General features: G+C 41.7%; 1 protein-coding gene and 1 non-coding gene across 2 annotated transcripts; one reads left to right on the top strand and one right to left on the bottom strand.

Annotated features, from left to right (window-relative positions):
• Nucleotides 1–2731: 2731 nt before the first annotated feature.
• LOC114371522 lies at nt 2732–30239 on the top strand (the record flags this gene model as incomplete). Its single annotated transcript, XM_028328936.1, has 6 exons — nt 2732–3622; nt 3839–4055; nt 4129–4841; nt 28687–28728; nt 28858–29291; nt 29534–30239. Coding segments are annotated over 6 exons (3003 nt in total), but the record flags the coding sequence as incomplete, so codon positions are not given.
• Nucleotides 2996–3102, bottom strand: LOC114372772. Its single transcript, XR_003658336.1, has one exon. It is a non-coding gene; the product is annotated as a small nucleolar RNA R71 (small nucleolar RNA).
• Nucleotides 30240–72089: the final 41850 nt, after the last annotated feature.

A 72089-nucleotide genomic window follows, 5' to 3' on the forward strand; every position in this document is an offset into this window, starting at 1 on the left:
GGTTAGGTTTAATTTTAAAATAAGCGTTTGGGGGCACCCCCATACACCGAGCGAAGAGGGCTCATGCTTATGACAAAACTAAAACACAAAGCTTGAAACATCAAAGGGGGGACTAAAACCCCGCCCATCTTTCCTTTTCAAAGAAACGAGACAAATACAGTGAATGGGAATCCCTAGAGGAAACCAAAAGGAACGAGAAAAACTCAGAAAAAAAACGTGCGACGGTTCTCTCGATTGCCCCAGACTTTAAGCGTCATATCGCTTAACTACATCGGAGTTCACGGGCGAAGGCAATTCCTCGCCATCCATGTGGGTGAGTATCAGAGCACCCCCAGAAAAAGCTCTTTTCACAACGAAAGGTCCTTCATAATTCGGGGCTGATGTGCCATCATTTTCTTCTATTTTCTAAACCCTTTTTGCACCATTTTAATTATTGATTGGTCTTAATTGTCAATTAATTAGGCAGTTTTATTATTTGGGCTCAATTAGCTAATTTGATGTTTTTAATCTAATTTCAGGAATTAATGAAACATTGGGCTTAATCCGGATTTTGGTTGTGGACTTGAAGAGGGCAAATAAAGCAGCGCTTACCTTAGTTAATTTCTAATTAGGAAATTTCGCAATTTTATTTTATGTTGTTCAGTGTTTATTTCGTTTTGGGCCAGAGTATTGTAACAGGGCCCAGTGACTTTGAGTGACTCTTTTTAAATAGCTGCCTTGGGATTCATGCAGGGCATTCTATTCTGTTATGCTATTCATTATTCAGAGCTTTGTTTTAGGGTTTTCGTTTTTCTGTTTTGACGTTTCTGAGTTCGTAATGCAATTTTACGTTTTCTGCTTCTAATTACAATTTCGTTCTTGCTTCTTCTTCTACTCTCATTTACGTTTCTGTTCCATTTTACATTTCTGTTCGTTTACGTTTCTGTTCATTTACGTTTCCGTTCATTTACGTTTCTGCTTCAATTGCGTTTTCTATTTGAATCCATGGAAGGCTAGATTTTCTGGTGTTGTTTCCTCTTGAGGACGAAGCCCAACTCTCTTTGAGGTTTCGCTTGTAATGTGGTTTCCTGGCAGTTCTCCCTTCACCAGTATCCCAAATTCGTGAATATTAATCAGTGCACGCTTCGTGTTCGATTAATTGCCTCTGAGTCTAACTTGCGTTCATGCTTAATGGACGAAGGGCTAACTGGTGTATGTGGTGCCTAATCACGTATTGAAAACCCTAAGTTGATTTTCGCTTAGTAAATTGAAATAGGGTTGGATTAAGTGGTTGACTGTTAGGGACGAATTCTCTAACCCAGGATAAGAGAATGGCTTCTGAATCAGAGGAAACAACCCGTTTTTAATATTAGTAGTTTCGAATTTCAGTTTACTTGTTCTGCTCTTTAATCACAAAACAAACAAACCCCCCCCCCCAATCGTTACTGTTACTGCAAGTATATTATGAACATTTGGTTTGTCACTGCTCGTTGGGAAACGACCTAGGATCACTTCCTAGTTACTGCATTTTCATGTTTATTTGATTCGGGTACGGCTTCGATCAAATTTGGCACCGTTGCCGGGGAGCAGTGTCCAAAGGTTCATAATAGCTAGCTAGTGTTGTGTGTTTAATCCTTTCGTGTTTTATGTTTAATTTTTAGTATTGTGTTAGTATGTGTGTTAGTGTTGTTTAGTGTCCTGGTATTTTGTTTAATGTGTGTTATGTTTCAGTTTTTCCATTAAGCGTTTCCCCTGTTTCAATCTTGGTTGTTTTGCTGTGAAGATTGTGCTTGAAAACAGAGTAGTAGTAGAAATCAGCTTGCGGAAAAACAGAGTAGTAGTAGAAATCAATTAGAGACGGATTTTAGCGACCACCCATGCTGAATTATTTGAGATTTTTTGTTTTAGTAGCTAGGGTTGTTATTTTTGGCTGAATTTTTTTGTGGTAACTTCTTTTAATCCATATTGTGTGGGAAAAATAGCTAGAGCCTTTAGTTTGGTCAGATTTGAAAGTTCCAAAAAACTAGCAAATTTTGTGTTTGTCAAAACTTCAAACGGCCATAACTTTTGCTCCGGTTATCAGAATCGCAATTATTATATATGCATTTGGGGTAGAAAAAACTTTCCTACGCCATGGCAGCCCGCCATAGGCCGACTGAGGTCTCCATCGTCCAAAAAAAGCGATTCTGTCAAAAGTTTTTTATTTTTCAAGTTTTATTCACTTATTTTTCTTAACCTACCATTTTTAGCTTTCATAGTTAGACTTTGAATTTTTGTCTGAAATTTTTGTGCTATCTTCTCATCATTTTATAGGGTTGCTCACAAAATTTCAAGTCATTTGGATATCATTTGAGGGTAGCTGTAGTTCAAACCTACACCTTTATTTACATGACAAGGCAACTAGTTGTGTGCATGCTGAATGTAGTGTATGACTAGAGGCAATCCATCTGACTTACAACCCTTTGATCCTGAGATAGATAGGACATTTCATAGATTAGTTAGGCATCATTTTATACCTTTTGATCATTCTGAGCATTCCATAACTGGTGAATCTGTGCATTATGTTATTGGTGATTTTGAACATCCTGATCTTGAGCATTATAATTTTGAGCATTCTGATTTTGCACATTCTGAGAACATGGCACAACCTCCACCTCGTCAGAGGACTCTAAGGGAAATGGCTGCACCTGATTTCACCTACGAAAGCTTGTGCATCCAATACCCTGATGAGGATGTCCCATATGTTCTTAAAACTGGACTAATTCATTTGCTTCCAAAGTTTCATGGCCTTGCAGGTGAAGACCCGCACAAACATTTGAAGGAATTTCATATTGTCTGCTCCACCATGAAACCCCCAGATGTCCAAGAGGATCACATATTTCTGAAGGCTTTTCCTCATTCATTAGAGGGAGTGGCAAAGGACTGGTTGTATTACCTTGCTCCAAGGTCCATCACGAGCTGGGATGACCTTAAGAGAGTATTCTTAGAAAAATTTTTCCCTGCTTCCAGGACCACAGCCATCAGGAAAGATATCTCAGGTATTAGACAGCTCAGTGGAGAGAGCCTGTATGAGTACTGGGAGCGATTTAAGAAACTATGTGCCAGTTGCCCTCACCATCAGATTTCAGAACAGCTTCTTCTCCAATATTTTTATGAAGGACTCAGTAATATGGAGAGAAGTATGATAGATGCTGCCAGTGGTGGAGCCCTTGGAGACATGACTCCTGCTGAAGCCAGAAATTTAATTGAGAAGATGGCCTCCAACTCTCAGCAGTTTAGCGCCAGAAATGATGCCATAGTCATTAGAGGAGTGCATGAGGTAGCTACAAACCCATCTGCATCATCTGAAACTAAGAAGCTTGAAGGCAAACTGGATGCATTGGTTAACTTGGTAACCCAGCTGGCCTTGAATCAGAAATTTGTACCTGTCGCAAGGGTTTGTGGTTTGTGCTCCTCTGCTGACCACCATACAGACCTTTGCCCTTCCATGCAGCAACCTGGAGCAATTGAGCAGCCTGAAGCTTATGCTGCAAATATTTACAATAGACCTCCTCAACCTCAGCAGCAAAATCAACCACAGCAGAACAATTATGACCTTTCCAGCAACAGATACAACAATGGATGGAGGAATCACCCTAACCTCAGATGGTCCAGCCCTCAGCAACAACAGCAGCCTGCTCCTTCCTTCCAAAATGCTGCTGGCCCAAGCAGACCATACATTCCTCCACCAATCCAACAACAGCAACAACCCCAGAAACAGCCAACAGTTGAGGCCCCTCCACAACCTTCCCTCGAAGAACTTGTGAGGCAAATGACTATGCAGAACATGCAGTTTCAGCAAGAGACCAGAGCCTCCATTCAGAGCTTAACCAATCAGATGGGACAATTGGCTACCCAATTGAATCAACAACAGTCCCAGAATTCTGACAAGCTGCCTTCTCAAGCTGTCCAAAATCCCAAAAATGTCAGTGCCATTTCATTGAGGTCGGGAAAGCAATGTCAAGGACCTCAACCCGTAGCACCTTCCTCATCTGCAAATGAACCTGCCAAACTTCACTCTATTCCAGAAAAAGGTGATGACAAAAATTTACCTAACAATTTCTGTGCAGGTGAATCTTCTTCCACAGGTAATTCTGATTTGCAGAAGCAGCACATTCCCCCTCTTCCATTCCCTCCAACCTCTTCCATTCCCTCCAAGAGCAGTTTCCAACAAAAAAATGGAAGAGGCAGAGAAAGAGATCTTGGAAACGTTTAGAAAGGTAGAGGTAAACATACCTCTGTTGGATGCAATAAAGCAAATTCCAAGATATGCCAAATTCTTGAAGGAGCTGTGCACTAATAAGCGGAAGCTTAAAGGAAGTGAACGGATTAGCATGGGCAGAAATGTCTCCGCATTGATTGGTAAATCTGTTCCTCAAATTCCTGAAAAATGCAAAGATCCAGGTACATTCAGCATACCTTGTATCATAGGGAATAGTAAGTTTGACAATGCCATGCTAGATTTAGGAGCTTCTGTTAGTGTTATGCCTCTGTCTATTTTTAATTCTCTATCTCTAGGTCCCTTGCAGTCAACTGATGTGGTAATTCATTTAGCTAACAGAAGTGTTGCCTATCCTGTTGGTTTCATAGAAGATGTCTTAGTTAGAGTTGGTGAACTGATTTTCCCTGTTGATTTTTATATCTTGAATATGGAAGATGGATTTTCTCAAGGATCAGTTCCCATCATTCTAGGCAGACCCTTTATGAAAACTGCTAGAACTAAGATAGATGTTTATGCAGGCACACTGTCCATGGAGTTTGGTGATATAACTGTTCATTTTAATATTCTGGATGCTATGAAATACCCATCTGAAGATCTTTCTGTATTTCGTGCTGAAATAATTGACCATGTTGTTGATGAATACATGACTGATCTTTATTCTAATCTGCATGCCTCTCACTCTTCATGCATTGAGTCTGAAATTGTACTTGATCATATGTCTGAATTTGATGCTGAGAGTGAATCTGAGAGTGATATTGATTGCATGCCTGGTGGTGGTGTTTTACCTCTTGAGATTGATTTTATAGAGTCAGATAGGACTAACCATGTTTCAGGAAGTACACATACCTCTGACTTTCTTTATGAGGTAAAGATCTCCTTCTACCACTGTCCAGCCGACCACACCAGAATTGAAGCCTCTGCCATCAAATTTAAAATACGCTTACTTGGATGATAGCAAGAGTTTTCCAGTGATTATATCTGCCTCCCTTGCTGATGAGCAAGAGGAGAAGTTGTTGTCAGTTCTCAAGAAGCATAAGAAGGCTATAGGCTGGACCCTGGCGGACATTCCTGGTATTAGCCCATCCACATGTATGCATCGAATAAATTTAGAAGATGGAGCTAAACCAGTAAGACAGCCACAGAGAAGACTCAACCCGGTGATTCTTGATGTAGTGAAGAAGGAGATAACCAAGCTTTTGCAAGCTGGAATCATTTATCCTATCTCCGACAGCCAATGGGTTAGTCCCGTCCAGGTAGTCCCAAAAAAGACTGGCCTCATAGTGATCAGAAATGAGAAGGAGGAGCTGATTCCTACTCGGGTGCAGAACAGTTGGAGAGTCTGCATTGACTATAGGAGGCTGAACCAGGTTACCAAAAAGGACCATTTTCCCTGCCATTCATTGACCAGATGCTTGAACGCCTGGCAGGTAAATCCCACTACTGTTTCCTTGATGGTTTTTCTGGTTATATGCAAATTACTATTGCTCCTGAGGATCAGGAAAAGACCACATTCACCTGCCCCTTCGGCACTTTTGCTTATAGGAGGATGCCTTTCGGCCTGTGCAATGCCCCTGGTACCTTCCAGTGGTGCATGATTAGTATTTTCAGTGATTTTTTAGAAAATTGCATAGAGGTGTTTATGGATGATTTCACTGTATATGGATCCTCTTTTGATGGTTGTTTGAATAGTTTGGAAAAAGTTTTGAATAGATGCATTGAAACTAACCTTGTTCTAAATTTTGAAAAATGTCATTTTATGGTTGAGCAAGGTATAGTTTTAGGCCACATTATTTCCAATAAGGGTATTGAAGTAGATCCTGCAAAAATTTCTGTTATTTCACAATTGCCTTACCCCTCTTGTGTGCGAGAGGTGCGATCTTTTCTTGGTCATGCAGGATTCTACAGGCGCTTTATAAGGGATTTTAGCAAAGTAGCCCTTCCACTGTCCAACTTGTTGCAAAAGGAGGTGGAGTTTGACTTTAATGACAGATGCAAAGAGGCTTTTGATTGCCTCAAAAGAGCGTTGACTACCACCCCCATCATCCAGGCACCCGATTGGACAGCCCCTTTTGAGCTTATGTGTGATGCATCAAATTATGCATTGGGGGCTGTCCTTGCTCAGAAAATTGATAAATTGCCCAGGGTGATATATTATGCTTCTAGGACTTTAGATGCTGCCCAAGCAAATTATACTACTACTGAGAAAGAGCTTCTAGCCATAGTTTTTGCTCTTGAAAAATTTCGATCTTATTTGCTTGGTACTCGCATTATTGTTTATACTGACCATGCAGCTCTAAAGTACTTGTTGAAGAAGGCTGATTCTAAGCCTAGGTTGATCCGATGGATGCACTGGCTCCAAGAGTTTGACTTGGAGATCCGTGATAGGAGCGGAGCACAAAATCTAGTTGCTGATCATTTGAGTCGGATCGAACGTGTCTCTGATGCAGATTCACCTATTCGGGATGATTTCCCGGATGATCATTTGTATATATTGTATAATATTTCTGACTCTCTTTCTACTCCCTGGTTTGCTAACATTGTCAATTATTTAGTTGCCTCTGTTTTTCCTCCCTTAGCATCTAAGGCCCAAAAAGATAAGATTAAAAGTGATGCTAAGCATTTTATTTGGGATGACCCCTACTTGTGGAAATTGTGCAGTGATCAGGTCACTAGACGGTGCATTCCAGATCATGAGACTGACTCAGTCCTGCAGTTCTATCATTCTTCCGCACCGGGAGGTCATCTGGGTGTTCAAAGGACAGCTCGCAAAGTGCTTGATTGTGGTTTTTATTGGCCCACCATCTTTAAAGATGCGTGGAAGATCTGCAGCACTTGTGAGTAGTGTCAGAGAGCAGGAAATACACTTACATGGCAACAACAAATGCCTCAGCAACCTATGCTATTCTGTGAGGTGTTTGATGTCTGGGGTATAGATTTCATGGGTCCTTTTCCTGTCTCTTTTGGTTATGTTTACATTCTCCTTGCAGTTGACTATGTTTCAAAATGGGTGGAAGCCAAGCCCACTAGAACTAATGATGCTAAAGTTGTCGCAGACTTTGTCAGGTCTAATCTGTTTTGCAGGTTTGGAGTACCTAAAGCAATTGTTAGTGATCAAGGAACCCATTTTTGCAACAGGACAATACATGCCCTGCTTAAAAAGTACGGGGTGGTACACAGGGTATCCACACCATACCACCCCCAGACTAATGGACAGGCAGAAATTTCTAACAGGGAAATCAAGAGAATTCTAGAGAAGATTATGCAGCCAAGCAGGAAAGATTGGAGTACCAGGCTTGATGATGCTCTCTGGGCACATCGGACTGCCTACAAAGCACCCATAGGAATGTCTCCTTATCGGGTTGTCTTTGGAAAGGCATGTCATCTTCCAGTGGAAATTGAGCACAAAGCATACTGGGTAGTGAAGACTTGCAACTTCTCTATGGATCAAGCTGGCGAGGAAAGGAAGTTGCAACTGAGTGAGTTAGATGAAATCTGCCTAGACGCCTACGAGAATGCCAAGTTCTACAAAGAAAAGACCAAGAAGTTCCATGATAGCATGATAGTTAAAAAAGACTTTGTGGTTGGGCAAAAAGTGTTATTGTATAACTCTAGGCTTGGACTCATGAGTGGTAAGTTGAGGCCTAAGTGGATTGGTCCTTTTGTTGTTACTAATGTTTTTCCTTATGGTACAGTTGAGATCAAAAGCGACTCCACAAACAAGAGCTTCAAGGTCAACGGACATCGACTTAAGCCATTCCTCACGAACCCTTCTTTAGTGGACGTAGTGGTGGAAGAGACTTCCTTACTCCACCCTACTCTTCCTCCACCATGACTTAGGGAGTTTTTCTTTTCCTATCTCCTTCTTTGCTTTTATTACACTTGTCCGATTCTCTTTGATGATTTAATTGTTTTTAATCTTTTAATTGTGCTACATTGAGGACAATGTGTTGTTTAAGTATGGGGGGGGAGTGTTCTTTGGTTTTGCTAGTTTTGTTGGTTTTGTTAATTTGTTAGTTGTGTTAATTTGTTAATGTTGTTAGTTTCGTCGGATTTTCAGTTTAATATTTTGGGTCAATTTCGTGTGCACGTACGACTTTGCATGTTTTTCTTTGAATTATAGGATATGTTCAAAAAATGGGTAATTGTTTTGAAAATAAAAGTTCTTGACAGCGATTCGGCCTCGATTATCTTTAACAGCGTGGGACATCTTCTTTAGCACGAGGTCCCCCTCGTTGAACTTGCGCGGGCGTACTTTCTTGTCGAATGCGTTCTTTATCCTTCGTTGATACAAACGCCCATGGCTCATGGTGACCAAACGCTTACCTTCAATAAGGTTAAGTTGGTCGTAGCGTGCTTGAGCCCACTCTGACTCTTCTAGGCCTGACTCAGCCTTTATCCTCTGAGAAGGAACTTCTACCTCAAATGGGAGTACTGCCTCCATCCCATAAACCAAGGAATACGGCGTTGCCCCAGTAGAAGTTCGTACCGAGGTTCTGTATCCGTGTAGGGCGAAAGGCAACATCTCATGCCAATCCTTGTATGACACCGTCATCTTTTGAACAATCTTCTTAATGTTCTTATTCGCAGCCTCTACGGCCCCATTCATCTTTGGCCGATAAGGGGTAGAGTTATGATGCTGGATCTTGAAGTCTTCGCACATCTCCTGCATCATCTTATTGTTCAGATTGGTGCCATTGTCGGTAATGATCTTCCTGGGGAGTCCGTATCGACAAATCAACTCCTTCTTTATGAACCTAACTACCACATTCCTTGTGACGTTAGTATAGGAGGCTGCTTCGACCCATTTGTTGAAGTAATCTATCGCCACAAGAATGAATCGGTGACCATTTGACGCTTTGGGTTCTATGGCCCCAATGACATCTATTCCCCACATAGAAAAAGGCCAAGGGGAGGACATAACATTCAGAGGATGTGGCGGAACATTGACGTTGTCCGTGTATGCCTGACATTTATGACACTTCCTTACATGAGCGCAACAATCACTTTCCATGGTGAGCCAATAATAACCGGCCCTAAGGATTTTTCTGGCCATAGCATGCCCATTGGCATGTGTCCCAAAGGAACCCTCGTGGATCTCCTCAATCATGAAGTTCACCTCCTTGGCATCTACGCATCGTAGGAGGGTCATGTCGTGGTTTCGTTTGTACAGGATGGTACCACTTACAAAGAAACCAGTAGCCAATCTCCTCAACGTCCTTTTGTCATTGTCAGAAATCCCTGGTGGGTATTCCTTGTTCTCGACATACTGCTTGATGTCGAAATACCACGGTTTCCCATCCCGCTCTTCCTCTATTGCATAACAATATGCCGGCTTGCCTTGAGATTTGAATTCGATGTATGGTAGATCCCCGTGTGGGGCAAGCTGAAACATGGATGCCAGGGTGGCTAGCGCGTCAGCCATCTGATTCTTTTCCCGAGGTATGTGGTGGAAGGAAACGTCGTCAAAGTACTTGGCTAACCTCAAGATGTAAGTTTGATAGGGTATCAACTTCGAATCCCTAGTTTCCCATTCTCCGTTCAACTGGCGTATGACCAAAGCTGAGTCTCCATACACCTTGAGTAGTTTTACATCAAAATCAATGGCCGCCTGGACCCCGAGGGCGCATGCTTCGTACTCGGCCATATTGTTGGTACAATCAAAACCTAGCCTAGCTGTGAAAGGAGTACACTGATCATCCGGGGATACAAGGACTGCCCCTACTCCGTGGCCCAAAGCATTTGATGCCCCATCGAAGCAAACAATTCATTTGTCTAGGTCCTCATGCGTCCGCTTCTCTTCAAACAGGGCCATGATATCTTCATCTGGGAACTCGGGGTGCATCGGCCGATAATCCGTTACAGGTGGCATGAGTACCGGGGGATTCGCGAGACTCTGTTTGATCTTCTCGAAAGCCTCTTGGCAGTCACTGTTCCATAGGACCGCTTGGATCTTACATAACAGCTTAAACATGGGCTCACAAGTAGGGGTGAGCTGCGAGATGAATCTTGCGATATAATTCAACCTGCCTAAAAACCCCCGAACCTGCTTCTCTGTGCGCGGTTCCGGCATTTCAAGGATGGCCTTCACTTTCTCGGGATCTATCTCTATCCCTTTCTGACTTACGATAAATCCTAGCAGCTTGCCTGACTTCACCCCAAAGGTGCACTTGGTTGGGTTCAGTTTTAATTGGTATTTCCGCAATCTTCCAAACAGCTTACGCAGATTGACAAGGTGTTCATCCTTAGTCCGAGACTTGGCAATCATGTCATCTACGTAGACCTCTATTTCCTTATGCATCATGTCGTGGAACAACGTCACCATGGCACGTTGATAGGTTGCCCCAGCGTTTTTCAATCCGAAGGCCATCACTTTATAGCAGAAAGTCCCCCAGAGAGTGACGAAAGTGGTCTTCTCTACATCTTCGGGTGCCATAAATGAGGAAAGGGCGAACTTGGCTGTATTATCTACCAATATGTCAATGTGTGGCAGGGGAAAGTTGTCTTTAGGACTGGCTCGGTTCAAGTCCCGGTAGTCTACACACATTCGAACCTTGCCGTCCTTTTTCGGGACTAGGACAATGTTGGCCACCCACTCTGGGTACCGTGCCACAGCTAAGAAACCCGCGTCAAACTGCTTCCTTACTTCTTCTTTAATTTTTAAAGACATCTCGGGTTTCATTCTTCGTAACTTTTGCTTAACCGGAGAAGACCCAGGATTCAAAGGCAACTTATGCTGCACAATGTCGGAATCGAGACCGGGCATGTCTTGATATGACCATGCAAAGACATCTTGATACTCTTCAAGAAGGGTTATCAAGCCATGGCGGATAGGCGTGGTCATACCGGTTCCTACCTTTACTTCTTTCTTTTCCTCCGGGGTTCCCAAGTTTACCAATTCAGTCTCTTCTTGGTGAGGCTTCATCTCACGTTCTTCTTGAGCGACCAACCTCTCCAACTCTTGTGACAGGACGTCCTCTTCCTCTTCCTCGTTTATCGTTTGGCTTATATCTCGATCGAAATCGATTGACAAACCCTCGTCGTTAGGTTCCTCAAAGAATCAACCCTCACATCTAAACAAGATAAAGGAAACAAAAACATGCAAAATGATATGAGAAAGGGTGGCACTGCAAGAACAGATGAAACAAGATCTCTTTGTTTATTTAATAAGGTAGGTTTCACAAAACAAAAGAGAAAGGAAATCTATAGGCTCTAATTACATTGAGTCCGTGGTATAGACTTCTGACTGGTTTATCACGCGCCAGTTCCCCACTTGGGAATCGGGGTGGCATGGTTGCACAAAACTTGGTGGGTTTTGAGGGGACTCCTCTTCTATTGTGGCCACCTCCTCCTCAGACGCCATTCCAGCGCTGGTAAAACATTGGCTAATACGGCCGGGCCATACCCTATCCGCCCGAAATCTTGACGGCACGCTCCTTCTCCCCGGCATCCCGGGTTCGTACCCTAATCCATACTTGTATGGATTTCCTTTAATATCGACCACGTTGGCATTCCCGAGGCAGTCTTTGCCTAGACCCATTCCGGGCTCGAATCCGTTCCTGAGCATAACACGTGCCACCATTATGGCCGCGTTGGAGAGAGAAGGTAGCGATGAACTTGGTTCCACAGAGGCGCAGCTCACAACCTCAAAGGATTGGAAAGCCGTTTCCAAGGATTCTTCCGCCGCTTCTACGTACGGTGCGGAGGAAGGGCAGCTCACTAACATATCCTCTTCACCCGACACTATCACTAAAAGTCCACCCACTGCAAACTTCAATTTCTGGTGAAGCGTTGATGGGACTACTCCCAGGGCATGAATCCAAGGTCTTCCCAAGAGGCAGCTATAGGTAGGATTTATATCCATCACTTGAAACACCACATTGCAAGTGTGGGGGCCTATCTGAATGGGAATGTCGATTTCCCCCATTACTTCCCGCCGAGTACCATCAAAGGCTCGCACCACCATCGAGGTCGGCTTTAAATGTGACGCACTAAAAGGAAGCTTTTCCAAAGTGGTCTTCGGCATCACATTTAAACTTGATCCATTGTCGATAAGTACCTTTGCGACAATGTGGTCCATACATCTCACCGACACATGTAGTGCCTTGTTGTGTCCTCTCCCCTCAGCGGGAATCTCTTCTTCCGCAAACGCGATGTAGTTGTTGGTGGTTATATGATTAACGATGCCTTCGAAGCCCTCCACTGAGATATCATGTGCTACATGGGCATCGTTAAGAACCTTTATCAACAACACACAATGAGGCTCAGAGTTTATGAGTAGTTCAAGCAAAGAGATCCTTGCTAGAGTTTTATTCAGTTGCTCGACTACCTTAAACTCGCTTTGTTGGATGAGGCGGAGGAACTCATGGGCCTCTTCCAAAGTCACGGTTTTTCCTTGAAGACCTTCTTTCTTTTCGGCTCCTCTTGCCAGGGGAGGATCTACTTCCTTCGAGGGGGTGGCTATATCTGTGGGCTCTTGGACCATGGGCGCCTTCCCTTTAGAGGGCAATTCCGCCGGGTGAGGGGAAGAGAACACCCGACCACTGCGGGTTACACCACTGACGCCGGTGATGTTGGTTACCTTAGCTGATAGGGAGTCAACTTCGGTTGTAACTCTTCCACTAGACGCGGGAGGGGTATACTTCCACGGAACGGCCTTATTACTTTGATATGCAAATGGCATTGGCTTGGGCGCCGCCCGCGGGTATATGGGTGTGGAGCCGGTCCCTTTCCTAGTAAAACATATCACTAGGGCCTTGGGGGTTAGAGGAACCTTCTTCTCTTCCGACTGCATGCAAATTTGTGGTTCTTTCTTCCCTCCTGTGAACACTTCAAGCTGCCCGCAATCCATGAATCCCTGAAGCAATTCTTCCACCACGGGACAGGTTTCCATGTCATGGGACTCCCCAAGGTGAAACAAACATTCATCCCTTTCATCCCCACCTCGGGGGACCATGCACGCCGTTTGCAGCGATTGATAGATGAAACGTCTGGAAGTAGTCACATCTCCTAACCTCTTTGTCCGTGGTGGCCCGTCCTCTTCGACGGCGTTCACGCTAGCACCTCCATGACTAGCTAGCGGGTTGGTTTTAACATTTGGGCCTTCTTCCTGAAACGCCAGCCAGCCGGCACTAATCAGATGCTGTACCTTATACTTGAACGGGATACAGGAGTCAATATTGTGTTCGGGAACTCCACTGTGATACACACACTTGGCACCCGGATCATACCACTTGGGGTAGGGCGGCTGGAGAACTTTCCCGGGTATGGCCACCACCAAGTGATTCTCTAATAGTGAAGGCCATAACTCAGAGTATGCCATAGGAATAGGAGGGAAGTTGTCTTTCGGGTGCTGTGCATACTTATAGGTCGCGCCGGGGGCTGTATTATTAACTGGCCGGGGTGCGGCTGGAGCTGTGCGTTGGGCCGGCGCTCTTTCTGCCGCGGGTGGTCCTTTTGCTTGAGTCGGGAGGGAATTCCCGGCTCGGATAAAAAAATTTGGGGGATTGGGCTGGTATGAGCTTTGGATATTTTGGGGTGCTTTCATCCATGTTGGGGCGGTGGTGACCGCGTGGGTGTCTCCTTCCTTTTTCCTTGCGCCTACTGCTGGGGCTCTTCTGTTGTTGTTGGGGGCCATATTGGCAGCATATTCAAACTTGCCTTTTCGTAGCCCGGATTCAATCCTTTCTCCGGCGAAGACGAGATCCGCAAAGTTAGCTGGCATGTAGCCTATCAGCTTTTCATAGTAGAACGTGGGTAACGTATCTACCATAATTGTGATCATCTCCCTTTCCGTCATGGACGGTACGACTTGAGCTGCGAGATCTCTCCATCTCTGGGCATATTCCTTAATGGACTCATGCTCTCGTTTAGTCATACCCTGAAGATGGTTCCGATCGGGAGCCATGTCCGTATTGTACTGGTACTGCCTAATGAAGGCAGTTGCCAAGTCCTTCCATGATCGGATCTGGGAAGCTTCCAGATTGGTATACCATGCTACAGCTGCCCCGGCCAAACTGTCTTGAAAGAAATGGACCAACAACTTTTCGTCCGCGGAATACGCCCCCATCTTCCGGCAATACATCCGGAGATGCCCCTTTGGACATGTCGTACCTTTGTACTTATCAAAGTCCGGTACTTTGAACTTGGGAGGGATGACGATATTAGGCACAAGACATAAATCTGCCAAATCCGAGAATGGGTAATTGCCGAGGCCCTCGACTGCCCTCAACCTTTCTTCAAGCGCCTCAATCTTTCCTTTATCTTCCGCAAAGGGAACAGATTCTTTTACGGGTGTGGGTGAGGCCGGGGCATGACGGACTATGTTCGGTTGGGGTAGTTCATGCGGGGACGGATCTTTGAGGTGGAGCAGGGGGCCAAGATGGGTATCTCCTTCCCCATCGTCTTGCCCGGGATAGTCTTCATAAGGTGGGAGTTGCCCCTCAAAAGTAGGGGCTTGGCTTAAATCTTCCGGGGTGGCACGGGGGGTGAAGTCCGGAGGCAGGCCATAAGGATAAGCTTGCGGACTATACCTTCGACCGAACACGGCCATGTTTCTGTCTAGGCCCAGATTCAAGGCGGGTTCCAGCATCGGCTCCGCTTCCCTAACTGTACTGGAGGCGGTTGCGGTGGCTTTATCCTCTATGGTTTTCTGGAGTTTTAACATGACCTCCGAGATGGAAGCCATTTGATCTTTTAAGGCCGATAGATCGGCCTTCATCTGTTCCTGCACGCCCTCTTCATTATCCATTTTTCTGGATTGAGTGTTATAGGGGTGCCTTGGTGTTTTCTTAGTTATGATGAAATTCCTAAAGAAATAAACAACGGTGAGTATGCCACCAAAACATGAGTATGCAAATGGATGATCGGAGCACTTGGATCGACCCCAAGATTTTTAGATAACGCAATGAGTCCAGCACTTCTCATTTTATAAAAAGAACAAAGCTTTCATCTAGCCAAGATTATACAAAGGTGTTACAAAAGAACCTAACGATTCCTAATTATATGGGCCATCAAATCTATCATGCGCTGACAGTAATTGATTAGCCCATGAATCTCCTCGGGGGCAGTACACACTTCGGCCATGGCTTTTGCTTTGGCTAACAGACGCGGGAGGTCTTGACTCCCATTCAAGGTGAAGGCGAACCTATCCATCCACATAGTCGCTTCTTGATGCAGCGCATCAATCACCCTCCCTCTTGCCTCCTTTTCGGCATACACTTGTGCATAGTCCTCCACTAACTTTTGTTCATGGGCCGTGGACTGGTTCAATTCTTCCTTGTATTGCCCTATGATGGCTAGCATGCTTTGCTCGGTGGCTTCCAAGTGTTGAGCCAAATTCCTTTTGGACCTTGCGCAAGCAACTAACTCTTCTTCTAAGATCATGCCATGCACCCGTGACCGATCTCTCTCTTCTCTTCGGAGCTTGAGCTCATTGTTGCTACCCCACAATGCTCCTCGGAATTTCTTTCGGCCATATTCCTCCTTGCGGGCCCTTTTGGTTTCTTGTTCAAGGGCTTTTGCAGTGGCTGCGTTTTCCTCTTGTAACTCGGTGCACTCTTCCGGATGTGTGTAGCAGCTGATTTGAACTTCTCCTTGGCGAGTCTCGCTTTCCCTAGCTCTAACTTTAGAGCTCGGACTTCTTCATCTTCCTCCGGAGCTTCGAAGTTCTCCTCATTGATAACTTTCAATTTGGAGAGCCAATCTAAGCCCCGCGTGTGAATTCTTAGCCATCCATGATAACCTCCGATGACGCCGTTTCGGATGCCTCTAAGCTCCTTGTCTTTCCTCAACGGACTCCTCCACGCCTTGTGGATTCTTTGTATAACCTTGAGACCTTGCGCGCCTAGATCTCTCATAAGGAAAGGCGAGAGACTTTCTTCGGTCGGTGCTCCCCTCATGGGATATCCTAGCTGTCTTATGGCGAGTGCGGGATTATAATTAATACAACCCCTAGTCCCTATCAGTGGAACATTAGGATAGTCCCCACACGAGAAAAGAACTCCTTCCTTGCCTTCCTTCCAATGAGGAAATCAATGGATCGTGCTGCCCCCTATCACAGCCAAATGTTGGTCCCAAACGACTCTTCCTTTTTCAGCGCATGAGCGATAGCTTTGAAGCGGACACGGGTGTCTCGTGTCTTGTCGGAATAGGTGTGAAGTCAACCATACACAGAGAGCGGGTAAACAACAAATAATCCGTGCACTGTTTTTCTCGCACCTCCGGTCAAAGGTGTCGAACAAATCTGCCAAGATAGCCACCAATGGACTTTCCTTGCTATGGTGATATGCGAGGAAAGCATCAATGGCGGCTAAGTCTACCAAGCCGTCAACGTTCGGAAAGAGGACAACCCCAAAAATCAACAAAGCTAAAATATCTGCAAACGGGCCCCACTTCTCTTGGCTCGCCATATCCCTTGCTTTGCCTTCCAAGTATTTCCGAGGCAGGCCCACTACGCCGTTCCGAGTTTGCTTCGTGCGATCCAACTCCTTTGCTGAATCCCCAACCACAGCCGTAATCTTGCTCAAGGAAGGAAGAAAACCGGAGAAGAGATACGGTTTCCTCCCCCCTAGAGGGCATCCTAATATTTCCTCAAACTCTTCAATAGTTGGGACCATTTGGAAGTCCCCAAACGTGAAACACCTCAACGGCTGGTCGTAGTATTGGGCGAGGGATACGACAGCTTCCGTAAATACCTCCACTACGGTCAAATCTAGAATCTTCCCATAAACTTTGCGGAAGGCTTGCCTTTGGAGGGGTCCCATCAATCGTCCCAATTCCTTGAGGCTAGTGACGTCTAGACCTTTAACCTTGACTTGATAAAACCTTTTGCCGTTTTGATTTGTCCCCATCATTTTACCTAAAAAAAAGGGGTGGATCAAGACTCCGACATGAACGATGCAATGCGTGTGCATGAAACGGAAAGAAAACAACACAAAAGGGGTAATTCACACATACGAGACCGCAGAGATCCAATTTTAATGCTACGTTTTGGGCATGACTGCGCCTTAACGTAGCATTAAAAAGGTTACATATTACTCCAAAAAAAACCAAACATCACTAGCAAAACTATAAACTAGTGCTATTCACCAAAAATGCATGAGAACAAATGGCACGGAGCGTGTTTGCTCTTTGCCCCTATTTGGGAACCTAAGACAATATCTAGGGGTCTTTAATAACTATTTCCCCAACCATTCATAACTCACACGACTGTTTTCTAGAGGTATCATCACTCAAGATAATAATATTGTGGCGGTATGGAATACCAGCAAAAACCCATTATAAAGAGAGAAAGCTCTAGACGAGGTTTCACTATTATCAAGCAAGTCGGAGACCTAGCATGATGATAGATTTACCTCCACTCCTTAAATTCCCATGAACCCGGGTGTAGGGCCCCTTTTTACTCAAACCCGTGGGTGCTTAGAATGCAGTGTAAAAGAATGCGAAATAGACAACAATTATTTACATTTTACACAGTTCAACAAATGCACACATGAAGCTTCACAAATCCACAATTCCTTAAAAGTAGGCCTAACTCACAAAAAATCCCCAGTGGAGTCGCCAACTGTCGCAACGTGCCCTTCGCGGGCAAGCGAGGGCAAGGCTCACGGGTGCGCTTTCCAAAGGAGGAAAGGTGCGCGGAGTCGCCACCAACGTTTATTTGTGGAAAACGTCGGAAAAACCGAAGGAAACCGGTCAAAATGAAAATTCTAAGTTCGGGAGTTGTATTTACGCTTGAGGAAGGTATTAGCACCTCTTACGTTTGTCTCGAAAGACAACAGCCTTATTTCTAGAATTTGTGGAATTGTGTTATCTTAACTTTTATTTCTTTTTATTTTTTGAGGTCGACAAAAGCGGGGCTTTTGCTCCTACGTACCCTCCTTTGGAGAGGAAATCAGACCTACGTAGTTCTTCCTTAAGCGTGAATCGAGTGATTCTTTTTACGTGAAAGGTGATCATTTTAAGGCGTTGGACCTTAAGAATGATCCATTTTACTTGGTAGGAAACTGAAATGATGAACTTACAAAAACCTATTTTTGTGGATGAGCTTGACTAGGCGAGTTGATTTTAGCCTTAGTTTCACTTTGGTTATTAGTCAATTCAATTAAGAATGAGAAATCTCAAAGAGAAAAAAAAACGTCCGATTTGATCTTTCGCTTTATTTTACCAAAAGACATTTTTTATTATTATATTATTATTTTACCTCTTTTTTATTTCCAACGTGGTTACGGCACGACCGAACGGTCGGAATTCATTTTTACCGAAATTAACGGATGATACAATTCAAACGATCGGTGGAAATTTATTTTATTTTTACATTAAGCGAGAAATGACTTAAATAAATGGCTTTAAGCACGTCAAAAGGGGGTATAAAAAGTAAATGAAAACGAGAATAGAAATACATGAAACACAATGTGGACCACCACGGGTACATGTAATGAATTGAAAAGCTTGGTTTGAGGTACTTACCCGTTGAAGATCGAAGAACAATGAAGAACGAATGAAGAACGTCGAAGAACGGTTGAAATCTTTTACGAAATTCTTCACGGAAACGTTTCGGAAGCGCCTCGGTGATGTGCCATCATTTTCTTCTATTTTCTAAACCCGTTTTGCACCATTTTAATTATTGATTGGTCTTAATTGTCAATTAATTAGGCAGTTTTATTATTTGGGCTCATTTAGCTAATTTGATATTTTTAATCTAATTTCAGGAATTAATGAAACATTGGGCTTAATCCGGATTTTGGTTGTGGACTTGAAGAGGGCAAATAAAGCAGCGCTTACCTTAGTTAATTTCTAATTAGGAAATTTCGCAATTTTATTTTATGTTGTTTAGTGTTTATTTCGTTTTGGGCCAGAGTATTGTAATAGGGCCCAATGACTTTGAGTGACTCTTTTTAAATAGCTGCCTTGGGATTCGTGGAGGGCATTCTATTCTGCTAGGCTATTTTCATTATTCAGAGCTTTGGTTTTAGGTTTTCACGTTTTTCTGTTCCCTTGTTACAGTTTTTGTTCTTAATGCAATTTTCCGTTTTCTGCTTCTAATTACGAGTTCATTCTTGCTTCTTCTTCTACTTTCATTTACGTTTCTGTTCATTTACGTTCTTGTTCATTTACGTTTCTGCTTCATGTTTCATTTGCGTTTTCTGTTTGAATTCATGGAAGGCTAGATTTTCTGGTGTTGTTTCCTTTTGAGGACGAAGCCCAACTCTCTTTGAGGTTTCGTTTGTAATGTGGTTTCCTGGCAGTTTTCCCTTCACCAGTTATCCCAATTTCGTGAATATTAATCAGTGCACGCTTCGTGTTCGATTAATTGCCTCTGAGCCTAACTTGCGTTCATGCTTAATGGACGAAGGGCTAACTGGTGTATGTGGTGCCTAATCACGTATTGAAAACCCTAAGTTGATTTTCGCTTAGTAAATTGAAATAGGGTTGGATTAAGTGGTTGACTGTTAGGGACGAATTCTCCATAACCCAGGATAAGAGAGTGGCTTCTGAATCAGAGGAAACAACTCGTTTTTAATATTAGTAGTTTTGTATTCCATTTTATTTGTTCTGCTCTTTAATTACCAAACAACCAAACCGGGGCCCCATCGTTACTGTTACTGCAAGTATATTGCGAACATTTGGCTTGTCACTGCTCGTTGGGAAACGACCTAGGATCACTTCCTAGTTACTGCATTTTCATGTTTATTTGATTCGGGTACGGCCTCGATCACTCGGCTTAGATTTTCTTCACGGAAACAATTTTTCCAAGAAAATTCGAAAGAGAGAGAAGTGCCTAAGGGGCTGAACCCTTTTCCTTCTCACTTCCTCCCCTATTTATAGCAAAATAGGGGAGATGCTTGCCGCCCAGCTCGCCCAGGCGAGCTCAGCTTGCCCAGGCGAGCCAGGTTGCTTCCTCCAGAAGCAACAGCCTTCTGGAGGAATCTTCTGGAAGGCCAAAGTGATCCTGATTGCTATTTACACCCCCCTTTTTACTAAGTGCACCCCCCTTTTCTATTTTTTTTTGTAATTCTTTTTTCCGTAACGTTACGAAACTTTACGAATTTCGTAACGATACTTATTTTCCTTCCGTAAGGTTACGAATCCTTACGGATTATGTATTTACTCCTTTTTTACCTTTCGAAGAAGTCACGGAAACTTACGGATTACGCAAAAACACCCCTTTTCGACTTCCGCCACATTGCGGAATTTCACGGATCGCGCAAGCCTGCTTCCTTTAGATTTCTGAGACGTCTCAAGATTTTATTGTACAACAAAGGACGCCAAGTATCTCAAAGCGGCTAACCAAAGATTGCATGTCTTCAAGTAATAACCCCCGGACGAAATTAGGGTATGACATAGATATAGGGGGTTTTCTTGAAGGAGGACTAACTTTTAACTAGGAATTTTTTTTCCAGAAAAATAGCCCTCTCGCTAATCAAAATTGCTCTGACTGAGCGCATAGTTGTCATGCGCTAAGCGAGCCGTAGGCCGCACTGAGCGATTCAACCCCTGCTGATGTAAGCTCCATTGGAGCTTGTAGGCCTAGGATCTCCTTCATCAATGGATTCCTTTGCTTCTTCGAAGACGAATGGCAACAAAATGGAGACAAAAGAGAGAGAGGAGATGCCACTTCAAGGAGAAGATGAGTCTAGAAGAAGCTCACCACCATAGGAGGCCATGGATAAGAGCTTGGAGGAAGAAGGAGATGAATGAAGGGAGAGGAAGAGAAGAACACGAAATTTGGTGCTCTAAAAGACCTATGAAATCTGAAGTTTAATTTTCAAATGATCAAAGTTGAAAAAATGCACACACATGACCTCTATTTATAGTCTAAGTGTCACACAAAATTGGAGGGAAATTTGAATTTCTATTCAAATTTCACTTGAATTTGTGGAGCCAAATTTTGGAGCCAAAATTTCACTAATTATGATTAGTGAATTTTAGCTATGGTTCAGCCCACTAATCCAAGATGAAGTCCAAGATTCTCCACTTAGTGTGCTTAGGTGTCATGAGGCATGTAAAGCATGAAAGACATGCACAAAGTGTGACTATATGATGTGGCAATGGGGTGTAGCAAGCAAATGCTCACCCCCCTCTAAAATTTAATTGGATTGGGCTTCTCCCAATTTAGTTAAATTTATTGCTCAACACACACATCAAATATTCACTTAATGCATGTGAAATTACAAAACTACCCCTAATACAAAACTAGTCTAGGTGCCCTAAAATACAAGGGCGGAAAAATCCTACATTTCTTGGGTACCCTACCTACATTATGGAGCCCTAAATACAAGGCCCAAAAATAATGAAATCCTAATCTAATATGTACAAAGATAAGTGGGCTCATACTTAGCCCATGGATCCAAAATCTACCCTAAGGCTCATGAGAACCTTAGGGCATTCTCTGGCCCAATCTTTTTGGTGCCTTCTATCCAATGCCCTTGGGGGGTAGGATTGCATCATTCCCTCCCCCTTGAAAAGGATTTTACCTCAAATCCATAGGTTCTTGAAACTTAGGGATTCTTTCCTCAACACCTGTAAAAAGAATTAAAAACATATGTATTAGTGATGTTGGGTATGTTAGAGTAGGGTAAGGACAGAAAACCCCTTTCCTGACCATTTTCCCATGAGAGAACATAGTTCATCACCAACTCAATAAGTGCTGCTGCAAGTATAGAAAAATATGGGACAAACCTTTTGTAAAAGTTTGTTAAGTCATTGAAGCCCCAAATTTCCCTTATACATGGTGGAGTAGGCCACTCAAGAATGACCTTTATTCTCTTAGGGTCCATGGGAAGCCCTTGATCACTATTTAAAAAGTTAAGGAAAGTAATGGAATAAAACATACCTTTTTCTTTATTTTTAATGTTGATTATTCCTACAAAAAATTATGACAAACCTAAGGTGTCCCATATGAGCACCTAAGTTTGTATTGAAACAAAAAATAAGAACAAACCTACCTAATGAGTCCCTATGTACACAAATCATGAAGATGTTGGGTGCATGAGTGATTTTACAAAAGAGGGTTGCACCACTCAACAGATTCATCATACCACCTATCATAGGGATTTGGTGCCTTATAATACTTATTTTGGGCACCAACAAAGCACAAGGATTTAAGCTCTTACGAACCAAACCCTCATCCAACAACTCTTTTACTTGAGGAATAACCTCAAGCTTAAGAGGTATGGCGGTGCTAAGGGATGTTTCCCTCGATAGGAGAAGGTAGAAAGATTGTTTAAGAAAGAGTGCTCTTTTGATATCACATTTTTTTGCAAAATGATTTTCCTTCTTAACAATCTTCTTGGAGGAATCCTTTTCCTCTTTTTCCTTCCCCTTGGCCTTTGAAGACAAGGCCTTACTATCCTTCTTTTTCTTTTGGTTTTCTAGTTTTTCTTCCTCATCCCTCTTATCTTTCATAGTTAGTTGATCCTTGGCCACCTATGAAGGTGTTTGAGGATGCAACACAAATTTAGTGCCAAGATGGGTGAGGGTAATCTCATTAGTTAGGCCATTGTAAATGATCTTCCTATCAAATTGCCATGGCCTTCCTAAAATAATATGCCCTACCTCCATGGGAACTATATCACAATTAACTTCATCCTTATATGTCCCAATGGAGAAAGGTACCTTCACTTGTTGGTTAACTATCATTTCCCCTTTTTCATTGAGCCATTGAAGTTTATAAGGTTTTGGGTGAGGAATGATTGTGAGGTTCAACTTGGAAACTAATCTTGTGCTACAACAATTGCAACAAGATCCACTATCCACAATGAGAGAACAAGTTTTATCTAAAATTTTGCATCTTGTATGAAAGATGTTCTCTCTTTGGGATTGAGATAGATTACAAGATTGACCTCCAAGGAGCCTTCTAACCATTAGAAGGTCACCTTCTTCATAGGGGTAGGCTTCCTCACTAGACTCTTCACCCCTTACTTCATCTTCATTTCCACTAGAGGAAGGGAAAGAAGTAGTCTCATCTTGACTACTATAAATGGCTTGACCCCTCATAATCATGGTTTTCTTTGTGGGGCATTGAGAGGCAATGTGACCTCTCCTAAGACATTTGAAGCATTTAATGTTGCTAGTCCTTTCTTGGGAACTAGTCTTAGGGGTGGATTTCTCTATGTTCTTACCCTTATCTTCCTTGGGTTTTGAAGGTGCAGCCCCCAAAATTCCTTGGGTTTGGTCCTTTCTTGGATAAGAGTGAAAGCCATAAGATTTTGAAGAAGGCTTTCTTTTAAGTTGTTGCTCCACTCTTATACAAAGTTGGACTAGCTCATCTAGGTCCCTATATGGAAGAAGTTCAACCTTATCCCTCACTTCCATATTAAGCCCACTAAGGAACCTAGCTATGCTTGTTCTTTCCTCCTCGCTAAGTCCAGCTCTTAAAAGGAGTAGTTCCATTTGTTGTCTATATTCATCAACACTCATACTCCCTTGTTTAAGCCTTTGGAGCTTGTCCATAAGCTCCCTTTCATAGTAGGAGGGAATGTGCCTCTTCTTAAAGGCACTCTTAAGATCATTCCAATACTCTACTGGAGGATCCCCATGAATCCTTCGTTCCCTATCAAGGGAAGTCCACCAATAGAGGGCATACCCTTGAAAGCTACGGGTAGCCAATGGAACTTTTCTCTCTTCGCTAATATGATGGCAAGCAAAGAGTTGTTCAACTTTAATTTTCCAATCTAAGTAGACCTCAACATTATCTTTTCCATGGAAATATGGGAGGCTAATGTTAACCTCTTGAGGCCTTCTATCCTTTTCTCTTCTTTGGGAATGATGTTTAGTATGTGAACTATGGTGCCCTCTATAATAGTCGCTAAGTTCTTCACTTAAACTCTTGCAAGAGTCATGACTACTATAGGAGGCATGTTTTTCTCTTTTCATTTATTTCATTATTTTTCTTCTTTCTTCCTCTCTTATTTTCTCTCTTTTATCTTGACTTATTTCTTCCACTCTTTTTTTCCTTTTTCTTTTCTCTCTTGTTTTTCTTTCCACAACTTAAGGGATCTCAACTCATCTAATATCTTATACAAGGGGTCCTTAGGAGTAGAACCCTCACCATTAACACAAGATGAAGAATGAAGACTCATGTTGGTTCCTAAGTTGTGGTTCTTTCTTGTTGGGGGTTTGAAAACAAAAGGTAAAAGAAACTATGGTTGAAACTAGCCAAAATAAACACTAAAAAGAGGTGTGAAAGATAAGCTAAAAACTAATTAGTAAAAGGCAAGCTATCTAGGCGGTTTGACAATGGAAGGTAAAGGAAATAAGCTATCAAAGTAAGCAAGAAATGTAAACTAGGCGAATCCTAAGAGTTTTAGGATGACCATATTTACGGTTCCCAATAAAATCACTCACTATCCTAAGGGAAAATTGCCTAAAATTATTACACACAAATGAAAGTAGGGTGACCTATTGGAGGCTCCCAACTTACTTCCAATGAAAGACCTTTTTGTTAGAAAATTTGAAAGCAAAGAAAATTGCCAATTACAAAATTACAAAAAAAGTCCTCAATTTTGGTGTCTATTCTCTCTTTTGTGTTTCACTCAATTTGGAGTGCTTCTTATTCCAATAGCTCTTAAGGTAGTTGGCCCCTTGCTTCTTGACTCAAATTCTTCAAGGGATGACACCAATCCTCCTTTCCAATTCCCTATATGGAAACTCACAAACCAGGAAACAAAGAGACAAGCAATAACCAAAGACCAAAAAAATGAGATGAAAGCTAAACCAATAGAGTTTTAACAAGACAAATTTTCATGGATGATTCAACAATTAAAGCAATGAAAAGCACATAAAAGAAGGCTAGGACTCAAAGAGAAACTTAGAATGGCTCTAGAGTAGAGTAAAAAAAAAAAGACTCAAGAAACCTCTAGTTTTGGCACTTTTTTTCACACTAATTATCAAATTAAATTTCAGAACTAAGATTGGTATAAAATAGGCACCAATTATAGAACAAATTTTTGAGCCAAAACAACAAGCACACTTCCCTTTCATTTTTTTTTCAGGACACTGATTTTTCTGCCAACTTGTGTGATTTTTATTATTTTTTCCTTTAATCCAAATTGCTTGGTTCTTTTTTCATAATTTTGGTCCAGATGTGTAGAAAATTCAGTAAAAAGTTTAGCTAAAAAAAAGTAGTGACCAATTCCCAGTAATTTATACAATTTCGTATGTTCAAGCTGCCAGCACCAGCGATTTCAACCTAGAAATCAAGAGTAGTGTTTATGTTGCTTAAGGCTTGGATAGTTACATTTTGTGTTTGATTATGCTCAATTATCTTGAATAACACAATTCAAGAGAGCTTAAGACTTATTTTGATTCACAAATCCTGCCACAACTCAGCACCACTACTCAACTTCATCATAGGCATCATGTAGGAAACTTATAAAACAAAAAAAAAGAGTTCAACAACAAGACTACTTCTAGGAATTGATTTAGAACATGTTATGAACTAAATAACATGCATGAATTAGACTCAAAATTCAAAAGATAGGCTAAGAATGACAAGAATACATGAACAAATGTATCTAGAATTCAATCAACAAAATAAAAATTCAACACAAACTTAGAACATAATGTGACAATTACTATGACTAAACATGACTTTATGACAACATGGATTAAGTGATTTACACTTAGATTTTTGTGTTTTTTTTCTAATCAATATTTTGGAAGAAAATTTAGATCTAAGGTTCAGCACAAGAATATTATGAATGAAAAATGATAGAACCTAAAATCAACACAAAAACATGATTCAAGAGTAGATCTACAAAATTTGAACCGTAGAAATGCAAGAACAAGTGTAGATCTAAGATTTAATCGGTTTATTTTTTTTGAATCTACTCTAAATAGCACCAAACCACAAGACAATGGAGGATATACATGGAGAATAAGATTAAGCACAAGGAATTAAAGAGAATTCACCGAACAAAAATATAGAGGAAGCAAAAGAACATCACCTAGATGAAGATGCTCTAATACCACATGATGTAAGCTCCATTGGAGCTTGTAGGCCTAGGATCTTCTTCATCAATGGATTCCTTTGCTTCTTGGAAGATGAATGACAATGGAATGGAGAAGGAAGAGAGAGAGGAGATGCCACTTCAAGGAGATGATGATTCTAGAAGAAGCTCACCACCATAGGAGACCATGGATAAGAGCTTGGAGGAAGAAGGAGATGAATAAAGGGAGAGGAAGAGAAGAACACGAAATTTTGTGCTCTAAAAGAGCTCTGAAATCTGAAGTTTAATTTTCAAATGATCAAAGTTGAAAAATGCACACACATGACCTCTATTTATAGCCTAAGTGTCACACAAAATTGGAGGGAAATTTGAATTTCTATTCAAATTTCACTTGAATTTGTGGAGCCAAATTTTGGAGCCAAAATTTCACTAATTATGATTAGTGAATTTTAGCTATGGTTCAGCCCACTAATCCAAGATGAAGTCCAAGATTCTCCACTAAGTGTACTTAGGTGTCATGAGGCATGTAAAGCATGAAGGATATGCACAAAGTGTCACTATATGATGTGGCAATGGGGTGTAGCAAGCAAATGCTCAGCTCCCCCTCTAAAATTTATTTGGATTGGGCTTCTCCCAATTCAATTAAATTTATTTCTCAACACACACATCAAATATTCACTTAATGCATGTGAAATTACAAAACTACCCCTAATACAAAACTAGTCTAGGTGCCCTAAAATACAAGGGCGGAAAAATTCTACATTTCTAGGGTACCCTACCTACATATGGAGCCCTAAATACAAGGCCCAAAAATAATGAAATCCTAATATAATATGTACAAAGATAAGTGGGCTCATACTTAGCCCATGGGCCCAAAATCTACGCTAAGGCTTATGAGAACCTTAGGGCCTTCTCTTGCATCTCCGGCCCAATCTTTTTGGAGTCTTCTATCCAATGCCTTTGGGGGGTAGGATTTCATCAGCTGCATCTATAGCTGATTGGGCATGCTAAGCAGACCATCATTGAGCTAAGCCCAATTCAGTTCGATTTGAGTTAGGCTAAGCCAGTAGTCACTGCGCTAAGCCCAAATTGATGCGGCCAATTCTTGGTTTCATTGAGCTAAGCGTAGTTCATCCACGCTAAGCCCTATTCTTTGTGGCCTTGTAAGCACTAAGCGTGCACTTATGCGCTAAGCGCATACCCCTCTGTATGTAGCATGAAGTATATCAGCTGAGCCGGCCCGGCTTAGCAAGAGTTGCAGGAATTTTCATCTGCACAACTCGCTGAGCGTGTCTATTTGAGCTAAGCCCAGTAAAAAAAAACAAATTTGAATTTCAAAATTTGGGCTTGGGCTCAACAAAATGGCCCGCTAAGTGAGCATGTTGAGAAACCAAACATCTCTCGCTATCGCTTAGCGGCCACACTCGCTAAGCGAGTTGGTCGAAAAATAGATAAGTGAGTGTAACAGCAGTTACACTCACATTCACTCAGATTTTCTAAAACGCATCTCCTGCAACCTCTCTCTCCCAAATATTTGCGCATTGCTTTTGTGCATTCTTCGTGCATCTTCTGTTAATCTTCATGAAGCACTTCTGATCCAAGAAAGTTCCTCACATCATTTATGCTTTTTCTTTTGTTGAAACCTTAGGATAGAAGACATTAGGTTAGCAATTTAATTTTTAGGATTATTTTGTAAATAGAATAGATAAAAATTAGGACTTTGTTAAGGATTGTACTTTGTGGGTACATTTGATGGTTTTGCATGTTTGATAGGTGCCTTTTAGAGGTCTAAAAAGTTTGTTTTCTGCGTTTTGTTTGGAAAATGCGATGAACTCGCTGATGCGCTAAGCGAGTTCATCAAAAGTGCTTGAATGTATGCATTTCCAGGAAAACTTGTTAAGCCAACCGTGTTGCGCTAAGTGAGTTCATCTTTTTAGATGAATGTTCATCATCAGGTATGAACATGGCTAAGTGACAGCTGTGTGCGCTAAGCCGCCAGAGCCTTGAAAGAGACAAAACTTGAGGCTAAGTGAGTGTTGTCTCGCTAAGCCCAAGTAACTTAGAGTATTTTCTTATCAATTGTTGTGCGTTAAGCCAAGGATATTCGAGCTAAGCGCAATTCGTTGCGGCAATCATTTGGCTAAGCGCGTCTGATGCGCTACGCCAAATAACTTAGAGAAATTTTGTGAAGTTTTGGGTGCGCTAAGCGCTATGCAGTGCAGCTTTGACTCGACTAAGCTAGCACTGCTTGCTAAGCCATTGTTTGAAATAAATTTCTCTGGGCTAAGTGAGTACCTATCTCGCTAAGCCGATTATGCAGAACAAAATTTTGCTGTCATAACTGACTAAGTGCAATTTGCTGCGCTAAGCCAGTTTGTTGTCTTGCCTAAGGTGCGCTAAGCCTGTTGTATTTTGCTAAGCGCCTACACTTTTAATTTGTATTTTTGAACTTGAATAAATTCCAGTCTAATGTATTTTTGGTTCTTTTTATTACAGATGGCATCAAGGAAAAGGAAGAGCACTGCTTCAAGGCCACAGGTTTAGTATGATACCAGGAGATTCCAATCCTTGGAAGCCTGGAACCGATATACAGATAACATTCTGGACCAAAGGATCCTTCCAAATAGGAATGTTAAGATTTATCATACTAAATTCGATGAGTTTAAGGTAGAGTTAGAGAGGTGTAACCTACATAAACGCCTTGCCAACCTTCAGGAGGGAAGCATAGATGTGGCGGTGGTTAAAGAATTCTATGCCAACTTATACAGCCCGGAAGACCAGAGCCCTAAGCAAGTGAAGGTAAGAGGACATTTAATCAGGATTGATGTTGATCGCCTGAATACCTTCTTAGAGACCCCAGTAGTTTTGGAGGGTGCGACACTGCCTACCTATTCCAGATTTACGAGGATGAGGATTGATCCTCAAGAGTTTTCTACCCGTCTCTACATCCCTGGTAGGGGTTTTGTTCTGAATGCAGAGGGCCATCCTTGGAAGCTTTTGAGGAAAGATCTCACCACTCTTGCACAGACATGGAGTGTCCTCTCCTACAGCAACCTGACTCCCACTTCCCACACCTCTGATCTTAATATGGACAGAGCCAGGTTGGTTTACGGCTTAGTCACAGGCATGGAAATGAATATCAGAGTCCTAATCTCAGGTCAGATTTCTACCATTGCCCAAAGTAACTCCTCTAGGCTCGGATTCCCAGCCTTGATCACTGCTCCATGCAGAGCTAGAGGAGTTACCTCTAGCTGTCTGACCTATGAGAGCCTAAGCCGACCATTAACTTGGCCTACATTAAGAAAAACTGTTGGAATGTGGATGATCTGACAATTAACTTCAGAGGGGCCAGGAAGGTAAGAGCTCGACTAGCAGATGTTCCTTCTTCTTCTGCACCACCAGCTCCTCCTACTTCTGCCATGCCTACACCAGCTGCCCATGACTCTCAACGCTTTGAAGCCATGCTTCAGAGTATTCATCAAGGACAGATTTTATTACTGCAGAGCCTACAGGTGGTAGTTCCTCTAGGGTCCATTCTATCGGTAGAACAATTCATTGAGAAGGTATCCTGGCCTGGAACTGTACCTTCTACTGTGAGAGAGGGTGAGGGCCCTAGTGCTCAGGTACCTCAACAGGTACATGATGCGTCTTCTAAGGCTACCATCCCTGGAGCTTTTGATTTTTTAGGTGCAGGAGTAAAAATAAGACCTGATGAGGCTGTTTTTCCTGAGCCAATTATAGCAGTTATACATGAAACAGTTGAAGCAGGTGAGTCACAATTGAGACAGGAGGCTGCTACTCCTGAGAGGACACCACAGACCCTAGAAGATCCACTCTCACCAGGGATGGGGCTATCTTTTGCTCGGCAAGTAACAGATCCTCCTACACCAGTACATGAGAGACAAGCAGATCCTCCTACACCCATCATGGAAATGCTTGAAGACCCTACCACGCCAGTCCTGAGACTGTCATCCACTCCTCCAGCTACCCCAGTTTTACATCTGATAGATGAGGAGGATATGCAAGACCAGGACACACAGGGCACATAGGACCAGTCATAGGAATTCAAAATTCCTGATTTTTCCTTTTTGGAAATTATTATATTTATTATAGTTTTAGTACATTGTTTTTGGTGATTTTGGTTTATATTTATAATTATATACTTGTATTTTTGTGGATAATTAGTATGCATGTTTTGAAGCATACTGAACAGCTTAACTTGATTCTCTGAGTATGCAGTGCAAACACTTGATCTTTTTGTGGAATTGGTGTTGTGAATTGATTGTGGAATGAATGCATGATTGAAATGAAGATTGTGTTTTATCATGAGTTGAGCAAGTGTGTATGTTAGATGAGAAAGAACAAGAAAGTAAGCTCACAGTTAGAAATGCTAGTCAGTAGACTGGTTGATTGTGAAAGAAAAGCTTGATCATAAACCGGTGAGAGTGTGAACTTAATTGTTGAGAGAACGACTAGCATAGAGTAATAATTTTTGCATCAATCTCTGAAATTTAGAATGAAATGTATGAAATTGGAAATGATGAAGGCCATTGTTGTATATACAAGCCACTTGACCAAAAGCTTACCTGTTATCAATGATTATATCATTTGCACCCATCTTTGAGCTAAACTGTAATTGTATTGAACCGTGAGCCTTGAGTTGTAATTCCTATTTAGCTTCCTTAGGTTTTAAGATGGCATATTGGGTTAGGACAATTTCACCCCAAATTTGGGGGAGTCTGTTAGATGGTTAATGTTTAAAGTTAAGAAACAACAACACACACAAAAAAAAAGAAGAAAAAAGTTCAAATAAGTGTGTGTGTGTGTGTTGTTAGAACAAGTCAAGTGAAAGTCTAATGAGCAAGCTAAGTATATTAAAAAGACTAATTGGTTAAGTCTAGGATTTGTGCTCTCTTAGAATCCAAGCTTTGGCATCTTAGAAAAACCAATATTCATTGTAACCTAGCCTCATTACAAGCCAATAAAAGTCCTTCTTATTCAATTTGTGCATTTATGACACTATGACATGAGATGAAGTTCAAAGATTGGACCTGTTGCTAGTCGTTATTGATAAAAAGCTTAAACACTTGTGCTTGAGTGAAACAGAAGCTGTGAGATTTCGGTTAAGCATCTTTCCATGAACTCTGTCTCTTCCCTAGCTTCATTTAGTTGTGTTGCTTGCTAACATGTTCTCTTCTCTGAAAAACTGCATGCCTTGTGAAAAGCAATTGATAGAGGCATTATGTTTCATTTATGTTCATGTGATTAATATTTTTGTATACAACACACTTTTGTACATAATCACTGCATGTTTTTTTATCACTTGGGGACCAGTGAGTTGCTCTTTATTTGCTTGGGGACAAGCAAAACTGTAAATTTGGGGGAGTTTGTTAGTCGGTTAATATGACTAACTTTTGTGTAAAAAAACTGTGTAAATTGTATTCGACTCCTTCCATTTACAGTTCTTTTTGTAGTATTGTAAGTACTTTTTGTAAATTTAGGTACTAAGTACTTAGTATCCCACTTTTGTGTATTTAATAACCTTTCCATTTCAATTTCAGGTAAAAAAAACAAGTTTGTAGAAGTGCTGATTTTGAGCCGCTCGCTAAGCCAATTCTCTAGCTTAGCGAGCCATCTGCTAAGCGCAACAGTTCATGGCTAAGCGTGAAGAAGATCCTGGAAGTAGATGAGTTGTCATGATGTGCTCAGCGGGAATCAATTCGCTATGCGCACCGTTTGAACCTCTAGGCTGAGCAAGCATTACTGGCGCTAAGCCAGATGCCACTTACACGCGCTAAGCAAGCCTATCTCCCACTAAGCGCACGCCTCCCAACAGAATTTCCTATTTAAAGCTGAATCTCAAAATTGAGAGGGTTGTTGAGTGTTTTGAGAGTTTTTGGCTGTGGAGAGACTGGAGAGAATCGAGCTTGAAGATAAAGCTATCTTGCAGAGCATTGGATGAGATTTTGAGTGATTGTGAGGTTTCTAGAGGTGGAGGAGACATCCCCACTACCTGTAATTCTTCAATCTTTCACTTTCTCTTCTCTTTGTTGTAAAAGAAGCCTCCCTACTATGGAGAGCTAAATCCTCAGTTGGTTCTTCCTATGGGGTACTTGATGTAAATACTTCTATATCTATCTGATGATGTTTTATGTGTTCTCTGTACTATCAGTATTTCATGTTAGTATGCTTTTACCTTGATCATGTAGATGCATGCTCAGTTATTGTATTGTCACGAGGGATCGGGGTACGGTAACCTAATTGTTGGTATGTATGTCTTAATGCAGTTCTGGTCAAGTTTAGTCCAACAAAAAGGATCTGAGGATGACGCTTGGCTAGGATTAGGCTAAACATGCACGAGACATTGGGGTTTAGCAGTCCAGGAGACATCATAGAACATAGAAACATTGTTAGGTAGAGAATATCTTTAATAACATCAGCCATCCAGTAGGAAGACCAACATGTTTTTTATTTGTCTTCACACACCACTACTCACGTGATTTACTGTTGAATAGTTTAGTTTAATACCTGTCCATACCACACACCAAACTTTCATCCAAAGGCACTTATTTACTGAACCACAATTTTACCAAGTAAAACAAGTTCCCCGAGAGTTTGATACTTGGTATTCACTTACCGTTTTATTCTACTTGCGCGATTCGGTGCACTTGCCAGCCGTCGAACAAGGGTGCCGTAAACAACGAGTAAAAAGTTCAGAAAGAGAAAAAACATGTTTGATTGACTGTGTTTCAAATATAAAAAGTACAGACATTCATGTGACCTCATTTTATCATTCCTAAAGGTTGTTTTTTGAGAAAAAAAGTGAGTTGTCAAGAACAGGAGTCATTTGACTTAATCTATCAATTGAAAATCCTTTAAATATTTCTCATCCTTGAGAATTCATTTTCAAAAACCTGCATAGTTTCTTGCATTTTTCCTTGCTACAAGGTCATGACAAAAGACAACAATGGATGCCTCGGAGCCCTACACTGGGGGATAAGAGGCATCATGCATGAGCCTCAAGCGAACCTTGGGGCAAATCAAAAGCTCTCACCTGGTTGGTTGAAAACCCGGAAGGGTGGCCTAAGAAAAAATTAGGGTTGAAAAAAAATATAATAAAAAAAAGAGAAAAAGAAAAGAAAGAAAAAAAAAAACAATCAGGGGTGTGTTATTAAGGTTTTGTCCCAAAATCCAAACAACAAAAGGATCTAAGTCAAGATTTGAAATGACACATGACCATGTTTCAACATCCGAAACACTAGTTTATCCTTTGCTACCCCCTCTGAGCCAAAGCATATTTGTTTTCTAAAAACAACTAAAAAACAGCAAAAGCAAAATAGGAATCCTGAGTAGGAACCACCGCTAAACCAGCGGGAAGAGCGATGCAAACAATACATGCATGAAGTTGGGCAACAATGAAAAAAAAAGGAAAAAAAATCCGCCAAAGGCGAGTGAAGAAAAAGAGAGACAAAGATCTCCAGGTTTTACAAGAAATGCACCAAAGTGCAATAGAAGATTAATGTATAAGACAAAAGGAGTAGAGCCCAACCCAAGAGTTGAAAGGAACAAAAATTACGAGCAACGCTCTCCAGGTTCTTACTCAATATAACCCGCAAACACTCTTTGAGCCTGTCTAATCCTTTCTTTCATAGCCCTCTTACCCTTGACCACGTTACAAGCCCATATGGATCAAGGAATGACTAATTTTGCTTTTAAGTTGGGATTCTGGAATGGAACCCGCACACGCTTGTTATTGTTGAAAAAATATATATATAAAAAGGAAGAAAAAAAGAAAAAAAAACCCTGAGGTTTACACTTGCACATTTAAGGAGAAAACTCATTTGGCATGCAGAGACAATCAAGTTCATCTGCCTCTTGTCAAAGACTTCAATGTCTTTCGACCAAGACTATTACTGTCTTCTTTGCCTTAGAGACTATCAAGTCTGTTGGGTTGCGGAGACAATCATGGTCATTCGCCTTTACTTTTCAAAGACTATCATAGTTTTTCTTCTTATGGAGACAATCAGGGTCATCCGCCTTTACTTTTCAAAGACTATCATAGTCTTTTGTCTTATGGAGACAATCAGGATCATCCGCCTTTACTTTTCAAAGACTATCATAGTCTTTCATCTTGTGAAGACAATCAGGGTCATCTGCCTTTACTTTTCAAAGACTATCATAGTCTTTCGTCTTGCAAAGACAATCAGGGTCATCCGCCTTTACTTTTCAAAGACTATCATAGTATTTCATCTTGTAGAGACAATCAAGGTCATCTACTCCTTTACTTTTCAAAGACTATTAGAGTCTTTTGTCTTGCGGAGACTATCAATGTCATCCGCCTTTACTTTTTAAAGACTATCATAGTCTTTTGTCTTGCGAAGGAAATCAAGGTCATCTGCCTTTACTTTTCAAAGAATATCATAGTCTTTTGTCTTGCAGAGACAACCAAGGTCATTCGCCTTTACTTTTCAAAGACGACAATGTCTTCAAAAGGCGACAATGCCTTCATTTACATTTCAAAGACTATCATAGTGTTTTGTCTTGTAGAGACAATCAAGGTCATCTGCTCATTATACTTTCAAAAGGTGACAATGTCTTCATTTACATTTCGAAGATGACAATGTCTTCCGTCATTTATGCTTTCAAAAGGAAACAATGCCTTCATTTACATTTCAGAAGACGACAATGTCTTCAAAAGGTGACAATGCCTTCATTTACATTTCAAAGACTATCATAGTCTTTTGTCTTGCAAAGACAATCAAGGTCATCTACTCCTTTACATCTCAGAAGATGACAATGTCTTCAAAAGGTGACAATGAGTTCATTTACATTTTAAAGACTATCATAGTCTTTTGTCTTGTAGAGACAATCAAGGTCATCTGCTCCTTTACATTTCGAAGACGACAATGTCTTCAAAATGAGACAATACCTTCATTTACATTTTGAAGATGACAATGTCTTCAATCATTTAGTTTTCAAAAGGTGACAATGCCTTCATTTACATTTTGAAGACGACAATGTCTTCAGTCATTTACGCTTTCAAAAGGCGACAATGCCTTCATTTACATTTTGAAGACGACAATGTCTTTAGTCATTTATGCTTTCAAAAGGCGACAATGCCTTCATTTACATTTTGAAGAAGACAATGTCTTTAGTCATTTATGCTTTCAAAAGGCGACAATGCCTTCATTTACATTTCAAAGACGACAATGTCTTCAGTCATTTACGCTTTCAAAAGGCGACAATGCATTCATTTACATTTTGAAGACGACAATGTCTTCAGTCATTTATGCTTTCAAAAGGCGACAATGTCTTCAGTCATTTATGCTTTCAAAAGGCGACAATGCCTTCATTTACATTTTGAAGAAGACAATGTCTTTAGTCATTTATGCTTTCAAAAGGCGACAATGCCTTCATTTACATTTCAAAGACGACAATGTCTTCAGCCATTTATGCTTTCAAAGATGACAATGTCCTCATCTCAAAGACTTCAATGTCTATTGCCCTTGTGCTTCATAAGACTCGACGTCCTCTGTTTCTATGCTTTTGAAAAGAAAAAAAAAGAAAAAAAAGAAAAAGAAAAGAAAAAAGAAAAAGAAAAAAAAGAACTTCAATGTCTTCATGTTTCCTCGGTTTCACTTCTTTGGTTTTTGCCAATTTCTCAGTCGAATAGCAAGATCGCCCGAACGAAATTATTGTCTTTATCTTTACTTCCCATTTATTTCCAATAAAAGATAAGTAAAGAGGGGCAATTGTCATACCCTAATTTTGTTCGGGGACCTTCATTTTCTAACATTTTGATTATTGCTAGTCGAATTAAGCTGCTTAATGCCAGTTGTTGTGCAATCCGTAAGGTTTTTCGATGTTTCGGAAAAGAATGCGGAAAAATACTCAAAAGGAAGGGCAAAATGGTCATTTTTACACTTTTTCAGACCCATGGCTCGCCTGGGCCACCAAATTACTTCATGGTAAAGTAACCAGCTCGTTGGGGCGAGCTCAGCTCACCTGGGCGAGCAAGGTTGCTTCAGAATGAAGTAACACCTCGCCTAGGCGAGCTACCTTCGTCCCAAATGCTTTGTTTGGCCATAAATAGGCATGAAGGGAGGCTGAGGAAGGGGTTCCAAGGTCCAGAGGTCCAGAATTGAGAAGAAAGAAGAGAAAAGAAGAGAGAAATAAGCTCAAACGCCATCGAATCGCGACTGCAATCAATTTCTACATCGTTCTTCGGTCATTCTTCGTTCGTTCTTCAGTCGTTCTTCGTCTGGTTAGTTTTCATTTTTTAGTTTTGAATTCACTCTATGGACCCTTAGGGGGTCATCTTTATTGTTTTGTGCATCTTCATCTCCTTCTCCTATCATCGGTAATCGCTTTTCTTTTGTAAAGTAACTTTTAACCGATCGTTAGTACCACAATTTATCTTTAAGGGATTGAAGGTTAATAAACAAAGAAACCAAAATAAAACCAACTCATAAACTTCTTCATTTCATCAAAAATCAAGAGATCGTTTCAAGGTCTAACACCTTAACGATTCTCTTCGCTTTTCAAACTAGAGGAGATCGTTTCAAGGTCCAACGCCTTAATGATTCCCTCCACTTTTCAAAAGTTTAAAACATTATTTCGAGGTCCAACGCCTTAAAGGACTTCTGTTTGCAATTAAAATCAATCTTTCAAAAAAGATAAAATCAATGTAACACACAAAATTTTAGACTTAAAGAATTACATTGGTTTGATTTCCTCATCGTACCCGAGGATACGTAGGAGTAAGGGCAACACCCTTGTCGACCCCAAAAAATAAAAATAAAAACATAAAAAGGGAAAATACATAAAAAAACATAAAAAAAGGAAAATACATAATTTTGAAGTCATGTCTTGCACACTCGATTAACGGCTTCCGTCCATTGTGATGAGCACGTGGGGTGCTAATACCTTCCCTGTGTGTAAACAACTCCCGAACCCTCACTTTCAAAATACGCAGTCCTTCATCTTTTTGGTTTTTCTAGCATTTTCCTTCCTTGGAAGACGCACCATCGAGTCTCGCGTCGCCCTCCCGTCAATGGGTAGGTTGCGAAAGACCCCATGTTCTATGGAATGTCCTGTGTGAATTCAATACTTTAGCAACTTATCATTCTAATGCATTCATGTTTAGTTAGTTGTTGCATTACTCATTGCATTCTGTGTTTAACAGTCATTGTCTTCATTAAAAAGTAATCATAGTAACCAAAAAGAACGAACGCGCGCCAAGGCTAGAATCATGAGCGAGGTGGAGGAAGTTCAGGAATAGATGAAGGCCAACATGGAGGCCATGAAAAACCAAATGGCCCCCTTTTTGCGCAGGTTAAGAGTAAGCATCTGTTCCCATTGTATGGCCTGCCGTCCCCATACCCCTTGAGAGCCAACAACCTCAGTCTGGGCACACGCATGTTGCTTAACCCATGAGGGAGATGCATGAGGTACCCCGTGACCACGCTCTGGCCGATTTCGAGCCTTACCCCGGGTATGCCATTGAGGGGCAAACATTTGGTGGTATACCCCAGCTAAACACTTTGGGGGGCCCTTAGTATTGCCCACAACCGCAACTACAACCCTTACATTTTTCGGTGGGAAGACTGCCTCCTACCATGTTGGAAAGGGAAAAATTTGATCACCTAGAAGAAAGGCTGAGGGCCATTGAAGGAGGTGGGGACTACCCTTTTGCTGACATGGCGGAACTATGCCTAGTACCCAACGTCATCATTCCTCCCAAGTTCAAGGTGCCAGACTTTGACAAATACAAGGGGACTACTTGCCCCAAGAACCACCTGAAGATGTATTGCCGGAAGATGGGGGAGTACGCGAAGGATAATAAGCTCTTGATGCATTTTTTCAAGAGAGTTTGATTAGGGCAGCGATCACTTGGTACACTAATTTGGAATCTTCCCGGATCCGTTCTTGGAAAGACTTAATGGTTGTCTTCATCAGGCAATATCAGTACAACTCCGACATGGCTTCAGATAGAATACAGTTGCAAAACATGTGCAAAAGGGAGCATGAGTCCTTCAAAGAATACGCCCAAAGGTGGAGGGATTTGGCAGCTCAAGTAGTGCCCCTAATGATAGAAAGAGAAATGATAACAATGATAGTAGACATGTTACCAGTGTTATAATATGAGAAGATGGCGGGGGTAAATGCCCTTAAGTTTTGCGGACCTGGTATTTGCGGGCAAAAGGATTGAGGTAGGCCTAAAAAGGGGCAAATTCGATTATGCTGCTTCAACAAGTGCTGGCAATAGGCGAACTGGAATAGGTGGAGCTAAGAAAAAGGAGGGAGATGCCCATGCCGTAACCATAACTCCCACATGGCCAAGTTCCTAACAAACCCCTTACAACTCCACGTACCAATATCCCCCTCACCAATACAATTACTTGGCCAATATCAGATCTCCCTCCTGCCCGACGCCCATCCGACCGAGCATGCCCAATCAACTACAAAGACCTCACCAACATCACTCACCAAATCCATTCCCCGCATAGCCCTGACCAAGTGGAAATCCCAATCCCAATACAAGCACCAACCCAAGAAGGAACTTTCCAGAAAGAAAACCCGCGGAGTTCCCCCCGATACCAATGCCATATGCCGATTTGCTACCATCTTTGCTCAGCAACCAAATGGCTGCGGTGAGCCTGGGAAAGGTATATCAACCCTTGTTTCCCCGATGGTACAATCCCAACGCCACAGTGTGTAGCCCTCAAGCATAAGGTACAAAGCTTGATTGATGCTAGTTTGCTGACATTTCAAGAGGATAGGCCGAATGTGTGGACTAATCCGTTTGCCAATCATGGGGGATCGGTGGTGAACACAGTGGAAGAATGGAAGTCTCGAGGGCTGAAGCATATAAGGGATGTATCAGCTTCCCGGCGGTTCATATTGGAAGCATTGCACGAGGCTGGTGTAATTGACCTTGACAAAGGCAAAGGAGATTCTTGCTTAATGCATCCAGGGACATCGCATGATGTGGAGACATGTCCAATAGCGGAGGAGCTGCTACAAGGAATGATGAAAATGGGGTAAATTAATGTCTACAATGCGAAGAAAGGGGAAGGAGATGTATGCATGCACTCAGGTGACAAAAACCCGAGTAAGCCCAAGCCTTTGGTGATCCATTTCACCAGGGACGTCACACTCAGAGGCCCCGAGGCTTCTAGCCTTGTGCAGTAAAGACACCTACGCCCTTCTCTTATAAAAGTGATAAGGCGGTGCCATGGAAATATGTCACATAAGGGCCCGACGGATGGAAGGACGTGTCCGTCATGCGTGTTAAGAATGACCTGCCATCCACTAAAATTACAAATATTTCCGATACGAGTGGCATGACTCGTAGTGGATGGATTTTTGCTGCGCTCGAGCTACCGGTACGGTCAAAAGGCAAAGGGAAGGCGAAGGTAGATATAGGCGAGAGAGATAAGATGAGCCTGATCGCGAATGACGAGGCCCCTGCTGGAAAAATCACAAAGGAAGGCGACGACTTCAGCAAAAAAGAGATATCAGCTGAGGAGGCGACTGAATTCCTAAGGATCATTCAACAGAGTGAGTTCAAGGTGATTGAACAATTGAACAAAACTCCAGCTAGGATCTCTCTATTAGGGTTGCTCATGAACTCCAAGCCTCATTGGGCGCTGTAGCTCAAAATTTTGATTAAAGCCCATGTAGCGCAAGACATATCAGTGTCATAAATACTTTGTTGGATTTCCCCTGTAGTTACTTTTTGGTCCACTTTTTCTCTGTACAAATATGTTCAAGGGAAATCCAGTTTGCCGGAAAGCGCACCGAATCGTCAAGTATTTAAATTAAAATGGATGAATCCGAGTATCGAACTTAGGGAACTAGTCTAAGATAGGGTAAAATTCAGAAATAAGGCATTGTTGAAAGAAACATTGATAATTGATGATTTAGAATAGAATTAAACTAAGTCTAGGCTAAAAATAGTAAAAATATGCAAGCAAGTAAAATTGACAACAGTAGGTAGAAGTGTTGGGTCTTTCTAACAGACCAACTAATGCATATAAAGATATTTTTCTAATTAATCTTGCTTTTGTGTGTAGCCTAAGTTACTAAACCTCGATCCCTATTTAGACTGAATCAATCCAAGCTTCATCCTCAGATCCTTCTTGTTGGACTAGGCTCAATTTAGACAACTCTCCTAGGTTTAAACTAACTTAAACTAAGCTTCATCCTCGGATCCCTCTTGTTGGACTAAACTTAGCTTAAATAGCTTATGAAAGTTTAGACTAATTTAGCCTAAGCTTTGTCCTCAGATCCCTCTTGTTGTACTAGACTTAGACTAAACAACATTATTGTGATAGCATACATAAAACCAAAACTTCATCCACAGATCCCTCTTGTAAGACTAAGTTTCAATTCTGCTTCATTCAAGTTCTAAGGCAATAATACATTTCCCAATGCTAAATTCACCTAACTATGCACACAAATGGGTGATCAGACCAAGAGCATACGAAATTTAAGCACTGAAAGAAGCATTGAATACAAGAAACACAATCAATAGATATTAAAATAATTACATCAGCTGTTCATTAGAAATCCCCAACAAGGGTGTTTAGCAAGCCATTACAGAAAAACCCCTAATAATAATAATGAGATTACAAAACCTAGGTATCCTTGCAAAAGCTGCTCCTCTTGCTGCCTCCAAAGCTCTTTTCCCGAAATAGGCATTGTGGTCTCTGTGGAATTCTGTGCCCTGGGTATTATAAAAGTTGTGTACCCTAATTCTACTCAAGACAAGCTTTAAATAGGCTCTAAATTCGCGATGTTGCGCTTAGCACCACCCTCGCGCTTAGCGCGAGTAAGTGGATTTGAGCTTAGCGCCAGTTGTGCGCTGAGCCTGTCTGAAGACAACTGCTGCACTTAGCGCATTGATCTCGCGCTTAGCGCACGACCTTGAAATTGATGCTCTGCCAGATTCTTCTGTCGCGCTAAGCGCGCTGAAGCTGCGCTTAGCGTAGTGATGAGCTAAGCTCAACTGTCACTTTTAGCACTTCATGACTTAGCCTTTTTTTCACATGAAATCTAATGGAAATATTCTAGAGACTACTTTAACCATAAAACAAGATTTATTTACAAAATCACTGCAAAATAACCATAAATTGGGGAACTATACAAGTTTTGGAAAATGTTTTCGATACAAAAGTTAGTCATATAAGACGACTAACAAACTCCCCCAAATTTACAATTTTTCTTGTGCTCAAGCAAAGAAAGAACAATTCAATTGTCCTTAGGTGACAAGCTACAGTGGTCACTCAAAAATGGTGTTTGCTTCACAGAGAAATTCAACCATATGAACTGAATATCATGGACTGCTTCAATCAATTGATTTTCACAAACATACAACTTTTCAAAGATAGGAACATACACATTAGAGTCACAACTGAAATAAGCTAGTAAGAATGGCAGAAATCAAGGAAGGATCATCAACCACAACCTCACAGTCACTGTTTCACTCAAGCTCAAGTGTTTAGGCTCAATCCATCATAAACAACTAACTCAAGTCCCAACCTTTGCATTTCATCTCATGTCATACAACAATGAACACACAAAATGAATCCGAAGGACTTTCCATGTCTGAGCTAGAGTGGTCAGGTTCTTCCTCAGAATCTTCAAAGGTTGTCCATCAGCATTAAGCTCAAATCCCCTCCTTGGGATACAGAGCTTAGCAGCCAACTCCTGAGGATCAGGCCTTAGGAGTGCAAATCTGAAATATGTACACAAGTTCTCCCCCTCCTCCAACACTATAGGGGTCTTCAGAAATGTGTTTAAAGTATCCTCATCAAACTTCACTAAGTGACCTCTCACCCTCACCTGCTTAGGTGATTTATACTCGGGGTCATAGAGGTTGGCATAAAACTCCTTCACAATATCGATGTCTATGCTACTATCAGAGAAACCAGTCAGCTTCTCATCCCAATGGCGTCTCTCGAGTTCCTCCTTGAACTCATCAAACTCTGTGTAATAGACTACCACATTCCTCTCTGGTAGTAGCTTTCTAAGCACCACAATGTTAGTGTATCTCTCCCAAGCCTCTAGGGATGTGAATCTGGACCTATCAAATCTGGTCTGGATAGGTGTAGATGGAGCTTTCCTCTTCTTAGATGCCATTTGCAAAATATAAGACAAACACAAGAGATTAGTACAGGTTATTTTCACAAAAATAGAAAAATAAAACTGGAATTTTGACTGGGCACTTAGCGCGCCTTATGAAATTTTACTCAGACGCTAAGCGCAGCAAGCTCGCGCTTAGCTTGAAGACACAAAAAACATTTTTTTTTCTGCAGAATATGCTTAGCACACAGCTGAGCTTAGCCTAAGTCTACAATTCTCAAAACCGAAGAGAGTTGGAGCTTAGCGTAGCATGCTGGCGCTTAGCTCAGCCTCAACCGAATAACATTCAGGCTTAGCGCACATGGTGCGCTTAGCCTAACTACAAAAACTTAAAAGACAGTGAAAGAGTTGAGCTTAGCACAGCAGCGCGCTTAGCTCAACACACAACCAGGGCTTAGCACATAGACGTGCTTAGCCTTATTCAAAGGAAAAATTACAGAAGCAAAGTGGTGCTTAGCCTGACTAGTCAAGCTTAGCGCTGAACAAAAATTCTCAAAAACCTTAATGTCTGAACACTAGTTCCGCTTAGCGCACAAACACACTTAGCGGGCTCATCACTTACATTCATCAGCAGGGATGAACGCGCTTAGCGCGACATGGTCCGCTTAGTGTGTTCATTCGGAAATTCAAAAGTTTAACAGTTGCGATGAACAGGCTAAGCACACAAGCGCGCTTAGTGCGTTCATCGCGATTTCTAGATAGAACCACAGGGGTCTTCACCTCTTTTAGCCACATAGCCCCTAATGGGCTTCTAAGTTACCAAAAATCCTACATTGACTAACCCTAAAACTAATAACTTTAACCTAACAACATACAACTAAGAAAACAAAAAGTCATCTATCCTAAGGTTTGAAGAATGAAAGATGAAAATAGAAATAGAAATATGCTAACTTACTTGGAGTGTTCTTGAGATGAAGCAATGAAGATGCAGAGAAACAATACACAAGAAGCAGAAAGTTCACAAGTGCTCAAGGTTAAGAAGGTGCAAAGGTTTGGGTGCAAAGGTACACCCAAAGTGCCTCTGCCTTTGATTTTTAAAAACTGAAATTCATATGGTGCGCTTAGCGCATAGCTGTGCTTAGCATGCCAACGTGACGTTTGAGTTTAAAACCCAAGCGCTTATCCTAGCCTCGCGCTAAGCCCAACTTGAAGTTGTAAAGTCCCGTAAGCATCTGGGGCTTAGCGCGACAGGTTGCACTTAGCGCTTTCTGCAACACAAAAAATCTTTTTGCAATATGCGCTTAGCCTAAGATGTGAGGCTTAGCATCCATCAAGCTTCAACTTACAGAGAGTAGTTCAGGCTTAGCGCAACAGGCGCGCTAAGTGCACTTGCAAAATTTCAAAACCCGTAAGAGATTGGCGCTTAGTGCTTCCTGGCCTGCTAAGCCCATCTTAAAAACTCAAGTTATAGAATGGATATGGGGCTTAGCGTAGGATAGCGCGCTTAGCGCTGTTACAATAAAATTTTTCCCGAGATGAAGTGGCACTTAGCGCATCATCCACGCTAAGCCCACTGGTTAAAGTTCAATTACCGCAACGATGTGGGGCTTAACGCAGTGATATGCGCTTAGCTGAACTTTTCAGCCAACCAATCAGGGGTCTATGCGCTTAGCGCAAGCAAGCTCGGCTTAGCGCGTGAAGACTGAGCCCTTAGCGCAAGGTCAACGTTTAGCGGATAGACAATTGTAAAACAAAATTTCTGAGTCTTTTTCTGTCTATCTCTTCACACAAGCTTAAAACCCCTTGTTCATTACTAAACAAGCTAAAATTAATCTCAATCATAAGTAAGGTATCCTAATTACATGCAAGAAATAAGAATGAAAAATAGAAAAAGGGAAAGAAAAGCTGGGTTGCCTCCCAGTAAGCGCTCTTTTAACGTCACTAGCTTGACGCATCGCCCTGTTATCCAGGATCCAAGAGAGTTCCTACTTCAAGGACCTTCTTCTCAGGTCTCTTTTCCTCCATCACATGCACTTTAAAACAAACATTTTGGCTAGGTGGATCTTTGTCCTCCTGGAACAAATCAAAGCTGATCTTCTGATCTTCTATGCCCATCTATAGTATCTTCTTCCCCATGTCCATTATGAAGCTTGCAGTAGACATGAATGGGCGGCCAAGAATGAGAGGAATGTCAGCATCCTCTTCTATATCTATGACAACGAAATCAGCTGAAAATATAAGGTGTTTAACCTTCACCAAAACATCTTCAATGACTCCATATGGACTTGTAACGGAGTGGTCAACTAACTGGAAGGTCATGCGTGTAGGAATTATCTCTATCTCTCCAAGTCACTAGCATATGGAAAGAGGCATTAAATTGATACTAGCTCCCAAGTCTATGAGAGCTTTTCCTACAACAACCTCACCAATAGAACAGGGTATCGTGACAACTCCAGGATCTTTGTGCTTGGGTGGAAGAATGCGTTGAATCATAGCACTATAATGACCTTCCACAACAATTCTGTCACTATGGATGTACCGATTGTTCTTAGTAAGCATATCCTTCAAAAATTTGGCATAGAGGGGCATTTGCTGCAGTGTTTCTCCAAATGGCAAAGTAATTTCCAGTTTCTTGAAGATATCAAGAAATTTGGCCAAATATTTCTCTTTATCTTTCCGGGAGGGTACCAATGGATAAGGTACCTCCTTGCATTTAGTAGGAGTAGCCTCTTTCTTCTTTTCTATGTTAGCCTCACTCTTGCCTTTCTTCTTTTCAGTCTCAACAACCTTTTCTTTTTGTTTTTCATTTTTCAACTTTTTTTCTTTTTCTTCTTTTTCTTTTGTTTCTTCTTCTTCTTCTTTTTCTTTTTCTTCCTTCTTCTTTATTTTCTCTTGACAATCTCTTATTGGCATCTCTCCTTCTTCACCACCTTCTGCTTCCTCAACAATTTCTTCAAGTTCAATTAAATCATCAACCGGTTCCAATGCCCGTTCATCAGCCAGCTGTTGTTTCAATCCCTCCATCTTCTAATCAGCTTTACTTTCCCCTGCTAGTATCGCAGCTTTGCACTCTTCTTTAGGATTTTTCTTTGTGTTTGTTGTAAATCTGTTTGATGGTCTTTCAGCTAATTGCTTTGCAAGCTGGCCCACTTGGACTTCCAAATTTTTAAATGCAGACTCAGTGCTCTTTTGATTAGACATTGACACTTGCATGAATTGAGCTAGAGTCTCTTCCAGCTTCGTGGTTTGGTCATAGAGACTTGGCATCTGCTGTTGTGGTCTTGCAGATGAACCACCCTAGTCTCTGTTGAATTCGTTACCAGTGTGATTTTGCCACTATCTCTGCTGTTGATACTGCTGGTTGTTCTGAAATCCTGGAAATCCACTTTTATTGAAATTTCCTTTGGGTTGATTCCCCATATAATTGACTTCATGTGCAATTTGCTCTTCATTAGGGATACAACATCCAGATTCATGAGCTCCACCACAAATTGTACATCCTGCAACCTGCAAAATAGAAGAATGTGAAGTTTGCAGAATGAAGCTGAGTTGGAAACTTACTAAGTGTTTCTGTTAGTGTCTCTAGTTGCTTGGATAGCAACTTGTACTAACAGAGCGTCCTATGAGGTTAGCTCCAATAAACTCTTCTTGGTGGGAATATGGGCTCGGTCTCTCAAAATGGCTATGTCACTAGTAGCCATTCTTTCAATTAAGTACATTGCTTCATGGGGGGTCTTCATTTTGATCTTACCCCCAGTTGAAGCATCCAAGAGCTCCTTAGATTGTGGTCTCAACCCATCTATGAATATGTTGAGCTGTATTGGTTCTGAAAAACCGTGAGTGGGAGTCTTCCGCAATAAACCTCTGAATCTTTTAAGTGCCTCACTCAACAATTCATCTGGAAACTGGTGTAATGAAGAGATGGTAGCTTTGCCTTCTGCAGCCTTCGATTCAGGGATGTGATTCTTCAAAAACTTTTCTACTACTTCATCCCATGACTTTAGACTGTTTCCTTTAAAAGAATGAAGCCATCTCTTAGCTTCTCCAGATAAAGAAAATAAGAACAGACTCAACCGAATTGCATCCGCAAGTACACCTGCCACCCTAATAGTATTGCATATCTTTATATAGGTGGCTAGGTGAGCATAAGGGTTTTCATTGGGCAGACCATGAAACAAATTATTTTGAATCAGCTGTATCAAAGAAGGAGGATATGTAATTTTTGAGCTTGAACTTCTGGCTGTGCAATACTAGTGAAAAATTGTGGCACAGTAGAACTTGAATAATCCTCTAGGGTTACTCTTCTTGGCTCTTCAACCATGATTGTATCTTCAACTGGTTCTATATGAGAATGCCTTGCAATAGGAAAACTAGAAGATGCCTCGGAAGATCAAGGATCTTCTTCTAGAGTTGCTGCTGCTTCTAGATCCTACAAAAATTTTCTGATTCTCTCTGAATTACACCTTCTACAGGTGGCGTTAATCTCCAAATCAATGGGAATCAAATCACCTGCAATAGATCTTCTTTGCATACAAGAAAATAGAACAACAATTATCTAGTTCAAAAGAACAATGAATGTATGGTAACTAAAATATAAACAAAAGAATCAATGAATTAAAGAGAAAAATATAAAGCAATGTTGTAAAACTGAACTAAACTCTTCTTAAATCTAGTTCCCCGACAATGGCGCTGTCGCAACATGCCCTTTTGCGGGCGTGCGAGGCGAGGGTCACGGGTGTGCTTTCCAAAGGAGGAAAGATGCGCGGAGTCGCCACCAACGTTTATTTGTGGAAAATGTCGGAAAAACCGAAGGAAACCGGTCGAAACGAAAATTCTAAGTTCGGGAGTTGTATTTACGTTTGAGGAAGGTATTAGCACCTCTCACATTTGTCTCAAAGGACAACAGCCTATTTTTTAGAATTGTGAAATTGTGTTATCTTAACTTTTATTTCCTTTTTATTTTTGAGGTCGACAAAAGCGGGGCTCTTGCTCCTACGTACCCTCCATCGAAGAGGAAATCAGACCTACGTAGTTCTTTCTTAAGGGTGAAACACACGATTTCTTTTTACTTGAAAGGTGATCATTTAAAGATGTTGGACCTTAAAAATGATCCATTAACTTGGCAAGAAAGACTGAGATAATAAACTTTCAAATCTCTTTTTTTAGTGATTTTTTGTGGACGAGCTTGACTTAGGGATTTGATTTTGGCCTTAGTTTCACTTTAGTTATTAGTCAATTCAATTAAGAATGAGAAATCCCAAAGAGAAAACGTCCGATTGATTTTTTTTGGTTTATTTTACTAAAGGTATTTTTTGATTATTATATTATTATTTTACCTCTTTTTTTTATTTCCAACGTGGTTACGGCACGACCGAACGGTCGGAATTCATTTTAACAGAAATTAACGGATATTACCATTCAAATGATCGGTTGAAATTTATTTTATCATTTATTAGGTGAGAAAACGGCTTAAATAAACGGTTAAAGCACATTAAAAACGGAAGAAAAAAACTGAAAGTAAATGAAATTAAAGTGAAAGTACACAAAACAAGAAATGAATTGAAAGTCTCGGATTCGAAAACTTACCCGTTGAAGAACGAAGAACGAACGAAGAACGGTGAAGAACGACAAAGAACGATGAAGAATTTCCACAGAATCGCTTACGGAAGTACTTCGACTCGATTTTTCTTCACGAAAACGTGGTTTTTTGCCCAAAATAGCCGAAATGCATAGCCAAGGGTCTTGAACCTTTTGAAACGGCTCCCCCCTCCCCTATTTATAGGAAAAAAGGGACGTGCTTGCCGCCCATAGACTTAATGAAGAAGATTTCTAAGCGCACCCGAATTACTAAGTTCACCCCCCTTTTCATATTTTATGGAAAAGTTACGAAAGCCTTACGGAAGTGTTTCGAATTTGATTTTCATATTTTTTTTCTTCCCTTTCACCAATGTTAAGTGGAATATGCTTACCCAAGGTTTTTCGAAAATTTTACGGAAGCATTACGGAAGCCTCGGAAACCATTTTTCAAAAACGTGGAGGAGCTTGCCGCCCAATTGCTTCCTCCTTAAGCAACCCAACTTCCAAAATGTTCCAGAAGGGCCTAGACTCGAATTGCTATTTACACCCCTATCTAGATAAGTTCACATTCTTTCGTAATTTATGGAAAAGTTATGGAAGCCTTACGGAAGCATATATGACTTAACTTTCATCTTTTTTCTCTTCCCTTTCACCAATGTTAGGTGGAATATGCTTACCCAAGGTTTTCGGAAATTTTACGGAAGCCACGGAAGCCTCGGAAACCATTTTTCAAAAACGTGGAAGAGCTTGTCGCCCAATTGTTTCCTCCTTAAGAAACCCAACTTCCAAAATGTTCTAGATGGGCCTAGACTCGAATTGCTATTTACACCCCTATCTTGATAAGTTCACCCCACCTTCTTTCGTAATTTACGGAAAAGTTACGGAAGCCTTACGAAAGCATATATGACTTAACTTTCATCTTTTTTCTCTTCCCTTTCACCAATGTTAAGTGAAATATGCTTACCCAAGGTTTTCGGAAATTTTACGGAAGCATTACGGAAGCCACGAAAGCCTCGAAAACCATTTTTCAAAAACGTGGAGGAGCTTGCCGCCCAATTGCTTCCTCCTTAAGCAACCCAACTTTCATAATGTTCCAGAAGGGCCTAGACTCGAATTTCTATTTACATCCCTATCTTGATAAGTTCACCCCCTTTACCTTTTTTGGTGATTCTTTTTCCATAACGTTACGAAACTTTACGAATTTCGTAACGATACTTATTTTCTTTCCGTAAGGTTACGGATCCTTACGGATCATGTATTTACTCTTTTTTAGCTTTCGAAGAAGTTACGGAAACTCACGGATTGCGTAACAACACCTTCTTTTGGTTTCCGCCACATTACGGAATTTCACGGATCGCGTAAGCCTGCTTCCTTTTGATTTCCGGCATGTCTCGGGACTTCACATATTGTGAAACAAAGGATGCCAAGTATCTCAAAGCGGCCGATCAAAGGTTGCACATTATCAAGTAATAATCCCCGGACGAAATTAGGGTATGACAGGCGCCATAAATACTTTGTTGGGATTTCCCCTGCAGTTACTTTTTGGTCCACAATTTCTTTGTACAAATATGTTCAAGGGAAATCCAGTTTGCCGGAAAAGCGCACTGGATCGTCAAGTATTTAAAATTAAAACCTATGAATCCGAGTATCAAACTCAGGGAACTAGTCTAAGACAGGGTTAAATTCATAAATAAGGCATTGTTGAAAGAAACATTGATAATTGTTGATTTAGAACAGAATAAACTAAGTCTAGGCTAAAAACAATAAAAATATGCAAGTAAGTAAAATTGACAACAGTAGGTAGAAGTGTTGGGTCTTTCTAATAGACCAGCTGATGCATATAAAGATATTTTTCTAATCAATCATGCTTTTGTGTTCTATGTTGTAGCCTAAGTTACTAAACCTCGATCCCTAGTTAGACTGAATCAATCCAAGCTTCATCCTCAGATCCCTCTTGTTGGACTAGGCTCAATTTAGACAGCCCTCCTAGGTTTAGACTAACTTAAACTAAGCTTCATCCTCAGATCCCTCTTGTTGGACTAGAGTTAGCTTAAATAGCTTACGAAAGTTTTGACTAATTTAGCCTAAGCTTTGTCCTTAGATCCCTCTTGTTGGACTAGACTTAGACTAAACAACATTATTGTGACAACATACTTGAAACCAAAACTTAATCCGCAAATCCCTCTTGTAAGACTAAGTTTCAATTTTGCTTCATTCAAGTTCTAAGGCAACAATACATTTCCCAATGCTAAAGTCACCTAACTATGCACACAAATGGGTGACTAGACCAAGAGCATACGAAATTTAAGCACTGAAAGAAGCATTGAACACAAGAAACACAATCAATAGATATTAAAATAATTACATCAGCTGTTCATTAGAAATCCCCAACAAGGGTGTTTAGCAAGCCATTACAGAAAAACCCTTAATAATAATAAAAATGAGATTACAAAACCTAGGTATCCTTGCAAAAGCTGCTCCTCTTGCTTCCTCCAGAGTTTTTTTTCCCGAAATAGGCATTGTGGTCTCTGTGGAATTCTGCGCCCTGGGTATTATAAAAGTTGTGTACCCTAATTCTACACAAGACAAGCTTTAAATAAGCTCTGAATTCGTGACGTTGCGCTTAGCGCCACCCTCGCGCTTAGCACGAGTAAGTGGATTTGAGCTTAGCGCGAGTCGTGCACTGAGCCTGTCTGCAGACAACTGCTGCGCTTAGCGTACTGCCCGACCTTGAAATTGATGCTCTGCCAGATTCTTCTGTCGCGCTAAGCGCGTTGAACCTGCGCTTAGCGGTGGATGCACGCTTAGCCCAGTGATGAGCTAAGCTCAACGGTCACTTTTAGCACTTCATGACTTAGCCTCTTTTTCACCTGAAATTATATAGATTTCATCATTAAATCCAATGGAAATATTCTAGAGACAACTTTAACCATAAAACAAGATTTATTTACAAAATCACTGCAACCATAAATTGGGGAACTATACAAGTTTTGGAAAATTTTTTCTATACAAAAGTTAGTCGTATAAGACGACTAATAAAGGGCTTCGGGGGCATAGTCAATGACATCATTGCCAACAATTACCTTACTTTTGCTGACGAGGAGATACCAGTCGAGGGTAGGGGACACAACAAAGCCTTACACATGTCCATCAAATGCTTGGACCACATAGTGGCCAAAGTGCTCGTTGACAACGACTCTTCCCTCAACATCATGCCCAAAACTACATTGGATAAGTTGCCATTTGACGCGTCGAACATGAGGCCGAGCTCTATGGTGGTAAGGGCTTTCGATGGTAGCCGGCGTGACGTGAGAGGGGAGATAGATCTCCCGATTCAAATTGGGCCGCACACGTGCAAAATAACCTTCTAGGTAATGGACATAAACCCCGCCTACAATTGCCTACTAGGTCGGCCTTGGATCCATTCTGTTGGGGTGGTCCCGTTAATGCTGCACCAGAAATTGAATTTTGTGGTGGAAGGATAGCTGATTATAGTATCCAGAGAAGAAGATATACTAGTGAGTTGTCCATGCTCTGCACCCTATGTGGAAGCTGCGGAAGAGTTATTGGAAATGTCTTTTCAAGCACTAGAAATTGTGAACAATGCTTATGTGGAGGCTCCTCTGGTGCAACCGCGTCTATTTGGTGCCTCCTTGATGGTGGCCCGAGTTATGTTGAAGGATGGATATGAGCCTGGAATGGGTCTAGGCCTGAATAGTAATGGCATGGAAAGCTTGGTGAGGTTCGTTGAAAACCATCGAAGGTTCGGTCTAGGTTACAAGCCTACACATGCCGACAAAAGAAGGGCCGCCTTAGAAAGGAAAGAAAGAAGCCTAGCCCATTTGCAAGGGCGGGGACCACAGATGGAGAGGGTCCCTATCTGCCACAATAGCAAAAGCTTTGTCAGCGCGGGGTGGATAAGTGAGAAACAAATTGCTGTGCTAGACGAAGAAACCGACCAAGAGCAACCAAGTTGGGTGTAGCCGTGCTCCCCGGGTTTCAAATTGAAGAACTAGCGGATCATGGAGCGACTCGAGATTTCAGTGTCAAACACAATATAATCTAGTAGTTTGAACCCTATTGCTGGGCCTAGGCTTTAGGGTCTACTTCTTTTGTTAGGCATACCTCTTTCTTTAATGTTCCCACAATTATAAATACATAACCCTTTTCATTTGATGTGTTCCCTCTCGCACTTTCATCTATTTAATTCTTTTGTATATTTATTTTTGTTGCAATTAAATGATTTGATGCAGATCCAACAACGAGTCCTGTGAAAGTAGTGATATCGAGGACCCAAAGGTTGATTTTGAGCAATTAATAAATGAAGCCGAGAAGGGAGAAGATGAGGATTGGGGGCTTCCCCCAAATTTGAAGAGAATGGTGGAGCAAGAAGAATGGGAGGTGAAGCCACACCGAGAGGAGACAGAGGTTGTGAACCTAGGCATTGGCGGAGAGAGAAAAGAGGTCAATGTTGGCACTTGTATGTCTGCAAACGTCCGAGAGGAGTTAGAGGCTCTGTTGCGAGACTATCAAGATATCTACGCTTGATCTTACCAGGATATGCCTGGTTTGAGCTCAGATATCGTGCAGCATTGGCTACCTCTAAACCTCAAGTGTTCTCCAGTAAAACAAAAATTGAGAAGAATGAAGCCCAAAATGTCCCTAAAGATAAAAGAAGAAGTGAAGACGCAATTCAATGCCAATTTCTTGGTCGTTGCTCAGTACCCAGAATGAGTTGCCAACATTGTGCCGGTCCCTAATAAAGATGGGAAGGTGTGAATGTGCGTGGACTATCGGGATCTAAACCGAGCCAGTCCAAAGGATAACTTTCCTTTACTGCACATTGAAGTTTTGGTAGATAACATGGCCAGCTTTGCCCTATTCTCTTTCATGGATGGGTTTTCGGGTTACAACCAGATAAAGATGGCACCGAAGGATATGGCAAAGACCACCTTCATCACTCTATGGGGAACCTTCTACTACAAGGTGATGTCATTTGGGCCAAAGAACATTGGGGCAACATACCAGTGGGCCATGGTGGTGTTATTCCACGACATGATGCATAAAGAAATTGAGGTCTACGTGGATGACATGATCGCCAAATCAAGGACGGAGGAGGAACACCTAGTCAATTTGTGAAAGTTGTTCGAGCGATTGCGTAAATACAGGTTAAGGCTGAATCTCGCAAAGTGTACGTTCGGGGTGTCATACCCTAATTTCGTTCGGGGACAATCGTTTGCCAACATTTTAATTTTCGCTAGCCGAATTAAGCTGCTTAACACTAATTTCCGCACAATTCGTAGGGTTTTGTGATGTTTCGGAAGGAAATGTGCAAAATATTCAAAAGAAGGGCAAAATGGTCACTTTTGGGACATTTTTCAGCCCCTGGGCCCATTAGAAAGCTTAGGGATGAAGCAACCATCTTGCCTGGGCGAGCTAGGTTGCTTCTGGAGGAAGCAAGCAGCTCGCTTGGGCGAGCCGAGCTCGCTTGGGTGAGCTGTTGTGCAACCTCCACCCCTCATTTCCTATAAATAGGCATGAGGGAGGACTGAAGGGTCCAACATCTGAAATCAACAAGATTTGAGTGAAATTAGTGGGAAGAAGGAGAAAGAAGAAGAAAAATCAAGGCTGAGGCACTTTCGTAATGTTTCCGTGATTGATTCCGTGATCGTTCTTCATCATTCTTTGTCTGTTCTTCATCGTTCATCATTCTTCGACTAGTTAGCTTTTATTTTTGAAGCTTTGAATTCATTCTATGCACCCTTAGGGGTCCATCCTCGCTTTACATGTCTTCATCTTCATTCTTCTACCATTGGTGATCTTTTTTCTTTGTTTTAAGCGAGTGTCGACCGATTGTTTAAGCCGTAATCTCAGTTAATAACTGTTAAAATGAATTTCAACTGATTGTTTATGTTGTAATCTCGTTCCATCACCGTTAAAATAAAATTCAACCGATCGTTTGTGCTGTAACATCGGTTAGTCCTTGAAAAAATAAGTTTCAACCGGTCATTTACTTTGTAAGTCCTCTTTAATGAGTTGAAAAATAACCAAGTGAAACCAAAGCTAAAATCAACTCATAATCAAGCTTTTGTGTACAAGAAAATCGCTTGTATCTATTCAAAGGTCCAACGCCTTAAACAGTCTTTTTTACTTTTATCGGTTAAAATGAACCTTTTAAAAGTTTAAAATCAAACCTACGCGTAAATTTCTTGTTTTCAAAGAACTACGTAGGTTTGAGTTCCTCATCGCAATTGAGGATACATAGGAGCAAGAGCCCCGCTCTTGTCGACCCCAAAAAGATAAAAACATAAAAAAGGGAAAATAAAATAAAGATTGAAGTCATGATTTTACACATTTGATTAAAGGATGTCGTCCCTTGAGGCGGATACGTGGGGTGCTAATACCTTCCCCGCACGTAGACAACTCTCGAAGCTTTTATTCTTAATATTCCTTCCTTGGAAGACCCACCCATGAGCCTCGCTTCGCCCTCCCGCTGAAGGGTAGGTTGCGACAGTTGGTGACTCCACTGGGGACTTTTTGTTAGAGAGTTAGGTCATTTTAATTTGTGTGCATTCTTTATCATGACTCACTCTTTTGTTGGTTTCCCTTTCCTTCTCTTATGTTCTTGTATGCATATAACTCCTTTGATGCTTTTGTATTTTGTGTAGTTGTTTATTTAATATATGCATTGATAAATGTTTGTTCATTTGATGCACGCACGACATCTACACTTTTGTGCACACACTGTGAGTTGTTAAGGGCCCTATACCCGGGTCCATGGGAACATAGGAAGTGGAGGTGAATCTGTGGTCATGCTAAGTCTTCGACTTGCTTGATGATAGTGAAACCTCATATGGATATTTTCTCTTTGATGATACGTTGTTGCTGGTAGTCCTTATCGCCAAAATGTTTGATGTCAAAGGGGATGATATCTCTAGAAACCTTTGAAATCTAGGTGCAACCACCTTGGGAATTATCACTAAGTAGCGAGCTTTTAGTTCCCCCCATTAGGTTCCTAAAATAAGGGCACGGAGCAAACACGCTACATGACATTACCATGCATATCTTTATAAATGTCATGTTTGTGTGCGTCTCTCCTATGCTAGCTATGTTGTTTGATGGCATTACCATACTTGTTGTTTAGAATGTTTCTTTTCGTGCTATCAACCATGTGCGCTCACACATGTGTACTCGTATTGTGTCGTCACTCATGTATTGCATTTGTTTTCGTCATTTTGTCACGGGAATTCGGAAGGTCTGCATCACCTTCTTAAATGCATGCATGGGGCACCATGGTAATGAACCATGATACTCAACGCCTTGCAAATAAGAAGAGGTGATCGTCTAGGCTCTCGTGTCTGTAAAATGCATTTGTGTCATGCATAGCATAACCATTCCTTCATGCATTCATCATATTTCCTCCATGATAGGGTGTCGAAGTATTGATCAAATAGAATTTTTCATTCTAGCAAAACATGGGATCGAATCAAGCACCCTTGCTTAAGAAAAGGTTCTATCATGTCAAAATTAAAAGCCTAGAGGTTGCTAGTTTGCAAGAATTGGGGCAATTGATGGATCAACTCCAACATCAAGCTTTCCGTAAGACATATGGAATGATTTAGGATCTAGCTATGATAGAAGTCTTTGTTGAAGCCATTGCGTCCCTCACTCAGTATTACGATTAGCCGCTAAGATGCTTCACATTTGGGGACTTTTAGCTAGTACCAACCGTAGAAGAGTTTGAAGAGATCTTGGGATGTCCACTAAGAGGAAGAAAGCCATATCTTTTCTCTGGGTTCTATCCCTCCATGGCGAGAATAGCCAAAGTAGTCAAAATCTCGGCGCAAGAATTGGACCAAGTAAAGCAAAATAGAAATGGGGTAGTCAGAATTCCGAGGAAGCACTTGGAGGAGAAAGCGAAGGCTTTGGAGGATCAAGGTGAGTGGGCTTCATTCATTGATGTCTTGGCACTATTGGTATTTGGAGTCATCTTCTTTCCAAATGTGGATGGGTTGATGGATCTAGCGGCGATCGACGTCTTCCTTGCTTATCACCATAGCAAAGAAAGCTCGGTCGTTGCTATTTTGGCCGATGCCCATGACACATTTGACCGAAGGTGTGAGAAGAGTGGTGCAAAGATTGTCTGTTGCACGCCTTCTCTTTATGTATGGCTGGTCTCGCACCTCTTTCGGCATGAAAGTAGACCCTGTGTCCCCTTCAAGGTCACCGCATGAGCGCCGAGAAAGGGAAGGCAAATTGGGAGCAACTCTTGGCTAGTATGGTAGGGGCATCCATTAATTGGTTCCCCCGATGGAAGGAAGGAAGATCTTGGGTTTTTTCCTCATGTGAGGGGTTCTCCAACGTCCCCTTGATGGGAACGAGGGGTTGTATCAATTATAATCTCGTCCTTGCCATAAGACAACTTGGCTACTGTTAGTCGCTTTATATGACTAACTTTTGTATAGAAATCATTTTCCAAAGCTTGTATAGTTCCCCAATTTACGGTTGTTTTGGAGTAAATTTTGTAAATAAATCTTTTTTTATGCTTAACATTGTCTCTAGAACATTTCCATTGAATTTAATGATGAAATCTGTGCATTTTCAGGTGAAAAAGAGGCTAAGTTTTGAATTGCAAAAAGTAGCAGTTGGGCTAAGTGCATAACCACCGCTAAGCCCAGCATCAGAGCGCTTAGTGCAAAGGAGAATCTGGCAGAGCATCAGCATCAATGCGCTAAGCGCGAGATCAGTGCGCTAAGCGCAAAAGGTGCCTTCAGCCAGGCTAAGCGCAAGACTGGCGCTAACCCAATTTCACTTACTCGCGCTAAGCCCGGGGGTGGCGCTAAGCGCAACGTTGCGAATTCAGACCCTATTTAAAGCTTTTCCACTGCATAGTTAGGGCAGACACACTTTACAGAACGTCCAGGGCACATAATTGCACAACAGCCATAGTGCCTATTTCGGGAAAAGAGCCGTGGAAGCAACAAAGAGGAACAACTTGAGCATTGAAGCCTAGATTTTGTCATTTGAGAGAGATTATTGAGTAAGGAGTGAGTGTTTGATGCTAAGAAGAGGAGGAGGAATCCCCCTTCTTGTGTAAGAAACTATCATTCTTTGCTTTTAATCTTATTTATTGTTAAGGTTTCTTTGTAATGGCTGGCTAAACACCCTAGTTGGGGATTTCTAATGAACAACTAATGTAAATACATAATATCTAATTGATTGTGTTTTCTGTGTTCAATGCTTCATTCAATGCTTGATGTTTGTACGATTTTGGTCTGATCACCCATTTGTGTGCACAGTTAGGTGACTTTAGCATTGGGAAATGTACTGTTGCCTTAGAACTTGATTGAAGCAGGATCGAAACTTAATCTTAAATGAGGATTTGCGGGTTAACTTTTGGTTTTAATTATGCTGTTATAATAATGTTGTTTAGTTTAGGCCTAGTCTTAAATGAGGGATCTGCGGACGAAGTTTTGGCTAAATTAGGCTAAACCTTCGTAAGCTACTTGAGCTGAGTCTAGTCTTACATGAGGGATCTGTGGATGAAACTCAGTTTAAGTTAGTCTAATCCTAAGAGGGCTGTCTAAATCGGGCCTAGTCTTACATGAGGGATCTGCGGACGAAGCTTGGATTAATTCGGCCAGACGAGGGATCAAGGGTTTAGTAATTAGGCTACAACATAGAACACAAGAGCATGATTGATTAGAGAAATATATTTCTATGCATCAGCTTGTTTGTTAGAAAGACCCAACATTTTTACCTACTACTGTCACTTTATTTATCTTCCATTTTATAGTTTTTATCATACAAGTTTAGTTTAAATTTTGTTTGAAATTATCACTTATACATGTTCTCTCAACAATGCTTCGATTCTGAACTTAATTCAGGCTAACATTAGTTCCTTGTGTTCAATACTCGGATTCATCCGTTTTAATTTTAATTACTTGACGATCCGGTGCGCTTTCCGGTAAACCCCCATTGAAATTTCCTTGAGACATAAATGCACAAAAAGTAACTGCAATGGGGAACAATCAAAGTATTTTGGCACCATTGCTGGGGAACTAAACTGATAGTAGAGTTTAGTTCAATTTGCAACATTGCTTTAATTTTACTTTTTCAATTTTTTGATTCTTTTGACTAACATAGTAGTTTTTGTACATTCATTGTTCTTTTGAACTGGATAACTACTGTACTGTTCTTATATGCAAAGAAGATCTTCTGTAGGTGATTTGATTCCCATTGATTTGGAGATTAACGCCACTTGTAGAAGGCGTAATCAAGAGAGAATTATAAATTTTTTGCAGGACTTAGAGGGAGCAGTAATTCCAGAGGAAGAACCTCAATCTTCTGAGGCATCTTCTAGTTTTCCTATTGCAAAACATTCTCATTTAGATCTTAGTGAAGACTACATCATGGCTGAAGAGCCAAGAAGAGTTACTCTGGAAGATTATTCAAGTTCTAATGTGCCACAATTTTTCACCAGCATTGGACAACCAGAAGTTCAAGCACAAACCATTACTTATCCACCATCATTGATTCAGTTGATTCAGAATAATTTTTTTCATGGATTACCAAATGAAGACCCATAAGCACACTTAGCCACTTACATAGAAATATGCAATACTATTAGGTTGGCTGGAGTGCTTGAAGATGCAATCCGACTGAGCTTATTTTCATTTTCTTTATCGGGAGAAGCCAAGAGGTGGCTTCATTCAAAGGTAATAGTCTTAAGACATGGGATGAGGTTGTAGAGAAATTTCTAAAGCAATATTTCCCTGAGTCTAAGATTGCAGAAGGCAAAGCTGCCATCTCTTCTTTTCATCAATTTCCCGATGAATCTTTGAGTGAGGCCTTGGAAAGATTCTGTGGTTTATTGAGAAAGACTCTCACTCATGGATTCTCAGAACCAATACAACTCAATATCTTTATAAATGGGTTAAGACCGCAGTCCAAACAGCTATTAGACGCTTTTGCAGGTGGGAAAATCAAATTGAAGACCCCTGAAGAAGCCATGGATCTCATTGAAAATATGGCTGCAAGCGACATTGCTATTTTGAGAGATAGAGCTCACTTTCCTACTAAAATAAATTGTTATCTAAGCAACTGGAAACCTTGACTGAAACATTAAGTAAGTTGCTAACTCAAATTCATTCTGCATATACTTCACATGCTTCTGTTTTGCAGGTTGCAGGATGTACCATTTGTGAGGGAGCTTATGAATCTGGATGTTGTATTCCTATTGAAGAACACCTCACTCGTGAAGTCAGTTACATGGGAAATCAACCCAGAAACAATTTTAATGCAGGAGGATTTTTTGGATTCCAACATGGCCAACAATATAATCAACAGCAGGGACAATGGAGGAACCACCCTGGAAATCAATTCAATAGAGATCAAGGTGGACCATCCACAAGGTCACAGCAACAAGGGCCTAGTCTCTATGATCGCACAACAAAGCTGGAAGAGACTCTTAATCAGTTTATGAAGGTTTCTATGTCCAATCAGAAGAGCACAGAGTCCGCCATAAAGAATCTTGAGGTTCAAGTGGGATAGCTTGCAAAGCAATTGGCGGATAGATCATCAAGCAGTTTTACAACTAATATAGAGAAAAATCCCAAGGAGGAATGTAAAGCTATGATGACTAGAAGTAGAATGGTAATCCAAGGAGATGATAGTCAAGCTGGAAAGAAGATGGAGGAACATAAACAACAGCTGGCACCTAAGCCAACACTTGAACCTGTTTCTGATTTTGTAGAACTTGAAGAGATTAATGAGGAGACTAAAGATGATGAGGAAGAAGAGACACCAATAAAAGAGAAAGAAAAAGAAAGAATAAAAGAAGAAGAAAAAGAAAAGGAAAAAAAGTTGAAAAATGAAAAACAAAAAGAGAAAGTTGTTGATGAGGAGATGAGGAAAGGCAAGAGTGAGGTAAGCACTGATAAGAAGAAGGATACTACTCCAAATGAAGGCAAAGAAGTACCTTATCATTTGGTACCTTCCAGGAAAGAGAAAGAAAGACATTTGGCCAGATTTCTTGATATCTTCAAGAAACTGGAAATTACTTTACCCTTTGGAGAAGCACTTCAACAGATGCCACTCTATGCCAAATTTTTAAAAGATATGCTGACAAAGAAGAATCGGTACATCCACAGTGACATAATTGTGGTGGAAGGCAATTGTAGTGCTGTGATTCAACGCATTCTTCCACCTAAGCACAAAGATCCTGGAGTTGTCACGATACCGTGTTCCATTGGTGAGGTTGTTGTAGGAAAAGCTCTCATAGATTTGGGAACTAGTATCAACTTAATGCCTCTCTTCATGTGCCGGCGACTTGGAGAGATAGAGATAATACCTACACGCATGACCCTCTAGTTAGCTGATCACTCCATCACAAGACCGTACTGAGTGATTGAAGATGTTTTGGTGAAGGTGAAACACCTTATATTTCTAACTGATTTTGTTGTGATATACATAGAAGAGGATGTTGATATTCCTCTCATTCTTGGCCACCCATTCATGTCTACTGCAAGCTGTGTAGTAGATATGGGAAAGAAGATGTTGCAAATGGGCATAGAAGATCAGAAAATCAACTTTGATTTATGTCATAAAGATAAAGAGCCACCTGACCGGAATGTCTGTTTTAAAGTTCATGTGATGGAGGAAAGAAGACCTGAGAAGAAGGTCCTTGAAGTGGGAACATTATTGGATCCTGGATAACAGGATGATGCGTCAAGCTAATTACGTTAAAGAAGCGCTTACTGGGAGGTAACCCAGCTTTTCTTTTGTCGCAACCTACCCTTTTGCGGGTGAGTGAGGCGAGGCTCACAGGTGCATCCTCCAAAGGAGGAAAATGCGCGGAGTCGCCACCAATATTTATTTGTGGAAAATGTCGGAAAAACCGAAGGAAACCGGTCATGAAGAATATTCCAGATTCGGGAGTTGTATTTACGTTTGAGGAAGGTATTAGCACCTCTCACGTTTGTCCCAAAGGACAACAGCCTTAGATTAGGATTGTGTGAAATTATGTATCTAAACTTTTATTTCTTTTTTATTTTTGAGGTCGACAAAAGCGGGGCTCTTGCTCCTACGTACCCTCTATATAAGAGGAAATCAGACCTACGTAGTTCTTTCTAAAGGGAAAATCAAGCGATTCTTTTTACTTGGAAGGAGGTCCTTTTAAGGCGTTGGACCTTAAAATGACCCATTTTTACTTGGTGAGAAAAACTGAGGTATCGAACCTTAAAATCCTTTTTAGTGATTTTTTTGCGGACGAGCTTGACTTTGCGAGTTGATTTTAGCCTTAGTTTCACTTTCATTATTAGTCAATTCAATTAAGAAAGAGAAATCCCAAAGAGAAATGTCCGATTGATTTTTTTGGTTTATTTTACTAAAAGATATTTTTTATTATTATATTATTATTTTACCTCTTTTTGGTTTCCAACGTGGTTACGACATGACCGAACGTTCAGATTTCATTTTAACAGAAATTAACGGATATTACAAATCAAATGATCGGTGGAAATTTATTTTATTTTTTGATTAGGCGAGAAAATGACTTAAGTAAATGACTAAAGCACGTCAAAAGGGGTATGGAAAGTAAATGAAACGAAAATAAAAGTACACGAAACATATGGGGACCACTAAGGGTACATAGAATGAATTGAAAAGTTCGATTTCAGGAACTTATCGGTTGAAAATCTTCGCGAAATCACCAACGGAAACGTTACGGAAGCGCCTCGGCTTGGATTTTCTTCACGGAAACAATTTTTCTCACTAATTTTAAGTGATTACGAAGTACCAAAAGGGCTGAACCCCTTTCTCCTTCACTCCTCCCTCTATTTATAGGAAAATAGGGGAGGAGCTTGCCACCCAGCTCACCCAGGCGAGCCAGGTTGCTTCCTCCAGAAGCAACCGCCTTCTAGAGGAACATCCTGTTGCTATTTGCAACCCCTATTTTACAAAATATACCCCCTTTGCTTTTTTTGGTGATTCTTTTTTCGTAACGTTACGAAACTTTACGAATTTCGTAACGATACTTGTTTTCTTTTTGTAAGGTTACGAAACCCTACAGATCATGCAATTACTCCTTTTTTAGCTTTCGGAATGTTACAGAAACTCACGGATTGCGTAACAATACTTCCTTTTGATTTCCGGCATGTTACAGAATTTCACGGATTGCGTAACAATGCTTTCTTTTGATTTCCGGCATGTCTAGGAACTTCACGTATTGTGCAACAAAGGGTGCCAAGTACCTCGAAGCGGTCAACCAAAGGTTGCATGCCATCAAACAATAGCCCCTGGACAAAATTAGGGTATGACAGTTGCCCCTCTTTACTTACCTTTTACAGGAGATAAGAGGAAAGCAAAGATAAAACACTGATTTTTTCCGTCTTCGCCCTTTCCGTGATTAGTCTATGATGACTTCCGTCTCTCCTTCTTCTTTCTCTGCATAACACAAAACAAACACAAACAACAAAAAACACCAATAACATAATATACACATATACACATGTTTGGCGAAGGAACCAATCGGGAAAATAACAAAAAACCATATTTCCCAGTCACCGGAGGCTCTGCGCTTGATAATGGAGGATACATGAACAACGCTAGGCAATCAATTCATGGGGCTTCGAATAGGACGATGGAGGATACACGAACAGCGCTAGGCAATCAATTCGTGGGGCTCCAGACTTGATGGTGGTGGAAGACGCATGAATGACAATCAATTCATGGGGCTCCGGATAACATTTGAGGGTGGAGGATAGACGAACAACGCTAGGCAATCAATTCGTGGGGCTTCAGACTCGATGGTGGAGGATGCATGAATGACAATCAATTCATGGGGCTTCGGATAAGATTTGAGGGTGGATGATAGACGAACTGCGCTAGACAATCAATTCATGGGACTCCGAATAAGATTTGAGGGTGGAGGATAGACGAACAGCGCTAGGCAATCAATTCGTGGGGCTCCAGACTCGATGGTGGAGGACGCATGAACAGCGCTAGGCAATCAATTCATAGGGCTCCGGATAAAATTTGAGGGTGGAGGATAAACGAACAACGCTAGGCAATCAATTCGTGGGGCTCCAGACTCGATGGTGGAGGACGCATGAACAGTGCTAGGCAATCAATTCATGGGACTCCGAATAAGATTTGAGGGTGGAGGATAGACGAACAATGCTAGGCAATCAATTCATGGGGCTCCAGACTCGATGGTGGAGGATGCATGAACAGTGCTAGGCAATCAATTCATGGGGCCCCGGATATGATTTGAGGGTGGAGGATAGACGAACAGCGCTAGGCAATCAATTCGTGGGGCTGCAGACTCGATGGTGGAGGATGCATGAATGACAATCAATTCATGGGGCTCCGGATAAGATTTGAGGGTGGAGGATAGACGAACAGCGCTAGGCAATCAATTCGTGGGGCTCCAGACTCGATGGTGGAGGATGCATGAATGACAGTCAATTCATGGGGCTCCGGATAAGATTTGTTGGTGGGACCGAATGGTCCACCGGGTTCTTTCACCTAAAAGGCGAACATGCTTTAACAAGGAAAAATAAATCATTCACGAGAGCACCATATTTTAGAGAAACAATATACTCATGCCAAAAGTAATTTTCCTTGTAACCAAAAATGAAGGGCAGAATGTCAACATTTAGCTTTTAAATGAACATTCAGGGGAAATGTCGGGTCAAACTGAAACTGGGAATAAAATCACTCATAGTGTATAAAAACTCACACAGGTAAGTGTTTTACCCTAATTCCAAACCATAGCTGCACCATGACTTTATTTTGCACATGATTTCCTATCGAACCAAAAGATCACACGCACGATCACGGATCAATAGGATTTTCCCGAGGGTAGTGTTTTTGGAGAGGAAGCTGGGTGTTTCGATATTTTCCTCTTTGTTTATGTGGGGCGGGATATCGCCAGTCGAGAGCGACTTTGAATGGCAATACCAAAGGAAGAACTACTTCAAAAATGGGTTTTCCTTTGCCAGCAGTCATTTACCCAGCCGAAAATTTATCTGGTTAGAAGATGTTTTGTTCTCTTTCCTGGTTTCCTGTATTGATCAGGAATTATTCTGTTTTTCCTTCGATCCTTTTCCTTTTTTTTCTTTTCATTTCTTCCTTTCCGATCTTTGATTGGGAATTTGAGTTTTAGCATTCGTTATTCGCTCTCCCTTGAGGAGATTCTGTTGTCCTTTTCTTCGGGGGAAAGGATGAGGATTCTTTTCATGGGCCAAGGTTCAAAATAGCTTAAGGTTGTGTCTCAACATGGTCTTTTCGTCGTGTGAGCACGATTTTGATATCTGGGGCAAAACAAATTCGTGTGTCAAGGTGTCGGTCTCGGGTTGAATTTCCATATTATTTCCACGAGGCACACGTAACAATGATGATTTGGAAACAACGTGCAAAATTAGTCATGGCTACAGCTAGGTGGGTACTCAAGCATCCAGTTTATGGCATTGTGATACTAAGGCTTGGGATTTACACAAGTAGACCCAATATTTCCAAATTATGTTCTTTCATCGATTCAATGAATCCATCCATTCTTATCTCGGTTATTCCAGAAAATAAACTCTTAGCGTCAGTCTCTTGTTTCCAGAAGATATGTTTGCTCTCTACGAATGATTTATTCTTCCTATGACCATAACATGCCGACCTTCGAGGTCTTTCTTTCTCTTTTCTTTTTGTTTCATTTTTTATGTTTGTAAAAACTATACATCCATCACCATCTATGAGAAAAGATTTTCTTTGTACACCTACATTCCTATACGCGATAAACTTTTTCTGTATACAGACGCATTAAAAAACCTTTCTCTTTATATCAACACGGTCTATATAAAAACTCTATTCCTGTTCAAAGATTTCTTTTTTGTTTTTCAACATACACTCGTGGTTTATACAAAAATTTCTTTATATACACTCATTACTCACACACAAGAATTTCTTTTCACACCTTATTTACACACACACAAAATCTTTCCATACATTTTTTACATATAAAAACTCTTTTCTTTTCTTTATATATAGACACAACATTTGTTCACAATGCCTCTTTCTTTTTTCTATTCTTGGCGTTATCATGATTTTTTTTGTTCGTTTTATTTTTAGGACGACGTTCCTAAAGGAAAACTCTACAAGGTTCCAAAATTCCAACAAACATTATCGACAATAACGAAGTAAGCACTAACGCAACAGTCCAAACAACATGTATGCACAAAACAAGAGACAATCAAAGAAACAAAAAAGAGAATATGAATCTGGGGATCCCCTGGTCATGTGGCTCCACTCCCTCCCAAGAAACCGAGTAAATATGTCATCTCCCCATCCATGCAGGCCTCCTCTGCATCGCCGGGAGCCTTTGCGGGCACTTCCCCTGCCTGGGCCTCAGGCCAATCTCTGAGCCATGCAACCTCAGCCCTGAACTGATCTGGAGTAGGGCACGCAAAAGGAGCGAAAGCCTGACTCTACTGACTGAGGCTGAGCTGGTAGAGACACTCATGTATCGGCACCTGCCCCATGTGGTTGGCCGCCTGCGGCGAACCAAGTGTTGTAAATATCGCTCCATGCCAAATGACCCAGCTGGATTACCCTGATGAGGTGGCGGCGGTGCGTCTGCGGCCTGCGATCGACGGTCGAATCACCTTACTAGGTGTGACGGGAACCCCGAATGAGTGGCAGAGACCCGTGATCAACGCTGGAAACTCCAGGGCCATGTTAGACTTATCTGGGTCTAGAGGGTTCCTGGTAGGTGGCATACCTGCAAATAAATAAATGGCGTCAGCGATCAACTAAGTCACATGGACGCTCATCCGTGTCAGGATGGCATACACCAGCTGACACTTCGGCAGAGGGAGGTCGGAGTTATGATCCCTGGGCAGGATAATGCTAAGCAGCAACGTTATCCACATCTGGGTCAAGGTGATCATGCTGGTGCGCATGATCCGCACCAGCCTCCCGGCAGCGGTCCGGGCAAAATCCTGACCCAGTATGCATAACTGCTGGGCAATGGCCTCCTCATCAAATCCATCGGCCTGATTCCTTCTCTGACTAAACTCGCACTCCTGGTCCTCCTCTAACACTAGCGGGTCACCCAGGAACTGGCTGAGGGCGTCTGCATCAAAAGGAATCCATTGGCCCCTTACCCATGACCGCATGTCCCGCACGCCCTCCTCCGTGGGCCAAGCAATAGAATAAAACTCTAGGACTACATCTGGGTCAAACTTAGCCATGGGAGTGACCAGCGACGTCCAACGTCGGTGAGCTATCTCTTCCTAAAAATCTGTGTACTCATCGTCCCTGAGCTGGACACGTCTCTCTCGGTGGAACGACCATCCTTTGATGGCCTCGAAACGCTGCTGGTGCTCTGCGCTCCTGAAACGATGGCTGTCAAACTCAGGAGCGGCGTTGGTTCCTTCGGCCACGGCGTCCCTCCTAGATCTCTTTGCGGAGAGCTTCCTTGGTGGCTTTTCTTGTGAGGACAACATTTGGAAAGTCAGTTTTCAAGAAATATACCAATCATTACAAACAAGAGCCAAACAACACTTCATATGGCGCGAGTGTCAACATGCACTTTATAAAATAATCATATTGGGGCCGTGCTATTTTATGACACATGCATTTGTACACATAAAAATTTGGTGAAAGGCACTTTACGACAGACATCCATGTACACACACACACACACACACACACACACACACACACACACACACACACACACACACACACACACACACACACACACACACATATATATATATATATATATATATATTTTTTTTTTTTTGACAAACCTTTTCATGCTACATCCTATATATATACACACATTTTTTTGGAAGGCTTCTTTTCCTACCTACTCATAAATACACATATTTGAAAAACACTTCTACGCTACCCATTCAAACACTTTGTAAGGCACTTCATGCTATATTTATTCATATTATGCAAGGCATTTTCATGCTATATATATATTCATATTTTGCAAGGCATTTTATTCTACATATTTACATATATACATATTATCGAAGGGCTTTTTCATGCTATCTAAGCGCAAGGCATTCCTCATGAGGTAGCAAGCTTTGAATTCTAGTAAAAAAACTCCTCGAACATATTCTAATACTCATGCACCTTTTACATTCAAAACCAGAAACTTAGATTCCTAGGCATGAGTCATCCTTTTGGCACTTTAGTCTAGCTTCTACAAACTACCCACACACTCACAATGCGCACAATTTATTTCGCAAGCTAAATTCCACAAAATCATGCGCAAATGCCATTGAGGAATTTCACCGAACACTTGGTGGGCGCATGTTTAAGCATGAAAATCAAGGGAATGGGGGCAATGTGGCATGCCCCATTATCTCAGAACGCACCCTAGGTCTATGGCCATCCCCTACAACCCCTCAATTCAACAAAAACAAGCAATAATTCAAGGATAAATCCCTCACGTTTTGAGCAAATATGTGCAACTTAGAGCACCAAAATATATCAATGGAAAGCCAAAGAGCCCAAGAATGAGGTACTTACTTGTTGGAGATGAATAATAGAGCAAAATGGAATCAAAAACGCGAAAAATGGTGACCTAGGGGCTGCAAAAATGGTGACTCCCATAGCTTTCTTTTTGAATGAGGGGGGGGGGGGAGAGTTTTAGGTGCAGAAACCTTCCCCCTTCCCCCTTTTTACCCATTTCGTGCAGGGGTTGCTCGCCCAGGCGAGCTAACCTGCATTTTTTTTTGGGAGGAAATAAGTAAGACTCCTAAGGGTTAGTGTTCACTTACTCGAAACCCCTCAGGGTAGATTAGGCATCTAATACTTACTTTATAAACACAACAACAATAATTACTGGAGATTTTTAAAGGATACTAGGCTACTTTGCAGCGGCGCTTTCCATTTGTCCCGGGCTAGGCAAAGGATAACAACCTATTGGTCGTGACCCTAGCTTCTCCTTGTGTCCGTCCATAAGTACCTGAAAGTAGGAAACAACAATGCGTGGCAAATCGTGACCGCGTTGTCGTCTTACCTTGATTGGTTTCTGCCTTTAACCTTGTCTTGACTTCTGACCGTTGCCTAAGACGATTCTGCCCCTGTTATCACAAAATATGCATGCGTATGCGTATGCATGAATGTTTTCAAATGCAATAATCTTCTTAGTGACAGCTGGTTAGGTTCAGTTTTAATTAAGTGCTTGGGCCACCCCATGAATTGAGCGAAAGGGCTCAGGTTATTACAAACTGCACATGGTTTAAAACCAAAGTGAGGACTGAAGCCTCAGACCCATGTTCTCTTCTTTTAAAGAACTGTGACGACACAATTACAGCGGACAGGAATCCCTGGAGGAAACCAAAAAGAACACAAACAGAAAAATAAAAAGAACATGTAGCGGTTTCCTCCATTGCCCCAGATTTCAAGCGTAATATCGCTTAACGACATCGGAGTTCACGGGCGAGGGTAGCTTCTCACCATCCATGTTGGTGAGCACCAGAGCCCCCCAGAAAATGCCCTTTTCACAATGAAAGGTCCTTCGTAATTCGGGGCCCACTTCCCTCGATTATCTTTAACAGCGTGGGATATCTTTTTCAGGACAAGGTCCCCCTGATTGAACTTGCGCGAGCGTACCTTCTTGTCAAACACGTTCTTTATCCTTTGTTGATACAAGTGCCCATGCCTCATGGCCGTCAAACGCTTACCTTCAATAAGGTTGAGTTGGTCGTAGCGTGTTTGAGCCCACTCTGATTCTTCTAGGCCCGATTTCGCTAGTATCTTCTGGGAAGGGACCTCTACCTCAAATGGGAGTACCGCTTCCATCCCATAAACAAAGGAATACGGCGTTGCCCCAGTAGAAGTTCGTACCGAGGTTCGATATCCATGCAGGGCAAAAGGCAACATCTCATGCCAATCTTTGTATGACACCGTCATCTTCTGAATAATCTTCTTAATATTTTTATTTGCAGCCTCCACAGCCCTGTTCATCTTTGGCCGATAGGGGGTGGAGTTATGATGCTGGATCTTGAAATCCTAGCACATTTCCTGCATCATTTTGTTGTTTAGATTGGTGCCATTGTCAATAATGATCTTCCTAGGGAGTCTGTATCGAGAAATCAGTTTCTTCTTTATGAATCTAACCACCACACTCCTCATGACATTGGTATAAGAAGCCGCTTCGACCCATTTGGTAAAATAATCTATCGCCACGAGAATGAAGCGATGACCGTTCGAAGCTTTGGGTTCGATGGCCCCAATGACATCTATCCCCCACATGGAAAAAGGCCAAGGGGCGGACATGACATTCAGAGGATGTGGCGGAACATTGACATTGTTTGCGTACGCTTGACATTTATGGAATTTACTTACATGGGCACAACAATCGCTTTCCATAGTGAGCCAGTAATAACCTGCTCTAAGGATCTTCCTGGCCATAGCATGCCCATTGGCATGTGTCCTAAATGAACCCCCGTGGATTTCCTCAATCATGTAGTTCGCCTCTTTGGCATCTACACATCGCAGGAGTGTCATGTCGTGGTTCCGTTTGTACAGGATGGTACCACTCACAAAGAAACCAGTAGCCAATCTCCTTAATGTTCTTTTGTCATTGTCAGAAATCCCTGGTGGATATTCTTGGGCACTGTCGGGGGGTACTTGGGCCTGGAGCCGGTCACATTCCTAGTGAAACATATTACTTGGGCTTTGGGGGTTGGGGGAACCTTCCTTTCTTCTGACTGCATGCAAATCTACGGTTCTTCCCTATCTCCCTCAGACACTTCAAGCTGCCCCCAGTCCATTAGCCATTGAAGTAACTCTTCCACCGCGGGGCAGGTTTCCATGTCGTGTGATTCCTCGAGATGAAACAGACATTTGTCACTTTCGCCTCCGCCACAAGAGACCATGCATGCTGCCTGCAGCGACTGGTAGATGAATCGTCTAGACGTAGCCACATCTTATAATCTCTTTGACCCTGATGGCCTATCCTTTTCAATGGCGTTTACGCTAGCCCCTCCATGACTGGCTTGTGAATTGGTTTTAACGTTGGGGCCCTCTTCTTGAAATGATAGCCAGCCGAAATTTATTAGGTGTTGCACCTTATACTTGAATGGCAGGCAAGAGTCAATGTTGTGTCCGGGGGCTCCACTATGGTATGCGCATGTGGCATTCGAGTTGTACCACTTGGGGTATGGTGGCTGGAAGACCTTCCCGGGTATGGCCACCACCAAATGATTTTCCAATAATGAGGGCCACAACTCGGAATATGCCATGGAAATAGGAGAGAACTCGTCTTTCGGGGGGCGTCGTGCATTGTTATAGCTCGCGCCAGGAGTTGTATTATTGGCTGGCCGGGGAGTGGCTGGAGCTGTGTGTTGGGCAGACGTTTTTTCTGTTGCGGGAGGCCCTTCCACTTGAGTTGGGAGGGAACTTCCGGCTTGGATCGAAAAGTTCGGGTGGTTGTGTTGGTATGAGTTTTGGGCATTTTGGGGCGTTTTCATCCATGTTGGGGCGGTGGTGACCGCGTGGGTATCTCCTTCCTTTTTCCGTGTGCCCACCACTGGGGCTCTTCTATTGTTTTTGGGGGCAACGTTGGAGGCATATTCAAACTTGCCTTTTCTCATTCAGAACTCGATTCTTTCTCCGGCGAAGACGAGGTCTACAAAGTTATCCGGCATATATCCTATTAGCTTCTCGTAGTAGAACATAGGCAACGTATCTACCATAATCGTGATCATTTCCCTTTCAGTCATAGGTGGGACGACTTGGGCTGCTAGGTCTCTCCACCTTTGAGCATATTCTTTATTGGATTCATGTTCCCGCTTGGTCATGCTCTGAAGTTGGTTCCGATTAGGAGCCATATCCGTGTTGTATTTGTACTGCCTAATGAAGGCAGTTGCCAAGTCTTTCCATGACCGGATCTGAGAAGCTTCCAGATTGGTGTACCACGCCACTGCTGCTCCGGCTAAGCTGTCTTGAGAGAAGTGCATTAACAGCTTTTCGTCCGTAGAATATGCCCCCATCCTTCGGCAGTACATCCGAAGATGACTTTTTGGACACGTCGTCCCTTCATATTTATCAAAATCTGGTACTTTAAACTTGGGGGCAATGATGATGTCAGGTACCAGACAGAGATCTGCTAAATCTGAGAACGGATAGTTGCCGAGGCCTTCTACCGCTCTCAACCTCTCTTCAAGTAGATCAATATTTCCCTTGTCTTTTGCAAAGGGAACGAGTTCCTTAACGGGTGCGGATGGAGACGGGACGTGGCGGACTATGTTTGGTTGGGACAACTCATGGGGGGCTGGTTCCTTGAGGGGAAGTAGAGGGCCTAAATGGGCATCTCCTTCATCATCTTCTTGCAGAGGATAGTCGGCATGAGGAGGGAGCTGCCCCTCGAAGGTAGGGGCTTGGCTCAAATCGTCTGGAGCTGTATGGGGAGTGAAGTCTGGAGGCAAACCGTAAGGGTAGGCTTGAGGATTATACCTCCGATTGAAACCCGTCGCGTTTCTGTCTCGGCCTAAGTTTATTGCGGGCTGTAGCACCGGTTCCGCTTCCCTAGATGTATTGGAAGCAGCCGCTGTAGCATTATCTTCTATAGTTTTTTGAATCTTTAGCATAGCCTCCGTGATAGAAGCCATTTGATCTTTTAAGGCCGATAGGTCGGCCTTCATCTATTCTTGCACTCCCTCTTCGTTATCCATCTTACTTCTGGATCGGGTGTTATAGGGGTGCCTTTGCGCTTTTTTAGTTATGGTGAGTTCCCTAAAGAAACAAACCGTGGTGAGTATGCCACCAAAACATGAATATGCTAATGAATGATTAGAGCACTTGGATCCACCTCAAGGCCTTTTTTAGACAACGTGATGAGTTTCAGAACTTCTCTTTTTATAAAAAGGAACAAAAGCTTTTATCTAGCCAAGATCATACAAAAGTGTTACAACAGAACCTAACGATTTCTAATTTTATGGGCCATTAAATCTATCATGTGTTGACAGTAATTGATTAGCCCGTGAATTTCCTCTGGGGATGAACACACTACAGCGATGGCCTTTGCTTTGGCTAGTAGTCGCGGGAGGTCTTGACTTCCATTTAAGGTCAAGGCGAACCTATCCATCCACATGGTCGCTTCTTGATGCAATGCATCAATCACCCTCCCTCTTGCTGCCTTCTCGGCGTACGCTTGTGCGAAGTCCTCTACTAGTTTTTGTTCATGGGTCAAAGACTGGTTTAACTCTTCTTTG

This window comes from Glycine soja, chromosome 10 (assembly GCF_004193775.1).
Source record: "Glycine soja cultivar W05 chromosome 10, ASM419377v2, whole genome shotgun sequence".
Classification (NCBI taxonomy): domain Eukaryota; kingdom Viridiplantae; phylum Streptophyta; class Magnoliopsida; order Fabales; family Fabaceae; genus Glycine; species Glycine soja.